We start from the raw sequence: 69411 nt of genomic DNA on the forward strand, positions 1-69411 counted from the left end.
ATCATTTTTATGGGTCAAAGGGGGTCATAGGTTGACCTATGACCCCCTTCAACCCATTAAATGACGACATATGTCCCTAGGGGTCCTAGGACCCCTAAGGACATATTAGAATCTTTCATATGGGTCCAAGGGGGTCATAGGATGACCTATGACCCTATTCGACCCACTACATGATGACATATGTCCCTAGGGGTCCTAAGACCCCTACAGACATATTAGAATCCTTCTAATGGGTCAAAGGGGATCATAGGGTGACCTATGACCCTCTTCGACCCATTACCTGACAACATATGTCCATAGGGATCGTAGGACCCCTAAGGACATATTAGAATGCTTCATATGAGTCAAAAGGGGTCATAGGTTCGACCCATTAAATGATGACATATCTCCCTAGGGGTTCTATGACCCCTAAGGCCATATTAGACTCGTTCTTATCACTCACAAGGGGTCATAGGTTGACCTATGACCCCCTTTGACATATTACATGATGAAAAATGTCCCTAAGGGTCCTAGGACCCTAGAGAACATATTAGATTCATTCATATGGGTCAAAGGGGGTCATAGGTTGACCTATGACCCCCTTCGACCCATTAAATGATGACATATATCACTAGGGATCTAGGACCCATAGAGACATATTAGAATTGTTCTTATAGGCCAAAGGGGGTCATAGGTTGACCTTTGACCACTTTTGACACATTACATGACGACATATGTCCATAGGGGTCGTAGGACCTCTAAGGACATATTAGAATCGTTTATATGGGTCAAAGGGGGTCATATGTTGAACTATGACCCCCTTCAACCCATTACATGACGACATATGTCCCTAGGGGTCTTAGGACCCCTAGGGACATATTAGAATAGTTCATATGGGTCAAAGGGGGTCATAGGTCCTTATATCCATTAAATGATGACATATGTTTGTAGGGGTCCTAAGAACCCTAAGGACATATTAGAATCATTCGTATGGGTCAAAGGGAGTCATAGGTTGACCTATGACCACCTTCAACACATTACATGATGACATATGTCCCTAGGGGTAGAATGCTTCATATAGGTCAAAATGGGTCATAGGTTGACTTATGACCCCCTTTGACCCATTAAATGACAACATATGTCCCTATGGGTCCTAGGACCCCTAAGAACATATTAAAATCGTTCTTATGGGTCAAAGGGGGTCATAGGGTGACCTATGACCCCCTTCGAACCATTACATGACGACATATGTCCTTAGAGGTCTTACGACCCCTACAGACATATTAGAATACTTCATATGGGTAAAAGGTGACCCCTTCGACCCATTAAATGATGACATATGTCCCTAGGGGTCCTAGGGACATATTACAATGATTCTTATGGGTCAAAAGGGGTCATAGGTTGACCTATGACCCCCTTCGACTAGTTACATGGAGATATTAGAATCGTTCTTATGGGTCAAAGGGGGTCATAGGGTGACCTATGAACCCCTTCAACCCATTAAATGACGACATATGTCCCTAAGGGTCCTAGGACCCCTAAGGACATATTAGAATCATTCATATGAGTCAAAGGGGGTCATAGGTTGGCCTATGACCCCCTTTGACCCATTAAATGACGACATATATCCCTAGGGGTGCTAGGACCCCTAGTGACATATTAGAATTGTTTTTATGGATCAAAGGGGGTCACAGGTCAACATATGACCCCCTTTGAACAATTACATGACGACATATGTCCTAGGGGTCCTAGGACCCCTAGGGACATATTAGAATCGTCCTTATGGGTCAAAGGGGGTTTATAGGGTGACCTATGAGCCCCTTTGACCTATTAAATGATGACATGTGTCCCTATGGGTCTTAGGACCCCTAGGGACATATTAGAATCGTTCTTATGGGTAAAAAAGGGTGATAGGTTGACCTATGACCCCCTTCGACCAATTAAATAATGACATATATCCCTAGGGGTCTTAGTACCCCTAGGGACATATTAGAATCATTTATATGAGCCAAAGCGGGTCATAGGTTGACCTATGACCCCCTTCGACACATTATATGACGACATATGTCCCTAGGTGTCCTAGGATTCCTAGGGACATATTAGAATCATTCCTATGGGTCAAAAGCGGTCATAGATTGACCTATAACCCCATTCAACCCATTACATAATAACATATGTCCCTAAGGGTCCTAGGATCCATAGAGACATATTAGAATCATTCATATGCATCAAAGGGGGTCATAGGTTGACCTATGACCCCCTTCGACTCATTACATAACGACTTATGTCCATAGTGGTCCTAGGACCCCTAGGGACATATTAGAATGCTTCATATGGGTCAAAAGGGGTCATAGGTTGACCTATGACCCGCTTCGACCCATTACATGATGACATATGTACCTAAGAGTCCTAGGACCCCTAGGGGCATATTAGAATGCTTCATATGAGTCAAATGGGGTCATATCTTGACATATGACCCCCTTTGACCCATTAAATGACAACATATGTACTTAGGGATCCTAAGACCCCTAGGGACATATTAGAATCATTCTTATGGGTCAAAGGGGGTCATAGAGTGACCTATGACCCCCTTCAAACCATTACATGACGACATATGTCCCTAGGGGTCCTAGGACCCCTACAGACATATTCAAATGCTTCATATGGATCAAAAGGAGTCATAGGTTGATCTATGACCCCCTTAGACCCATTAAATGATGACAGATGTCTAGACCCCTAGGGACATATTAGAATCGTTATTATGGGTCAAAGGGTGTCATAGGTTGACCTATGACCCCCTTCGACCAATTACATGATGACATATGTCTCTAAGGGTCCTAAGACCCCCAGGGAGATATTAGAATCATTCTTATGGGTCATAGGTTGACCTTGACCCCCTTTCGACCCATTAAATGATGACATATATACCTAGGGGTCCTAAGACCCCTAGGGATATATGTCATCATTTAATTGGTCAAAGGGGGTCATACCATGACCTATGACCCCCTTCGACCCATTAAATGGCGACATATATCCCTAGGGGTCCTAGGACCCCTAGGGAGATATTAGAATTGTTCTTATGGGTCAAAGGGGGTCATAGTTTGACCTATGACCCCCTTCGACCCATTAAATAAAAACATATATCCTAGGACCCCTAAGGACATATTAGAATCATTCATATAGGTCAAAGGTGGTCATAGGTTGACCTATGACCCCCTTCGACCCATTACATGATGACATATGTCTCCAAGGGTCCTAGGATCCCCTAGGGACATATTAGAATCATTCATATGGGTCAAAGGAGGTCATAGGTTGACCTATGACCCCAGTAGATCTATTAGATAATGATATATGTCCCTAGGGGTCCTAGGATCCCTAGGCAGATATTAGAATCGTTCATATAGGTCAAAGGGCGTCATAGGTTGACCAATGACCCCCATTGACCCATTAAGTGATGACATATGTCTTTATGGGTCCTAGGACCCCTAGGCACATATTAGAATCATTTTTATGGGTGAAAGGGGATCATAGGTTGACCTATGACCCCGTTCAATCTATTACATAATGACATATGTCCCTAGGGGTCCTAGAATCCCTAAGCACATATTAGAATCATTCATATAGGTCAAAGGGGGTCATAAGTTGACCAATGACCCCCATTGACCCATTAAGTGATGACATATGTCCCTAGGGGTCCTAGGACCCCTAGGGACATATTAGAATCATTCTTATGGGTTAAAGGGGGTCATAGGTGACCCCCTTTAACCCATAAGAATGATTCTAATATGTCCCTAGGGGTCCTAGGACCCCTACGGACGTATTGGAATCATTCTTATGGGTCAAAAGGGGTCATAGGTTGACCTATAATTCCCTTCGACCCATTACATGACGACATATGTCCCTAGGGGTCCTAAAACCCCTAGGGACATATTAGGTTCCTTCTAATGAATCAGAGGGGGTCATCGGGTGACCTATAACCCCCTCTGACCCATAAGAACAATTTTAATATGTCCTTAGGTGTCCTATGACTCCTAGAGACATATGTCATGATGTAATGGGTCGAAGGGGGTCATAGGTTGACCTATGATCCCCTTTGACCCATAACAATGATTCTAATATGTCCCTAGGGGTCCTAGGACCCCTCAAAACATATGTCATTATGTAATGGGTCAAAAAGTGTCATAGGTCACCCTATGACCCCCTTTGACCCATAAGAATGACTCTAATATGTCAATAGGGGTCCTAGGACCCCTAGGGACATATGTCGTCATGTAAAGGGTCAAAAGGGGTCATAAATCAACCTATGACCCCTTTTGACCCATAAGAATGATTATAATATGTCCCTAGGGGTCCTACGACCCTTTTTGACATATGTCATCATGTAATGGGTTGAAGGAGGTCATAGGTCAACCTATGACCCCAATTGACCCATATGAAGCATTCTAATATGTCCCTAGCAACATATGTCATCATGTAATGGGTCAAAGGGGGTCATAGGTCAACCTATAACCCCCTTCGACCCATAAGAATGATTCTAATATGTCTTTGGAGTTTCGAAGACGCGTAAAGACATATGTCATCATGTAATGGGTCGAAACGGGTCATAGGTCAACCTATGACCACTTTTGACCCATGAGAATGATTCTAATATTTCACTACGGATTGTAGGACCCCTAGGGACATATGCCACCATGTAATGCGTCGACCCTTTTTGACCCATAAGATTGATTCTCATATGTTCTTAGGTGTCCTAGGGACATATGTCATCATGTAATGCGTAAAAGGGGGTCATAGGTCAACCTATGACGCCCTTTGACCCATATGAACATTTCTAATATGTCCCTAGGGGTCCTAGGACTCTTAGGGACATATGTTGTAATTTAATGGGTCGAAGGGGATCATAGGCCAACCTATGACCCCCTTCGACCCATATGAACGATTCTAATATGTCCCTAAGAGTCCTAGGGTGCCTAGGGACATATGTCGTCATGTAATATGTCGAAGGGGGTCATAGGTCAACCTATGACCCCCTTTGACTTATAAGAATGATACTCATATGTCCCTACGGGTCCTAGGGACATATGTCGTCATGTAATGGGTCAAAGGGGGTCATAGGTCAACCTATGACCCCCTTTGACCCATATGAACAATTCTAATATGTCCCTAGAGGTCTTAGCATCCTTAGGGACATATGTCATCATTTAATGGGTCGAAGGGCATCATAGGTCAACCTATGACCCCCTTTCACCCATATGAACAATTCTAATATGTCCCTAGGGGTCCTAGGATCCTTAGGGACATATGTTGTCATTTAATGGGTCGAAGGGGGTCATAACTCAACCTATGACCCATTTTGACCCATATGAACAATTTTAATATGTCCCTAGGTGTCCTATGACCCCTAGGGACATATGTCATCATGTAATGGGGCGAAGGGGGTCATAGGTTGACCTATGACCCTATGACCCCCTTTGACCCATATGAAATATTCTAATACGTCCCTAGGGGTCCTAGGACCCCTAGGGACATATGTCAAACATATGTTGTCATTCGATGGGTCCCCTTTGACCCAAATTAACTATTCTAATATGTCCCTAGGGGTCTTAGGGCCCCTAGGGACATATGTCGTCATTTAGAGGGTCAAATGGGGTCATAGGTCAACCTATGACCCCCTTTGACCCATATGAACAATTCTAATATATCCTTAGCCGTCTTAGGACCCTTAGGGACATATGTCGTCATTTAATGGGTCAAAGGGGGTCATAGATCACCCTATGACCCCCTTTCACCCATATGAAAAAATTTAATATGTCCCTAAGGGTCCTAGGACCCCTAGGGACATATGTCGTCATTTAATTGGTCAAAGGGGGTCATAGGTCATCCTATGACCCTCTTTGACCTATATAAACTATTATAATATGTCCCTAGGGGTCTTAGGACCCTTAGGGACATATGTCATCATTTAATGAGTCGTGGGGGGTCATAGGTCACCCTATGACCCCCTTTGACCCATATGAACGATTCTAATACGTCCCTACGGGTCCTAGGACCCCTAGAGACATATGTCATCATTTAATAGGTCAAAGATGGTCATAAGTCAACCTATGACCCCCTTTGACCCATATTAACCATTCTAATATGTCCCTAGGGGTCCTAGGTCCCCTCGGGACATATGTAGTCATTTAATAGGTCAAAAGGGGTCATAGGTCACCCTATGACTCCCTTTGACCCATATTAACCATTCTAATATGTCCTCGGACCCCTAAGGACATATGTTGTCATTTCATGGGTCAAAAGGGGTCATAGGTCATCTTTTGACCCCTTTTGACCCATATGAACCATTGTAATATGTCCCTATGGGTCCTAGGACCCCTACAGACATATGACATCATTTAATGGGTCAAAAGGGGTCATAGTTCACCCTATGACTCCCTTTGACCCATATTAACCATTGCAATATGTCCCTAGAGTTCTTAGGGCCCCTAGGGACATATATCGTCATTTAATGGGTCAAAGGGGGTCATAACTCACCTGATGACCCCCTTTGACCCATATTAACCATTCTAATATGTCCGTAGGGGTCCTAGGACCCCTAGGGACATATGTCGTCATTTAATGGGTCAAAGGGGGTCATAGGTCACCTTATGACCCCCTTTGACCCATATGAACAATTCTAATATGTCCCTAAGGGTCCTACCACCCCTAGGGACATATGTCGTCATTTAATGGGTGGCCTATGACCCCCTTTTACCCATATGAACAATTCTAATATGTCCCTAGGGGTCCTAGGACCCATAGGGACATATGTCATCATTTAATGGGTCAAAGGGGGTCATAGGGTGACTGTGACCCTCTTTGACCCATATTAACCATTCTAATATGTCCCTAGGGGTCCTAGGATCCCTAGGGACATATTTCATCATTTAATGGGTCAAAGGGGGTCATAGGTCACCTTATGACCCCCTTTGACCCATATTAACCATTGTAATACGTCCCTACGGGTTCAAGGACCCCTAAGGACATATGTCATCATTTAATGGGTCAAAGGGGGTCATAGGTAACCATATGACCCCCTTTGACCCTCATGAACAATTCTAATATGTCCTAGGAACATATGTGGTCATGTAATCTTTTGACCCATAAGAACGATTCTATTATGTCTCTAGGGGTCTTAGGACCTGTAGGTACATATGTTATCATTTAATAGGTCAAAGGGGGTCATAGGTCACCCTATCACCCCCTTTGACCCATATTAACCATTCTAATATGTTCCTAGGGGTCCTAGGACCCCTAGAGACATATGTCATCATTTAATGGGTCAAAGGGGGTCATAGGTCACCCTATGACCTCTTTTGACCCATATGAACCATTCTAATATGTCCCTAGGGGTCATAGGACCCCAAGGGAGATATGTCATCATTTAATAGGTCTTTGATCCATTAAATGATGACATATGTTCTTAGGGGTCCTAGGACCCCTAGGGACATATGTCATCATTTAATGGGTCAAAGGGGGTCATAGATCACCCTATGACCCACTTTGACCCATATGAACAATTCTAATATGTCCCTAGGGGTCCTAGGACCCCTAGGGACATATGTCATCATTTAATGGGTCAAAGGGGGTCATAGGTCACCCTATGACCCCCTTTGACTCATATGAACAATTCTAATATGTCCCTAGGGGTCCTAAGACTTCTATGGACATATGTGGTCATGTAATGGGTTGAAGGGTGTCATAGTTCAACCTATGACCTCCTTCGACACATAAGAACGATTCTAATATGTCTCTAGGGGTCCTAGGATCTTTAAGGACATATGTCATCATTTAATGGGTCGAAGGGGGTCATAGGTCAACCTATGAGCCCCTTTGACTCATATATTAATAATATACATATATATTAATAACATACATATTAATATAATAAACTATATATATATATATATATATATTACGTTATTATATATATTGGTAACATACATATTAATATAATAATAAAAATATTACGTTATTATATATATTGGTAACATACATATTAATATAATAATATATAATACATATTATATATATATATATATATTACGTTATTATATTTAGTAAAAATAATAATAATATAAATTATATTTATAGATTATAATAAGAATAACATAATATATTATTATATATTAATAGATTATATCTTATATCTTTACAGTACAATATTATATGTCAATAGTGACATGTTGTGATGGTTAAGTTATTGAGTTGTTATCCTTGCCATCAAGGTTCAAATCTTGCGGGGATGATGTCCCCTGTTTGTGGCCTCACTAGTTCATAGCTCCAGGTCAAAGCATTTACCCCTCTTTAAAAAAAAAAAACATTACGCTATTATATATATATATATATATATATATATATATATATATATATATATATATATATATATATATATAAAACTGAAATAATTTATAAATCATAAGCTATAACTCTTAAACCTGATTTTCCTTCCAAAATGGGTTAGGATTTCAAATTGCCCAGCAAAATTCACCGACCCATATCGGATATCTAATTAGGCTTGGTATTTACCAACCCTTCTCGGTCAACCCAAAAGACGTGTTTGAAGAGGGTTTTAGTAATACTCATACTTCGGGTAGCCGTCTGTCAATGTTATTTTGATCGAAATTGAATGAAATGAAAAAGGTTTTTTATTATCGCTCTCGAGATTCCATCAATATAATTTCTATTAAATTTTGAGTTCGATAAGTATTTATTAGTTAATTATCAATGAAGATTATTGAAAAGTGCTGATTGACATAGTGATTGAAAAATAGCTATAACTTTCAAACGATATAACATTTTTTAAATCTAAAAGTTGCGTCATATTCTATACTTCGCCTAGTATAAGAAAAATAAATTTAAATTAAATTTGGTAAATTTTTCTATTAGTTAAGGTGGTCAGACACGAGACTTTTTTTTTCGAAAAAGTTTTGGTAGAAAATTCATATTTAATTATTTATTTGAAATAAAAACACCAAAAAATTCGCGTCACATCCGAGCATGAGTCTACTTTTCATATCTATAATTATATTAAAAAAATATTATCATTTGATTTTGATTAAGGTGGTCAGACATACACCTACTTTTTATTTTTGCCCTGAAATTTTCATAGTACTGCATTAAAATTCAAATTTTTGACCAATCAATTATTTTTTTCTCTTGATAAGGCCTAGTAGTTTAGAAACTACATTCAATTTCCTACAGATTATTTTCTTACAACTTTTTGATATAAAGTCCATAACCACTTCAAAATTATGTGTCAAGTTGACATAACCTCGATTTGCTGATTTTTCACTGCCATTTAAGGCCATAGTTTGGTACACCATGATCCTGCACATACCCAAATACTCCTTTATAATGTTCATTTCAATTTCAAGTTCATTGAGGAGGATGAACCACAAGGGGAATGGTATGTTACATCCCAATTTTTGACCTAATTTGAAATATAGCCGTTGAGGTTCACATGAAATCAATTGACAGTTAACTTGATTATAATCCTATGAAATGGTAAGATAGTTAGTTGTTATAATTTCAAGTAAGGATAACAAGTTAGTTGATCATTTATCACGAACTCGTGAAATTGAAAAGATGGTTAACCATTATGATTATTTATGATTAAATAATTTATTATGATAATATAATATAATTACGAAGAATTTTCTTACAGAAAACACGTTGAAGGGGTGGAAGCATTGTCAGAAAATAATTAAAAACTAAAACATCACCATTGCTAGACAGATGGGTTGAGAACGTAGTAACTTGAAACAAGGTACATCTATGGGACCCTTATGAGCTATTTAAATAAATAAATTAAGAAACATAAAATAATTGAGTTAAAATATAAAATGTACCCCAAAGGATTTAATATGATATTTCACCATATTATAATAATATATATGTATATACGTACATATAGATATAAAATTGAAATGACACCATTATATTATAATAAGATAATAAAATGATATCACCACATTAATGTATTTACATATACGTATGTAAATATAAATTATAATAATATTCGTATTATAACCTTCCAACTCTTCTTTTTCCATCTTTATTCTTTCCTTATTTTTAATTGATTTAGCACTTGGCGTTTTATTTTGGCAAATAATCTTGTCAGTTTCGGAAGCCAAAAAGTCTTCTTAGACCTTTTAATGTATTGAGCCGAGTAAGAGAAAGGACATAATACTCATTGTCGAATTCTTTATGGAAGGCAAAAATCCTTCTTTGCTTATTACCGCCTCCTCTTAATTGATACCCGTTACTCGTTTCCACATATTTGCAATACTATTGAAGTCGTGTGTAGCAGACAGATTTATGTATTCATACCCGAACTCTTGTATGCTCAAATTTACAATTTTCAGCATTATTAGTTCCTGGAATACTTATGCATTCATGTCAATTCAAATATGACATTAACACTAACCAATCAAATCTAATAATTTAAAAGATTATATGAGATTTCAAATGTTTATATCTTTTTCTAATTTTTTATTATTTTATAAATCACATTTTTCATCCATTCTATTGGTCCATACTATTTTTGGTGGGGAGAAAATTAATTTTCTTCAACAAAAAATACAAATATTTTCTAATAACTTCATCTTGCATTAATGAATGTATTAATTATAACTTTATCTTCTTCGCATTTGTGACAAGTTGATAAGATTTTATGTTTTCAATCATTTTATCTTCCACCTCACACAACATGTCTAATCAATATTAATTATCACAATCTATTAAATATTTTTAATTTCTTATTTTAAATATATTTATTATTAGTTTTACATTGATGTTTAATTTTGACTATTTGATATAACTTGTTCCTAAAACTTCATGTTATGCATAAGTTGAAATTATACTTCTGTATATATAACTAATAAATATGTTTTTTTAATATAATTTCAATATGTTATATCTTTGTATTTGAATTTCTAATTTTTTAAAAACTTTTCTTTTTTAATAAAAGTAGCTAAATTATTACTATTATTTTATTTTTATAAAAATAAATTAAACAATATTATTTTTTAATTATATTTTATAATAGTGTTTGTAATATGTATAATTCATAAGTGTTACAATTTTTAAATTATATTATTTATTATTATTATTATTTTTTATTTAAATAATTTATCATTTAGTTTAAATACATTTAAAATTTAAATATATATTTAAATATTAAATTAATAATTATATTTTATATCAAAAAACATACTAAAGAAATAACCACAAAATAGAAATAATTCAATTCTAAAAGATATATAAATTATTATTAGATTTTTATAAACTATGTATTAAAATTAAATAGTTATATTTTATTTCTTATTTATTACATCATATTTATTCATCAACATCAAATTTATATGTATTATGTCTATTTATTATTTACAAATGTACATATTAAATTATATAGATATTATTTCATAATTAAAAATTACTTAATTTTATGAAAATTTTGAAAATACAAAACATTAAATAGTAAACCTTTTCTAATTGTGTAAAATTAAACAATTAGTTTCACTTATAAAATATTTTTATATTTCAATACATTTCATTTTTTCTTATAGAAATGTGAGTTTTAATATAAAAATTAAATTCTTAGTTTCATTAATTAAAATATAATATATTTTAATTTTTTAATATAACCATGATTCTATTTTGACTATTTGTTTTATTAAGAAAAATAATTATATTTAATTCTCTCTCTCACACACACACACAACTTATGTTGGTATCACTCTATCTTACTATTTTATCTCTCTTCCTCTTCCTCCTCTATATTATCTATCATTTTTTCCTCTACATATATGTTTATGTTGTTATTTTTGTATACTGCTATTTATCTCTATCTTTATCTCTATCCTAGTTTTTGTCCAGTGCTAATGATTAAAAATAGTGTGAGTTCCATTTGATAATCAAGATGAGAATAATACATAGTTGGGGGAGTTATTCCAACTACTTATGGTTGTCTAGTAGCATGCATGATATGCTTAAACATATAATGTGATACTCCAAATGCTTCATCACTTCTTCAAGTTCTATAATTCAAATATTGGTATGGATATCTTTCCTCATTGCACATAATTTAAGTTGTCAATGTAGAAGTTGCAAATTTGGCTAAAGCATATGTATTGATCGTAGTATGATATTAAGCACTTAGTGCCATATTGGGGACTTTGGCCTCTTGTTCTTAAGCTTAAATGCCCAAAGATATAATAATATAGCACAAGAACTTAACAACAAAATATGAGCCATCGTATCAGATCACAAGTGTTTTTCTAAGATGAGAATTTAAGAACAAAATATGAGCAATCCTATCAGATCACAAGTGTGTTTCTAGGAAAAAATTAATGCATTCATAATGTTAATTTAGATTATCACTCATCTACACCTCTACAACCATTATGTGTTAGGCATGAACTATGACACATTACATCTCTTGTTTCTATCATCTTCATCATTCCTAATTCCATAATATTTTGTGACATTCCCCCTGTAATATCTCTCGAAAAGTTCTGTTTGAGCAACCATTTGATATACCTGTCGTACCAATATTCTGGTTGTGAATAAAGATCAAATGCACTAAGGTGACATCTTTAGGCAACTGGAGGGAAACTGATTCAAATCAACTTATAAGTCTTAGACAACTCTGCACTTCATTAGGTCATGTAATGCCATATTTATATCATTTTATAATAGCCAAATAGATTCACAAGATTCTTTCTTTTCCAGATTTATCTCAGAGCAGAAATATGAGTTTGTTACATACTTCTTGTTCCTTGCTATTGGTCCTCTTCTTTTAGCCTTCAAAATAATGTAGATATAACCCTTATGAAGGTGTTTTTCCAAGTACCATAAAAATTAAAATGAAGTATAATCCAATGATATTTTCCATATTGTCTCAAGAACATTATCTTTGGGTCACAGTTGTGATAAGCATACTAATCAACGAATCTACGCATAAAGTAGTTGCAACAAGTTTCAACATTTATCATGATGATATCTAGTTTGATATCTTGTTTGAATTTATAAATTGAACTTCTTTAATTCAGCCCTATGCATGGCAAGTGAAAGCCAAGAAAAACATAGTATGGATCCATAATCATTATGCCAAAGGATATTAGAATTAAACAATCAAATTCTAGAATCTTTAAAGAACATATTCATGTAATCATAGATTGTGAAATGCTTGAGGTATGTAATCTTCCTACATAATTGACAGAGTTGTTTGCTCTGGGATTTCAAACACCTGAGACTCACCCGACTGTAAAGCCACGGAAAAGGGTGGAGAGGTGAGAAAGGAATCTGCAATAACAAGAAAATAGAATCAGATATGGCTTACAATGTTTATCATTTTAATATGAATTATTTAATAGTTTATGCATGATTCTATTTAATGTAATCTCCTGTTGTCAAGTCAAGGGGTATGGTTAGATACCAGATTGCTCATCTGATGACAGGGTGGTCCCTATCTATTATGGGTAGGGAGGGCCTTTCTCGTTAGAGATTGTGTGGAGAATAAGTTATGATCCGAGGTTGGGTGGTTAAGCCCCTGACAATGTTTCACCTCTCCCCAAGTTGTCGGATGTACAATAGACAAAGATAAACCATACATTCAATTATTTGTCGGAAACAAGTATTATCACTTTTATGATGTATATGCAAAGAGGTAAGAATAATTGAGTTATTTCATCGTTACATATATTTTTACACCTAGATGCAAGAGATAGATTTATGGATTGTTTTTCATTTATATGAATATCGAATATGAGCATATTTTCTAATTTTGAGTTATTGCCACAGTTAAGTAATCAGAAGGAGATGAATGATACCATGGTATCTAAAGCCCTAATTGATTCAGTGGTAACTAGAAACCTAAATGATATAATGGTATGAGAAGCCCTAATTGAATCAGTGGTATATGAAGCCCTAAGTGATACAATAGTATCAAAAGCCCTAAATAATCCAATGGTAATCGATGCCCTAATTGATATAGTGGTTTGTGATGCCCTAATTTTATATAGTGATTTTTAATAGTAGTTGTTATATGATTTTGTTATAGTGGTATTTGTGGACTAACCTAAGTGATTGCATAAGCCTTCTTACAATGATTTCTTGATTCAAATTCCTTGGCATGTGGATTTAAATTTCTATAGTAAATTCCTCAATGGTGTTTAAAGTTCTTAGTTAAGAAAATTTTGTTTCACTGATTTTAACCGTCAATCTCTCTCATATGAAAAAAACTAATTTAATTGACTTCCTATGAAAATGAAGTAATAGATGTATTTCTTTGAGTATGTTAATTGTTAATTAAGACTCAAGAAAATTGGATGTGACATAAACAGAGTTTCCCACAATATTGTTCGCCATTGTCAGCACATTGTATTAGACTTGATGCATGCCATGAACCTAATGGAACATGTGACTTATGATAACATTGAAAGGATTGAATACACCATGCATGCAGCAGATGTGATGTGCAACGTGGCAGACACATTCTATAAGAAGTTGTGTGAAATTAATATGCATTGTTCTACGGTGTGGATGTGTCAAACATATGGAGAGCAAGATTTAGTCACTATGCGAATAGAGTTTAGGCAACCATGAATGGCTAGTATACTAAACCACACTACGAACCCCTCGCAATAATTGATGCATGTACATAATTGTACACAGCTATATGCATAATTATAAATATGTAATCAAAATAATCTACATATGTACATAAAACAATTTGCATATGTATAGAAACAAGCACATTTGTAAATGCCTTCATTCTTAGCGAAATTTAGGAGCAATATTCTACATATATAGTATGTGAAATTGTACATATGTACCAAGCACATGTGGAATAATCTCTTAATAGATATAATGTCTTTTGTGTGTGGAAAATTTATTTACATTTGTTCACTAAATATTTGGTTAATACATTTGTTGTGCAAACTTTCAATTGCTTTTGTGAGTATGCATAGTTGTAACATACGTAGGCATCAACTTTACTTTTCTAACTTTACTTAGTGTCTATCACCTAAGTAACACATCCTTCTTAAAGCTTAGATCCACATGACAATTAACACCATCGCATATGTAAAATAGCATATCTGCTGAATTTGAATGGTCAATGGACTGGCAACAAAACACACTTGATGGCATCTTAGAAGGGTTAGATTATTTTCTATTATAAATATTTATATATCCCTCTGTGTGTGTGTGTGTGTGTGTGTGTGTGTGTGTGTGTGTGTGTGTGAAAACACATAAAATGAGATTGAAACTTATAGAGATCTTTTGTATACTAGGATGTAGCGGTCATATGAGTAAAATGGTGCAGGAATGGTGTTGCCCTATACATATAGTGGAAAAAGTATTCGCTAACACCTTTTAATTAAATATAACAAAATTTCCTCTGTAATCTCAGTTCATAATGCAAGCTGTAATCTCCGTATTAATGGAGTTTATGGCTAACCCTAATAATTATACACTAAAAGATTCCAGTACTTTCATTATAAATATAGTAGGAGGGTAGAACAGGAATAAAGGCTTATGAAACATAGTGTGACTCATGAGTTGAAAATTTGATGTTTCAAACAAGCATGTTTTAGCATATTAATGTATCTAGTTTAATAATAACAATTGGTAATGGTAACAAACTACCTGATAGATCATAATGTTTGACAAAACGACATAATAAAGCTATCCACACATTATTTATAATGATATATTCAAATAAGGCTAGCACCCATCAAGGAGTTAATATGGATAATGTAATCTTAGATAATGGCCTTGATAAGCCATCTCCAGTACGTCACCATGTTTCCATAATAGACACCATGAGATAGTAGTCACATTAATATATGAATCATATGTATCAAGATATAGGACATATGTCACAATTGGAGAAGACTTAATATGATATGTATATAATATGCATATTTCATATATCAATGTGATTCATCTGATTTATTAGACCATGATACTTGGAGATTTGACTCATAAATATTGATAGGTCACTTAGAGGTGACGATTTATGCAACCTATGTAATGACCCCAATTCCTCTATTTAGAAAATAGGGACATTATTTAAAAAAAAACCTTAATGCTATTGATTATCTTTCAATTTTTCCATATATTTTCTTATCATATTTTATGATGTCCTTCCTTTTTAAATTTGTTCTCCATTATATACCCATTCTATTTTAATCTCCAAAAGACATGACCAATCGGAAGCAATTATTAATATTACTTTAATAATTGTTCAATTATAATTATATTTATAATTTAGATTATATTTATAATTTTTAATATTTATAATCATATTTTACCTTTGATTAATTATGTTTGATTAACATTATCTTATATCACCCTTTTAATAATATTATATTTTATTATAATCATCTTTATTATGATATTCCTTCTTGATATTATCATAATATATTTAATAATATTATTATAATACTATGATAATATTATAATATTTTTTTTTTTTGATCGATAATAAGATATTTAATAAATCATAGGAAATTACATAGTTTCATACATTAACCTTTCAAGGTTTACCATTTTCACAATGAGTCTAAACCTTCCTCCCCTACTATCACAAAAGAAAAAACTACACTATAGTCATCTACTTTCATTACAAACTTTTTCATTCAAACATAATATTTGCCTATTCTAGACTTTACTCTTAAAGATAAATCTGCTACAGGGAGCCACCTTGTATCCTGCAAAACCCGACCGTTCCAAAATTGATCCTTCACTCGGTTCGGCCTTCCGTTGTCGCACAACTTGCCACTGGTAACTCCTTCATTCGCTTCCAGCCACTTTCGTTTCCTTGCCTCCAGCTAGGGCCAAACTGAGATTCTAACCCTTTCAACTGCTATCATTCAGAGGCGACACAAAAAGGATATGGCCTCTGTCACCAAAAAAAAAACGTCTCCAAAAAGACACCTCCAAGTTTTACCTCCGCACTTTGCTGGCTCTCCTATCCGACCGCCGCTTCCTTGGCACTGTCACATTGAAGGGCTCGTTTCGGTTCTGCGCCTTGCCCTCCATTATTGCATTTTTTAGGGCATTCCATGTTGTGCGGCGCTCATTCACATAAGCCTCTTTCTCCTTAAATCCCCGCGGCCAGTTCACAAAAGGCACGATCCCTTTCTCCCTGCCTTCCTCCTCCTCTGCATAACCCTCCAAGAAATTGAAAGCCCAGCCCGGATGTGCCCACTCCAACCAGTCTTCCATGTTTGGGATTAACTCTTCCTCAAACAATTCCTTCATAACCCATTCCACTACCCTTTCATGTTCTCCAACTTCCAAGCCCCAGGCCATTATCATCGCAGCTATATCCACTTGCACTTTCCAACGGTGCTCCGAATCCTGAAAAAGGGGTCCCAATGTGTCTTGCAACGCCTCCACCACCGCCGACGATGCGCACTTCACCATCTTCTTCAGCCTGTGGTCTGCAACTCTCCCGTATAATGCCTTCTGCTGTCGCACCGTCTTGAATGTGAAGGTTGGCCCCATCTCTGCAATTCCTCTTACCTTCTTCAATTGCTATCTCCCTTCAAATTTTCTTCTGAGAAATGACCTTTGCCGTGCCTTTTTTAAAGACATTTCAAATCTTTTGAATCATTATTATTTCCTGCGAGCCTTTCGCTTAAAAGATTTTGCACGCTTCGCAGGATTTATCGGACGACTGAGACTTCTATTACTTAATTTTCTGACAATTCGCTATTATTACATTCGATTTAGGATGTTAAAAAGTGTGCCTTTTGAGTTAACTTTTTCAATCCTTAATTTTCCCTCATTCATTGATAGAGCCCATTTTGAAAGCATGTCGGCCTCTTGATTGCCTTTTCTTTTTATGTGTGTTATTTTGAAATCTTCAAAGTTATTCAATTCCTGCTCTATAATATTGATAATTGGTTGTAGATGCCATGCCGTTGCGTTCAATTTAGATATTGCCTGCACTGTGATCAAAGAATCACCTTCCAGATGTAATTTTTTAATTCCTTCCTTTCTAGCTATTTGAACTGCAAATAATGCTGCTTGGCATTCTGCTATGTTATTCATTCCATTTGGGAGTTTTTTCGCTCCTGCTAATAATAGGTGCCCTCTGTCATCTTTAAAAACAACCCCAATTCCTGAATCCCCTGGATTGCCTTTTGCTGCTCCATCAAAATTCACTTTGATCCATCCTTCCTGTGGTGTAACCCATTCTACTGGCTTCTTCTTTGTTTTGCTTCTGCTTGTTACCAAAGCTCCTGAGGGTGATTTAAATCTTATCCTCGGCCATGTATTCTGTATTTGTCTATCCTCTCGGGTGAATGGAATTTTCATAGCTTGTTTCCTTGTGGCTGACACACTGACTGTTTCTTCTATTGCATTAATGATTCCGCTTATGCACCTCCTCAGACTTTCTTTTTCTCCTCTAAAGATTCTCCTATTTCTCTCCTTCCACAATTCCCAGATTATCAGAGATGGTGCTACTATCCAAATACTTGATAGGGTTGATTTCTCAACTATCCTTGGCCATCCATCCAAAGCTTCCTTTAGCGTTTGTGCTCTTGGCCCTTGCCATCTTAGTTTGAATTGAACTGTGTCCCAGCATTTATTAGCATATTGGCATTGAATTAAAAGATGGTCAATGGTTTCCTCTTGTTTCTCACATAGAGGACATCTGGATGGACCATTTATCCCTATCTTTCTTAGTCTTTCAGCTGTTAGAATTCTTCCTTTGTATGCTAACCAGGTAAAGGCCCCAACTTTAGGCATTGTGTCCTTATTCCAACATAAGTCTCTTGAGAGGAAACTTTCCCTTCCTGTCTCGGCTAATAGATTGTAGCCTATTTTAACTGAGTATTTACCTGATACTGAGCCACACCAAATTACTTTGTCCTTCTTCTTTGTTAGCATCACATTCCTGTTCTTAAAGATTTGTTTCATTTGCTCTTTCTGTTCCTTTGTCAGTTCCTCCCTCGATACATCCTTCCAACACCACTCCCTTCCTACAGGACCCACCTTCTCAGTCATGTAATCTTTTACTGTATTACCCCATCTTTCTTTAAAAAAGGACTTCAGTTCATTGTCCCTTATATTATCCCCTAGCACTTCCAAACCATTCCACGAATCTTCCCAAAATTTTGCTGACTCCCCATCCCCTATCTGCCACGTTATGTGCTTAATTATCACCTCTCTACAAGACACCATAAAGTTCCATATGGCTGATCCTTTTGGAGGATTTCGGACTGTTAAAATTCTGTTGTTATCCATATTGTCTAAATATTTCCCTTTTAAAATTCTTACCCAGTAGAGGTGTGGATTTTCATAGACTGCCCAGACCAGTTTAGCTCCTAGTGCTTTATTCATACAACTCCAATCCCTCAGACCAGCTCCTCCTTCCGCTTTGGGTCTACATATTTTTTCCCAAGCCAACAATGGGATCTTATTCTCTTCATTGGCACCATTCCAAAAAAACTTCCTCATTTTGCTTTCCAAAGTTCTAATAACCTTCTTTGGAATTTCTAGACACATCATTGCAAAAACCGGCATTGCTGTTATCACTACTTGAAGCATAAGTATTCTGCCTGCCAAAGTCAGCCATTTGCCCCTCCATCCTTCCATTTTCTTTTGGCAGTTTTCTATAAGCTTGTCCCATAAGTCTGCCTTATTTCTTCCTGCAAAAAAAGGAATGCCTAGATATTTGTTTGGCATTAACCCCAATTTGATGTCCAATATGCGACTGATCCTAAATCTCACATTATAGGGAGTATTGAAATTTTTTTTTTTTGACTTTTTCCAATTAATAAATTGCCCCGAGACTTTCCCATAGAGCTCTAAAGTATGCTTCATCCCTCTGGCTTCTTCTACACTAGCTTCTCCCCCTAAAAAAGTGTCATCTACAAATTGCATATGTGTGAGGGATTCAACTATTTCTGTGATTTGAATGCCTTTCCATGCCCCTTGCTCCCTTTGCTTGTGGATCAGCCTTCCTAGCACCTCTGCCATTATTATGAAAAGGAAAGGCGACAGAGGATCTCCTTGCCTTATTCCTTTTTCCTGTTCAAAAAAACCTTGAGGGCTTCCGTTTACCAATACAGAAAACCTGGGTGTTTGAATACAACTTTTCACCCATTGTATCCATTCCTTACTAAACCCAAATCGGCCTAGCACTTCCAGCATAAAGCTTCTATCAACCGCATCATATGCTTTCCTTATGTCTAGTTTTACCATCATGTTTTGAGATTTTGAAGCTCGGATGGTGTGCACAGCTTCATGTGCCACAACTACCCCTTCAAAAATCGAACGCCCTGGGAGAAACCCACTCTGCTCTTTTGAGATAATAGAGTTCAAAACTAGTTTGAGCCGATTTGCCATCACCTTTAATATGAGCTTATATACTGTATTACATAGTGAAATGGGTCTAAAATCTTCAAAGGTTTGTTGTGTTTCCCTTTTTGGCACCAGTGCTATAAAGGTGTTATTAAAATCTTTAAGAATGAAACCTCCTTTTCTCGACTCCTCCACTACTTCCCACAAGTCTTTCAAGAATATGCAGCTTAATTTCTGAAAAAACAAAGCTGGAAAACCATCCGGTCCTGGGGCTTTGTCCCCTCCTAAACCCTTTAAAGCTTGAGAGACTTCAAATTCTGAAATTGGATCCATTAGAGCCCTGTTTTGTTCCCCAGTTATTACTGTCGGAATAACACTCAGCACCGCTCCCACCTCAGCATTGTCCCTTACTGGCACCTGACCCTTGTTTGAGAAGAAATTTATAGCCTCCTGATTTATTTCTTCACTTTCCGTCTTTAAAATTCCATTCATATCTTTTATTTCAAAGATTTTATTTGTTGCCCGCCTTACTTTTACCGAGTTATGGAAAAAGTTAGTGTTCCTGTCCCCATCTTGTAGCCATGTTTCTCTAGATTTCTGACGCCAAAAAATTTCCTCTTTGTTTAAGCATTCCTCCAACTCCTTTTTGAGCCCTTTTTCCAATTTGAAATCCTCCTCAAACATTCCACTTTCTATGACTTTGAGACTTAAAGACTTTAACTTCTCTTCTATATCCTTTTTCTTATCAAAGATATTACCAAAGTGTTCCCTATTCCAGATTTTTAATTGCTCTTTTAGAAATTGCAACTTTTTAAAGAAAATGAAAGCTTTGTTACCTTTCCTTGTCGGAGCCTTTTTCCACCACTCCGCAATCTGGTCTGAGAAACCCTCTGCCTTCAGCCACATTGCTTCAAATTTAAAGGGACATCTGTCTGGAGTTTTTTCATCCTGAAATCACAGAAAAATGGGAAAGTGATCTGAACCCTGGTAAGGTAGAATTTCCGCATCACATGACCAATTGGCTTCAGCCCAATTCCCTGCCACTAGAAACCTATCCAACTTTTCTGCTATATGCACAAAACCTTCCCTACGGTTTGTCCATGTGAAGTCACCTTTTTTGAAATTAATATTAACTAATCCATTGTCGTTTACAAAATTGCTGAAATCTTTTTGACTCTCAGAAAGCCATCCTTTGCCTCCCTTTTTGTCTTCCGGATTTAGAATAGCATTAAAATCCCCCCCCAAAATTGTTACCTCATTTGGAAACTCTTGCACTTTTTCAGCTATTTTTCCCCATAACTCTTTCTTCTCAACATTTTTATTTGGTCCATACACATTTATCACCATAAATGACCAATGTAGATTTATAACATAGACTTTAGCCCATTGCCAATTTGCGTTTAACTTAGACTCCGAAACTGTGATTGTTTCAGGCTTCCAAAGTATCGCCATACCACCTGAAGCTCCCTGAGCCCCCGACAACAAACATTCCCATCTTCTAAATTTATTTTTAAAACTAGAGAAATCTTCTTCTTTTATCTTTGTTTCTTGGAGAAAAACTAAATTTGGCTTCGCTTGATCAAGACACCTTTTGATCAAATGAATTTTGTCAGGGGCATTGCAGCCCCTGACATTCCATGATAAGGTTTTCATGGCTCCCGGGAAAAGGCCAAGCCTTTTCCCGATCTCAAGATTTTTGTTTGGCTTGCATCTTTGCCCGCCATTGCTAGCTTAACTTTCACAGGTTTTGGTCCTCGTTTTTTTTGACTCCCAACATTCGGTTTCTGCTTTTTGGAGCTTGTTAGCTCTAAAGATCTAACTTCCTGTATTCCTGGCCTATCTGATAACCCTAGGTCATTTAATAGGTCCTCTTCTAAGGTTAAACCCATTTCCTCCATTCCACTACTACTGTCCAAGGCTTCCTCAGAGGAATCACTTAGATTTCTTTCCGGGGAGACTTCATTGTCTTTAAAAATTGTTTCCCCATTACCTTCTAGATCCTTACTTCTCGGAGTTTCACATTCTCCATTCTCTCCTCCTTCTTGGGATTCCATTTCTTGTTTACTTGATTCTCCTATTCTTGCACTACACCTTCTAAGGTTTATTGGATTGTCATTCATCCCTTGCTGGTCACCATCCGTACCCTGAGAGTTTCTCTGCACCTCCATTTCCCTTTGATCACATTCTGCTTCCCATGGAGTTTCCAATACTCTTTGGGTGGAGTTCTCTGTGGTCCTTTTAAACCCTTCCCCCTCCTCACTTTTCTGCACCTCTCTTCCCTCTGACGGCACTAGATGATCCTGAATTTCTTCCTCAATGTTTGTGGGTGTTAGGTCCTTTGGGTTTTGTGTCTGAGGCTTCTGTCCCTCGCCCATCTCTAAGAAATCTAGGATTTCGTCATCCTCCAAACCTTTCCTTCTCCTGCTACTGATATCCCAAGATTCCTCTTCTGGGTTTTTTTTTTTATATCCTCTCCTTCCCATATCTCTATCTGTTGTTTCCAAACCTCGTATTCCGTGCTTAGGTTTACATAGTCCGGGCATGGATTCCCTTCCTTTAACATGATCAGTAGCCTTGGATGAGAGGATGAGTCCACTTTATTTAGGACCACTTCTGACCTGACAAGTTCTCCTATTGTGTTCCCAATTTCTTCCAGCACCTTTTCTCCCCAGTATTCTACTGGTAAGTTGTGAAGATTGATCCAGGTGGGGAAAGACTTCACCTTCTCTTTGTTTGGATCAAAGTTTGGTGCCCATTCCTTTAAAATAATACCCTTACCTTCGAGAAGATAGGGACCCTTTTTCAGAATGTCATCTTTATCTGCTCTACTTGGTGCTATTCCCAGATAGAAACCATTCGCTAGGGTTTTGAATCTACATACTACCCCCCATAGAGATCGGCTCCCCCGCCTTATAATAGAAACTGACGGCCATGGCCCTAACCACTTAAAGAAAAATGCTTTCTCTTTCATTTCATTAATCGATTCTAACCAGTTTTCATTACTAATACGGATTATGGACATTACCTCATAGGTAGCATTGTCCTCTTTACTTTGAGAGCCCTCCTTCGTTGCTTCTTTCTCCCCCATGGCCATTTCCTCCTGTTGCTTCGGCCTGTAGAACTTATGGGCAATTCTGGAATAGTCAAACTTATCGAAATTTCTGTACCCCCAAGCATTTCTGTTCCCTTTATTGCTCCTGTCCCAGTTCTTTGCTTCCGCCTGTCTCCTCTGTGGTGGAAAAAACTAACACTCATTTTGGTAGTAGGGTTTTTTATTATGCCCCCCATTCCACCTATACCGGTTCATTGGCCATCGTCTATTGATCTTCTCATCATATGCCCTTCCTTCATGGCGTTTGAACCTAGGGTTCCATTCTGTGAAATGCTGGTGTACTCGCCTGTTTGTTGCAGGTGACCGTTGCCCCCAGCATTCAAAACGCGGTCGCCCCTACACTCGCTCCCCCATCCTTTTTTGTGAAGACAAGTTGTTATAATATTATAATATTATTATTATGTTTTCTTGTTAATTATTTCCTTCTTGGCTACTATCATATTATATTATTATTATCAACATAATTATTATAATATTATGTTCTCTTTTAAAATTTATTATTATTTTGACTCATTATAGTAGTGAATTTTATTAGAAAAATAGGGGACATGATAGTCCACCCTTCCCAAAATTGCTTGTCCTCAAGCAATTCAATATTCTTTACTTGTGTTTTGATCGATGCATCTCACTATGGTCCTACAAAAATAATTTCAACTTTGTGATTAAATCATTATAAATATATACATTTAAAGATTGCAAGATTCAATTTAAATTATTAGGATCAATTTAAAGAGAGAACTTATCTTGATGTACTAGAGCTCCATGATGATTCCTGACATATGTACCCCAAGAGAGACTTTGTCTTGCCTCAAGCCTCTAATTAATCCTTAGGAGAGACTTTATCTCTTCCTAGAGCCTTTTTTTTTTTTTTTTTTTTTCAATATCCCTTTAGGATAATCCCTTAGGAGAGACTTTATCCCATCCTAAGCCCCTATAGATATCCCTTTAGGAGTATCTATTTCCATTTAATCCTTAGGAGAGACTTTATCTCGTCCTAGGCCCTTGCGGATATTCCTTTAGAATTATCCCTCTTTATGATCCTTAGGGGAGACTTTATCTCGTCCTAAGCCCTTATGGATATCCCTTTAGGAGTATCTCATCCTAGGCCTTTATGAGTATCCCTTTAGGATGTACCCACCTCTATGGACAATGGGGAGACTTTATCTCATCCCGAGTCACTAAGGATATCCCTTTAGGAGTATCCCTCTCTATTTAATCCATAAGAGAGACTTTATCTCATCCTAAAGCCTTTCAAGGTATCCCCTTAAAGGTTACCCATTTCTATAAGTCTTGGGAGAGACTTTATCCCTTCCCAAGTCTTTAGAAGTGTAAGATGTAAACTATTTGAAATTACATAACATTATATGATATAATGTAATATTTCTATAAATCTTGGGAGAGACTTTATCCCTTCTCTATGTCGATTAAGTTCGAATATTGTAACCTTTAATTCTTTGATCTGGTATTGTTCCTCAATAATATTACTCTATTTATTGCCTCCACTAGTTAAGAGTTTTTTTTTTTTTTTTTGTTAGTCTGCACTATATCTTTGTGACAAATTTCATTGATTTAATACTTGCTGTTGTATTTACTATTGTCTTAATACTTGATGGCTGGGATCACATTTCTTTATCTGCATGTATTCCACATTTAATACCTTTGTTGATCTTATTATAATTCTTCTGTATATGTATTATTTGTTGCATATGTTGTACAAGACATATTTATTTCTTACAACCACTAATGTTATGAACTCAGGCCTCTTATACTGCCACATAACTTGTTATTGCCTCTATTCCAATCATCTGTTGTCTTACTATTTCTTATTACTTTCTTATCATTGTTACTCCCTTCTATTCATCACAATCACTAATCTCAACACCGAATTTTGGATGTCTCGCCAATGTCGTTTTCTATAATTATGCTCTACTTACTTTAATCTCTCTCAATATATAATACTTTGCTTAATATATAATTATGTATTAAAAAAATTCTGAATAGCTCCTCCTAAATTATGTTTTTCCTATTCTAGAATGTTCTATCAATAATGCTAGTTTTTGATTCCAATATTTATCTCTGAAGTCTCTCAATATAAATTATGGGACGACTCTAATTCTCTCCACTAACTCTTATTATGTTACAGTCCCATTGTATTTTCTTTTGAGTATATGTGTTGATAATAACTAAACTGAACCGTTCATATGTGAGCAGTCTAAATGTCTAGGGTGTAGTCATTTATAATAAATTCTTTCTGCCAGATACTTCATGTGCACAACTCTGCACTGTACCAAATATGTTTTCTATTACCTCCATTGTTGTACGATGTTCCTTATTACTGAACACTCTTTGGCATCTTTGTTCAAACTAGGTGCATGTGTATGAGTTTGATCATATGTTCATTGATCCTTTCCCAAGATAATATCTTGCGTCTTATATGTATTCTGCCGTAATGCTTCTTTGATTGATTCTACTCCAATTGGCTTAGCCCGATAAATTGGATTGGCTTCAAACGGTAATTGGTTGTTTGTCCTTGTACAAGTCACTAGGTTTGTGATAGTGCTTCCTTCACTATTATCTCTGCCCTTTCAATGGATGGGATTAACCTCTTGATTTAACTCACTATTTTCTATTCTTTCATACAGTAGGTGCTTGTAACCTCTAGGAATTCATTGGCTTATTTTTAGGATCGTATTGACTGTTCCGGTTATGATTGGTAGATTTCACCCCTCTACTCGACATCAGATTTGTCATTTTTAGTGAAGGGTGATCGCATGTGCTCACTGTGCGATCCTTCTCTCCTCTTTTTAATGCTTTGAATGTCAAATAACGCCCATCTTCGAATTGGCTTGCGCTTTGTCTTATCTATTACCCACAGTGGTGGTGATTGGAATGCTGCTTTGTCTCTCTACGTAGTAATGCTTCTTTTAATATTGTTGATGTCCATTTGTTCACTATCTGCTGATACCTTTGTCTTGCTCGATGGTTATTCCTCCCGTATTGGCTCATGCACTTGGTGTGATCTCCTTTTGCGTTCACTATTTTTCCACATGATGGCAAGATCATGCTCTGATACCACTATACCACTATAATGACCCTAGTGCTATAAATAGAGACATTATTTAAAAAAAATCTTAATGTTATTGATTATCTTTCAGTTTTTCCATATATTTTTTATCATATTTTCTGATGCCCTTCCTTTTTAAATTTGTTCTCCATTATATACCCAGTCTATTTTAATCTCCAAAAGACATGAGAAGCAATTATTAATATTAGTTTAATAATTGTTCAACTATAATTATATTTATAATTTAGATTATATTTATAATTATTAATATTTATAATCATATTTTACTTTTGATTAATTATGTTTGATTAACATTATCTTATATTACCTTTTTAATAATATTATATTTTATTATAATCATCTTTATTATGATATTCCTTTTTGATATTATTATAATACTATGATAATATTATAATATTATTATTATATTTTCTTGTTAATTATTTCTTTTTTGACTACTATCATATTATATTATTATTATCAAGATAATTATTATAATATTATGTTCTCTATTAAAATAATTTTATTAGAAAAATAGGGGACATGACAACCTAATTTGGTGGTAGTTAAATATTGAAATTCGAAGATATAAAAATGGTTTAGTATCTTAGATTCACTTGACTCGGTATAATATTAATAAAGGGTGTGACCTCAAATGTCAACTTGAAATCTCGAAAGAAATATAAGGTGTAAAGGCTGTTAGGATAATGAGATTAGGGATAAGCGATAGTGAGCATTCCTTCTGAGCATATTTGATTTTCACTAACATCTATAAAGAAGATTATAGGATCTATCTTAGCATTGTGCAGATTATTGGGCATGACAGGAGCCCAGATGGTATTACATCAATGTTGTGTGACAAAAGTGAAGAAATCAATTCAAGCAGCACAAGACTGCCCCAGGATTTGCAATATTTAACCAAGACTGCGACAGACCTCTTTTGGATGGTATCTCATACTCAACCCAAAAGAAAATCTTGTTGCTAGTTGTTAAGTCGATATTTATTGAATACATTTGAGCAAGCCCGGAGATTTCTGCTCCTGGTTCTTTCCTACCAGCGCTCTTTGAATTGGGATTGTAAAAGAAAATTATATTAATGATGAATAACCCACCTTCGTCCTTTTATCAATAAAAAAAAATGCAGTCTTCCAAAAACCTAAAGCAGGAAGACGTTTAAGGGAATTTCCAAGTTGGTTTTTTAACTCTTTCATCATTGCATCAAAAGGGAGGGAAGTAGATAGAATAGCATCCCTTTTTAATATTTTGTGGGCTCAAGAATTGAATTAAGATTTGCATAGCTCACTCTAGGACACATATTGGTGGTTTGTGGAACTTAAGTACCAGCTTAAGATCTAGGGTTCAAAAAATGTCCAATTTAAGCTTTCTTTCACTCATAAAGAAAAGCAGAAAAGCTGCTCAAAAGGTAGCTGAACAAGCAAGATGAGAATCAAGTCAACCAACAATCTGGGAAATTGACATCTTTCTACTGTGAACTTTGATATCAAGATACCCCATATTCTGAACTGGCGTATGGATCTTAATAGTAGGAATATGTAGCTTGCCCTTGCCAGGGATAGTTTACATTTGATCAGTCACTGATAACTGAGGGGTAAATTCATCTTATTAGGGAAATCCTTCTGACTGTTGGACACCACACCAACCTAACTATGACAAGTAAGACCCTGTTCTGTGATATTCCATGAGAATAATTCTAGGAGGTAGGTGCCCAGTGTTCACCCCAATCTTTCCAATGGTTCAGTTCTCAGTCCTATCAATTACCTATGGCCAGTGAGCATTCTCTTCCTCTTATCTTTAAATCACCAGTATCATGATTATTCAAAAAACATCCCTTCGCTATCTAGGGCTATATTCTTTGTTGACAGTTCTGAATTTCCTCTTTCATTCTTGGAAATGAATAAATCTATATTTCAAGACACAGAACACTTGATTTATTGCAACATCTTGAAGACGAATAGTCCTAAAAGCCATAAAAGAAGAGAGAGATAGATATAAATATTATGTATATTGTACTACAATTTTCTTGAGATGCCAGTTTGGTAATCAACCATATCAATCTTAGTTGAAATAGTCTTAACAAGGTTGGGGATATAAATAAATTGCAAAAGATATCTAGAGGGTTTAAAGGTTGGGCTCTTTGCAATTAAAGTTTCAAAATAATATACGGCTTCTCTTAACAGGAATGGATTATTGAAGTAGATTCAGTTATGTAATGTCTCTTGTTTCTTTATTTTGCACAAATGCATGTGTACGAAAAAACCCCGACTTGTTTCTTCAAATTAATGTTATTTCCTATTTATCACATTTGATCAAACATTTAGCGTACTTTTGGGAGTGTGAGAGTTTTTGTTGCAGAGATCAACGTTTCATACTTGTAGGTTTTATGTGAAAGAATATGTTTCTGTTGATTGCATTCGGATTTACAATGCATCTATATAAGAGTCCACTAAAATCATATAATTACTGACCACACAATCACTGCAAGGTTAGGAATAGATATTCCAGATTTGCAAGCACATATCGATAAGAGGAATGTGAGAATTCTGACCTCAAATGCAAAGTATTAGCCTCTTCCCTTGTAAAAGAACTTACAAACACACAGAGACTCAGAAAGGAAATACCAGCTCCTGTCAATGGTATAGCTTCCATGCACTTCCAAATATAAACAGTACCAAATAATGTAAATTCTGATTTTTAGTCCCTTTGCAGTAGATTTTCCACGCACCAGCTAAAGAGTTCATTCAGCATTTGCCTGAAACAATAACGGGAATGACACTATGATATGGAGGCGACTTCACAAAATAATCTCACACCTGTCATATTATGTTGAGTCAATCTCCTAATCGAAGGCGTCCAGAAATAAAAAGCTGCTATAGAACTAGCACTTGTACCTGCAGGTCCAAGATTATGCTGATTGTTATGTTGAAGATTGTGTTTAGAAATGGATAGTTTCAGTGATCAATGATAACATAATTAAGAGGCATCAATAATAATAAACAATAACCGTAACTGAATTGCACAGGGAAGAAAGGCTTGAAAGTATGCAAATGACATGGTCCTGTTGAGTACATAAATGGTGTGCCATGCTACATTTGATCAGAACAAACACGTTATCTCATAAAGAGCAATGTCGTTGATTTGTCATCCGGTTGTCTTGACTACTGCTGGTATTGTAACAGCTGGGTCTATTTGTATTACAGTTGGGTGAGGAACAGAGAAGGGATTTCGGAGTAAATGCTCGGCAGATGGGAGACATGTTCATGTCAAAAATAGTGGGTTGCAAGGAGGGGATTTCCAAACAGAAGTTGTATATAGAACTGGTTGCGCTCTGTGGACTCCTAATGTCATTGTGTCACTACTGTGATAGGGATGTGTATATAGAACGTAATGAAGTCTCTGTGCACAATCGACAATATATCGAGAATGCAATGATGGTTTTCTGCCTGAGATGTGCTCTTCATATTGCCTCACCACCGATGATGCAAGCATTGCATTGAAGGATTGCAACCTCTCAATGATTGCTGCATCCTCTCGATGATATTACGAGTATTGAGCTCAGATAGGAAATGGTGTGTTTGATCTGCAATGCGAATCGAGAGAGACAGTAACCGGCATAAAATTCAGACGAAAGTTGAGTAAACGTGTTAATTATGTTGCTACAACTATTGCCTTCTTCATAAGACCAACGGCAGCTACTCCACCACTAATTTGGCTTGCATTTCCTGCAGCAAATTGATAGTTTTAAAAGATAGATTTATACTAAAGTACCAAAAGAAGCCATCCTACTAAAGTTTAGTATATGTAAAACAGTGCCAACACGCTGAAAGGCATATATTGAAGACCAGACATTAACTTTTTTTGCGGCTGTAATCAAGTTTGCAGAGACGTCATTGTAGGCCAATCTATCTGGACAAACTGACCATCCTCCTGTAACAAGTCTGCTGACAGGTGGGTCAGCCATTATTCGGAGAAATCAATTAATTCAGATTTATTTCTATACTTGGATTTCCTCATTTGAACAAGCTGCTGCTCAAAATCAGTTGACTGCAGAAATATAATTGCAGATCATAGAATTAGAAGAATGTTAAATATTTAGATGGATAACAAGAAAAACAACTCCATTCAATTTGATATAGTCATCTGCATCTGATACAAGGACAACTATGATTATGAAGCAATTCATTTGAATAGGAAATTTAGAAGGATAACGAGAAAAACTACTCCATTCAATTTGATATAATCATATGCATGTGATACAAAGACAGATATGATTTTGAAGCATTTCATTTGAATAGGAAATCACTATTTGACCCCTCGGAGAATGCAACAAAATACAAAAACAGCAGGATTGAATCAAATTTGGTTTAATGTGTACAGCAAAATCCCTCAAGTCATGAAGTGACAGAACTGCCTGCCTTAACTTACCTTATTTCAAATTGCAAATGATAAAATTCACATGAGATTCACCGCTTAAGATATGACTCAAAAACATTAGGGTGCAATCATTTCTACCGGCTGTTGGACAGCTCACACCAGCAGGATCTGAAGAGGAGGTTGTGACATTCTGTTGAGTGGCATATAGTTGCATCTAGTATGTCGAATCCATGAAGTTAGAGCCCATAAGTATAAGATGAGACCACAAATTAAAAAATACTACTGAATAATATTACAGATGCAAGGTAATACTGTAAGAGACATTTCAACCTGGGCATGATTTGTACCTTTCTTTGATTAGAGAGACATGGTTTGTAGTCAAGCTTCCTCATTTTTGCACAGGATCGTGTATGGGTGGTTTTGCATTTTTCTAAGTTGCTCAAAGGTGAATGCTGGCTGGAGACGAAGGCCATCTAAGCTTTTGACTGTAGATAGAGCTGTGAAGGTTAATCCCTGTCTCTCTGTTTTTCCAATGTCGATCGTAGCTCTTTGTAGAGTTAGGCCGTGAGATTTGTGTATTGTCATTCCTCATGCCATTTTGATTGGTACTTGTCTCCTACTATCTAGAGACACCGGGGTTATTGGCACCATTTTGGGGTCTACCTCATTCCACAGTGTGCCCATGTAGTAGTCTATTTGGACTACTATATACAACGGTAGATCAGGTGGCTTTGAGCCAGGATTGTAAACAATCTCTACTACGTCACCTAGTGCTCTGTTTACAAGTCTCATTTGTGTCCATATGTCGTTTGTTAGCATGATCTGTTGGCCTTGGCAAAGTAACACATGCTTCTAGTTGTTCATCCTCTGTGGTACTATTAGGTGCAAACCTTGTTCTCGTAGCTATACTTAATGCTATTGGGCAATTTTGTTACTTCAGCATCTTTTTGTTATGTTGTTTGACTAAGTCATTAGTGGAAAACAAGTGGGTTGCACTATCAAATTCCTCCCTTCCAGGGGATGTTATTCTTATGTGGGCACGTGTCATCAGGAGCTCTCAGTCATGTTGTGTCAGTTCTGCATTCTGTATGTTTTGTAGTGCCTAGTAGAATTGTATTTGTTGGCTCGATTCTCCTTGTTGATGGTACAGTGTTTGTAGGCTAACAATTGTTGTGAACTTTTCCCAAAGTAATCGTGCTTCTGCATGGGCTGTGTAGATGGCCTTGTCCATTACAGGTGGTAACTGTGCAAGGTCTCCGACTAATATCATGGAGAGGCCATCGAAGCAAAGGTGACTGCTATGAGGAAATGCTTGGTGCAGTCTACTATCTATCTTCAGTAGTAGTCTTGGGCCTATAAAGCTCATTTCATCAATCAAGATGTATCTTGTGTTCTCCAAGTCTTCCTGAAATATAGTTAGTGCCTGCCCTTGTAGTGGTTACATTTCTTTGATAGGAATACGTAGTGCAGAATGTATTGTTGTGGCATGTATGTTAAATGCAGCAACACCTGTTGGAGCAAGAGTGAGTAATCAGCTAGACTCTTATTGTGTAATCACATTTAGTGCAAATCATATACAACCAATCAGGTACGATTTTCCTATTCCCACAGTTCCTCGAATGATCATGTACAATGGTATGGTACAGGTGTCTTTGTCATGGTTGATAATTATATTTAGTGCTAACTGTTGCTGGCTAGACAATGCATGTACATGGCCTACGTTTAAGAATGGTGTCTTTATGCGTGGCGAGATTTTTTTGCTATGTTCTATAAACTTTGTTGTTGTTTGGTGAAGGATGGGATCAATCATGTCATGGTCATAGTTGTTGTTATCGAATTCACGTCTCCCAAGCATTTCAAGATCATTCACATTGTTGTTGGAAGATTGGGCCTATCTGTGATAGCATCTGTCATTCACTAATTTCCAGATTAGTAATGCTGTTATCATTGTTGTCTTCCTCAGCTTCTACATCTTCACTTGTTGGCGCATTTGTTGTAAGACGGTCGATGTGCTAGACTGTGTAGCTTATTGCATCCATTTGTTTCCAATTCCTTTCAATTGCAATCCTTTGTAAAGCCCACGTCATGTTCAATGTGGCAGAAATGTTTGTATAGAAGCAACTCCATCTAGAAGAATATTTCAAATTGTTCAGAGTTCTGCTCTGGAATACTATAAAATCGAGGATATATGCAAACAATGGCCTGCACTGCTCTTCTTTTCCACTGGTTTTCTTTGTGTTTTGCAGAGTAAGTAAATGACCTTGCAAATTCAAGTAATGTTAATGCCTCTAGCTCAGGTGGTCATTTCATGTAGTTCTAAATGTAGCTGCTCTATATAGTCATGGTCCACGTTATTCGATGAAGTACTGTTCTGCCTACATTTAGGGAGGTGAAGGGGCAACTGCATTCTAAGAGAGGTAGTTTCCGTAGCATATGACACGTTTCTTGTGCTCCTATGTCATGTTCAATAATTATTTCTGTCATGAATTTCCTGTATGTTGTTAGAGATGGATTGTTCGTTTCTTGAGTTGCACATATCCTTGTTAACATATTTGTGCATGTTTCTGATGTTCTCTCTGCTTTTGCGACAAACTCGGCTATGTACTTCAGCAGTAATTCTCTTGAAATGACAGGTTGGCAGTCTATGTTGGCTCTCTAGATGTGAAGCATTTGTTGGGTGTGGATGTTTAGTCTATCATCATTCCATGCTGGTTCGTATTTCTTGTTTCCATCACTATCAGATATTAGTGTAGATGTGCATTGTTCATTCCAGGGGGCCTAGTAACAGCACTACATTGCTGTACCCTTTTTACGAAGGCATGTTCCTTCACTGCATTTTGTGTGCCTTTGGACACGATTAACAAGTTCCTCGTGGTCTTCAGAAGGATCTATTGAAAATATATTTGTTGTGTCTAGTAAGCATAGATTATCAAGCATGGATCGTCACTTGGAGATCGGTATACTGTATTATTTCTTTTAGCTGCCTCACGCGGATTCCATGTTGTTACATATGAATCGAAGAATGCTCTTGCTTTTTCAACTTCTATGTTGTGATTCCAGTTTAGGTTATCAACTCAGTGCATTAGGGAGCCAAATAAACCCATGTATGTGTCTGGTACCTCTATTGTGTCATTCATTTCTATACCAGTAATCCTTTGCACCTAGTAGCTTTTGGATGACTTCTTCTTGAAAGATCTGCAACCATTTTTGTAAGTAGAGTGATGTGGTGTGTGGGTTGTTCACAACAATCTTTAAGCGTTGCTTATTTGATAATGTTCTTGGAGAGGTATCACCAGTGAAGAGTTGTTGAAGGTCTGGCCATTTTGTATCTGCTGCACTTAGCGTAAAGAATAGTGAAGACAGACCTAATTAGTGGATCATGGTCTTTAGCTCTAAGCATTGCTTGTTCCATTATGGTCTGGTTCCTCGCATTGTAAACCCAAAGTGCATAAGCTCATTCGCAAGTGGTGTATTGGGTACACTTTGCAGGTGTTCTCACAAGGTTTCTATACTTGTCGGTCTATTTTCCTCTACATCCTTCTTTATGAACACTGATGCAATGCCTTGCGTGAAGTATCTGACACGTGGATGCCTTCTGAACCGTTGATCATGGAAGTGTAGCAAGTGTAACACGTACTCGTGGAATTCTACCTGCTTTAGTCATGGCTGCTAGGAAATGCCATATCAAGTAACCCCTCAATGTTGTACTCATTTATTGGGGAGGAATCTATTTCAGGCCAGCTAACAGTAGAATCCATGAGGTCGTCAAGTTCCAATGAGTATCGTATTATTTCCAGCTCAGAATGTGCATTTGGCATTTTAGTAATGAACGATGATGTTTGGGGCTTACTATCCATATTTTGGTCTACATCTCTATTTATCTCGTCTACATCCATCTTGCTTTCAGGTAGTTCGATGTCATGTATAGATTTGATGGTGGTTAACATGGCTGAGACATTTGTACTCCATTCTGGTAGGGCAAGTAAGCATCCTACATCTATATTGGCATCGTATGGGTCATATTTGATTTTGTAGAGGAATGCATCCCTAACATGGCTCCTACTCATGTAGCAGTCATAACAGCGAGTTTGATTGTATAGTTTTCGTACGAGTATGTCTAATTCTTGGAATTCGGAGAGGAAGCACTGTCATAATACTTTTAATATCTTGCCTGAAGCTGAAAGTATGTCCATGGTATTTATATTGCCCGCCAAACACCTGCATTACTTGTATGATTGGGTTGACTCTGGCAATGAGCATTTCTTCTATTTGTGTTAATCTCAGTAGAACATCTAGTTGCTCACCTGGGTCCATGTTGTTCAATGTAGAGAATCATGGTACGTTGCTTTCTCTGGAACACCTTTTGCATGTAGGTCATAGCATAGATGTTTGAAAAGTCAGGCCTGGGTAGTTTTCATTGCAAAGCATGCATCTTCTGACAATCGACAATTCATCTATGCATTGCCTAAATCTCCATGTTGCACTTGTGTTGTCTGTATAGTTATTATGTGTTCCTTGGCAATCTATTGATATCTTTGAAGTATTATATGTCTGACCGGGGGATGATGGCAGAGTTGTGTGATTAGTTGTTCTTTCAGCAGCTTCTTGTGCATTTGCTTGTTTCCCCATAGCATGTATGATATCGCCTTTTCTTTGCACTTTCTTTACATCGTTGCGTTTGGGTGGCCTGGGAATGGTATTGAATCTGATCTCTTTTATTTGTACATCTACGAGCCAATATATTGTCTTTGTGGACAGCATAATAGTCCTAGTATGTCTATTGTGGTTCCTCTATTGCAGGCTCGGTAGGCTCAATTTGTTGTGTCTAGGTTCCCTTGTATCTTACTGGTAGTGCCACTGTAGTATGTGATTCAACGGTGGATGATGGCAGAAGCATCTGGTTCTCAGTAGTTTGTTGTACCATTGCACGTTCCTTACAATGTACACGTCTACGCACTAGTATCTTGTCTTTATGAAGAGCATAGTATTCCCGATCTCTCCTTTGTCATTCATTTATTGCAATTCGACCTATTGATTATAAAGTGGTTCATTGTTGGATATATCCATTTGTTGTTTGCTGCAACAATTAGAGAATCAAAGTTTTTAGACAGCATATGTAACACCTAAGTCATCGAGATGATTAGAATGACATTAACTCTTTGCTATGAAAATCACATGAAGATGAATTAATGTAATGTAGACTCAAGGTTTTTCTATTATATGACATGTGTAAACCTATAGGAAGCCATATTGTTTGTTATCAAAATCACATGGAATTGTAATAAGTTATAACATATTGACATTTGTGGAGGAACATAGATTCAAATATTATTAGACATTTGTTCAATGAAGTGAAGCACTTTTTAGCAGGTTTATTGCCTGACTTAGAATTCATGGTTCCAAATGCAAAGAATTTCAAATGTTTTTGTTATAAGAGACATATAAAGCTATATGAATCTTTTTGCAAATTTTGAAAAGTTGGTTCGCGAGACGAAGAACTATAGTATTACACATCATGATAGGTTTATGATGGTATTTACATAGAAGATCTAATTGATAATTGCAATCATCACTCATAGGTCATTACAATAGAGTAGTGATATAGTTTCATAAACAACTTATAGTAAGGTGGTGCAATAATTGCATGAACGCTACTTTACAAAAAAAAATAAAGTAGTGCAATAATTACATAAACAGTGTCTTCTAACGAAGTAGTGCAATAATTACATGAACCAAAGCTCTATATTATAGAGCCATTTAATGTGTAGGCTGAACTTAACTTATGCTAAGAATGTACTTAATTAGGGTAATTTTCTTCAAGGTCTATTAAGTTGCTTTGTCTAGAAGACAGTGTTGTGATGGCTTGCGTGGTGCTCAACTTGGGGAGGTACAAATTCTTCCACCATTGGATATAACTCATCAAACCAATGTAGATGCTCAAATCTACGACGTTGTAACCCCTAATTGCCTATGATAGGATATAGTATTGGAGAAAACATACAATCCATTTGTGTCCATGTTGGTATTTGCTCCGTGGCAATTGTTCTAATCCTCTTAGCCACAAAATCTACGAGTTCAATCTACTCAACAGTAGCTTTAAGTCAGTCTGTGTTGTTGTATGTCTCTTTCTTGCAAATTAGGCTAAACAACTAATCTTTGTTCAAAGCATCTCTTATAACTTATAGGGCATAATTGTCATCTTCTCCTAAAGAATCAATGGAGCATAGCTCTTCTACAGAAACATTAAGTAGCTGGGTCGCGACTTCATTGAATGCAATGGCCCACATTGAATCTGTATGGTCTTCGATCTTCATTTGTAGTAGATACCTACAATCGTACTCAGAATGACTCACATTACGCTTTGTACACAGCCACTTCCCATCTATTTCCGTAGTGAGTCTTTTGTTATACTGACGTTCTCCAATTTTGGAAAGGCAGGCCAAATAGTAAAGATCATCTTCCTTGATACTCATTATAGTAGCTTTCACTATACAGTGAAGGGGTTTAAACATGCTCTCTATTTTTTCTCGTATATCCAGGATTGTTATCCTTGCTATGGACATCCTCGGAGTGGTAGTTCCAATTGCAATGGTTTGTAACCTCTCTTTGACTTCATTGTACCAATTTCGGATGTCTTGTGCCTCATCAATATCTGGGCCTACGACCAAAGTACTAGCAGTTGACGTTGTGATTACCTTTCCATTGTAGTGACTAATCTGGCCATTCTTTACCACAACCACAGCCTCTTGATGTTGTTCATATTGCTCATATATTTGTTTACCCTCTTTGCCTGCTAGTAGACCCCAAATAGTGAGATCTATGGTGGAGCTAGACTTATCTAATAGTCGTACACTAAGTCACAAGGTTTGAGTTCGACAACTATGAAGTTCGAAAAAAGTTCGGCAAGGCAAAAAAATTGGAAAAAAATCGACAATAAATTCGCCTTATATAATTTTTTTAAAAATATAATAAATAAATAAATAAATAAATAAATATATATATGACCCTGATGCCTAGCTATGGGAAGGTTTGTAACTTTGCAGAGACAATTAAAGAGTATAATATTGTTTTCTACTTTTCTTTGCTAATAAAGGGATATAAAATAAAAGAATAACAATCTTTCTATTTAATCTTTTCTAATAAAATAAAACTTTAAAATTACACAATTAAAAATAAAATAAAAAACAAGTACAAACTATCATTATTTTACTGATAATAAATAAATAAATATACATAAATAAAATATACACACATTATTAATGTTTTTCTAAAATAAATACATACAGATATTGATAAAGAAACAATAAACATAAAATTATATCATAAGCTTACAAAACATTGAAACATAATAATAAAAATAACATTTAATAATATTATCTAATTAAACTTTAAAACCTCAACAAATAAATAAAAATGTTATCAAATTGTCTATCAACAAATAAGTAATAAAAATGTCAAACCGTCAATTGGAAATAGAGAAGCGAATGGAGCGGACGAACAAATAAAGCAAACACAGAGGAACAAAGCTAAGCAAACGAAAATGGAGACAAACAGCAGGAGGTTGGAGCCAATGGGAGTCTGCAGCTTCACACATGACCCTCCAACGGCGGCGTGATATTTAGACTCAATTTTGCTGCAAGGATTTTTTTTGCCCTAACCGAGCTTCAAATGCACAGAAATATTTTTGCAATTTTTTGCCCTAATCAACCTTTAGAGGCGTAGACGAAGGGCATTGTTTTAGAAAAAAAATTTGCCCAAAAATCCTAAAACGACTTTTTACGAATTTTATGACGAACTTGGCGAATGTTTTACATTTTTTAGAAGTTCGCCAAATTTCGAATCTGAAGCCGAAAATTCGGCGAACCCTGTGACTAAGGTCGTACAGTACGTCGTGGTACTTCTGTGCTATCTCTTCTTCACAGCATCGATGATGGCCCTACAAAAGTGGCAACTCCAATGATTTCGACTGTTGTAGTATCACTCAATGTTTGCAATATCAGCAATAGATGTAAAATGGAACCGGTGTCTTGGAATAGTATGGTCATCTTGCAAGGGAGTGATCCTAGAGTTTGTTGATAATATGATTTCCAATCCATTATTCAGCTTGTTATACATTTTATTGGCTACCTTTACATCTCCACCTGAAAGTGCGTATGCTGTACCTTTCTCTATATTTGGGAAGTGCAAATCAGAAGCTTTATTGAAATTGGTTACATGTGCTTCAGATCCCTCGATATCTACAATATCAAAGTTGAACACCCATCCAAGGCCCCTTTGATTTGTATATTGCCTCTTGTCTCCTTTATTTGTAACATGACATGTTACAAGCCATGTTGTCTGGTCTGGATTTAAGTCTTTGATAGTGGTAGGCATATTTGGCCTTTGGGTTGTTACTGGTGGACTTTGTATACCAAAGTGTACTCCGGAATGCTTTGTCGAGGTTACATGTGAGGCATTATCATTACCCATTGTGGCTTCTACCCGGCTTTGTAGCTCTTTTGTTATGGGTTCAGGATGGCCAATAAGTTCATGGTTTGTTTGAACAATTTGCATGTCCCCTATCATCACCCACTTGTACATTGTACACATCTTAGGTTATATACCTTTCAAATTTACACTTAACAATAGGGAGAGCATAATGTAATGTCCCCATTTTTTTAGCATCTCAGTGGAGTTCTTAGCCTTGACATTCTTCGAAGGCTAAGTGGAGAAATAAGGAGAAACTGATTAAATTAATTTCCTATAAAGCCATTAAATAAATTAAAATAAAAAGGTGACTTTATATTTAATTAATTGAGAGTGCATTAATTATTAGAAGGGGGAAACTTTTAGTAATTGCAATTATTAAATATTTTATTAATTATTGTATTGCAAGAGAGAAGCTTCTAGCGAGTGCATTAATTATTGGAAGGGAGAAACTTCTAGTAATTTAATTTCCTAAAAGCACATTAATTATTGGAAAGGGAGAAACTTCTAGAGAATGCAGTTATTAAATATTTTATTTCCTTCTAGAAGGGTAAAATAAAAGTATAAATAGAGGTGAGAGCTTCATTGTTTATCATCCGATTGTTATGAATTGCATTTGATATTAAGTTGGGAGAAGAAACTAAGTTTTCTGATTTCAGTCAGCCATTGGAGAACGTCAACTCTTCAGTGTTACAACCATTTGAGGTGGTGAAATATCACTTGAATTTGGTATTCAGGAGAGCTTCAATTTAGGAGTTCTATTTGTGCTTAAATTGGAGAATAGATTTTGGTTGCTACAGTATGCATGCATGATCTCGTGCTGCAGTATCTATGTTTGATTCATTTCCATTCTTGGGCCATCACTATTATCAGGTTCCTCTTGTAACTATTAGTAGTTATCATTGTACTTCATAAGCATATGTTTTTGCTGTGATAATTTAGAATCAAATGTTGGCATTACTGTAGTCATTATTGTATGTCAATTGTTTGTCAAAATGTTGGTTGGCTATAGGTATGCATTTCATATCTAATTTCCATATATTTGCATTGAAAATACCAAAAGAATTGTACTTGCATATTAGTTCCTTGTAAAAGGATATTACATTGGTATTAGAGCTTGCTTGAAAAGTGTTTGACAAAATGTCGAACAACTGAACTAGAGAAGATTTTGGCATTTGAAGAAGTTAGAACCAATTGGGGTTATTACATTGGTATTAGAGCTAAATCTTGCCATCTTGAGGGTTTAGCAATCACATGTAGCCACTTGGAGTTGGCTCTCACAAATGTTTCTACTCGCAAGCAAGCTTTATTTGACAGGGAACGAGATTTTTATAGACAGCCAAACACCATGGGTGACAGGCAAAAGCGTAGCCCACCAAGAGACAATAGGAATGAGGTTCAGGAAACAAGAGAATTTTTTGGAGCAATGGTTATAGGACAAGAGCGAATGACACAAGCTTTGCAGGCACTCACCACCATGGTTGAGGGCATGAACCCACAAAATAGATGGAATCAGGAACAATGGGATAACAGGAGTGCAGTAGGATCACCTAGAGCTCATAGAACTCTTTCTAGAACAGCAAACAGGCCCATGTGTCCTACCTTTGTTAGAGAGGAACCAGTACAGGAAGCTATGAAAAAGGCAAGAAGTATGGAACATGCAGTCCCAACAAACAAATTTTAGTCCAAAGGAGCATCTTCTAGTAACGATAACAAACCATTTTATAAAAAACCAAAGAGGACTGATTTCAAAAATGATTCTAAAGACAAAACTCCAGCACCTTTTGACAGGGAAACATTAAATGATTTGAGAAAGAAAAAATCATGTTTCTACTGTAAGGAGGGACCCTATGATGCAAACCATGACTGTCCTCTTAGACCAAAGGGCAAAGCTAACATAGTTATGTGGGCATACTATGAGGAATCAGAATCAGATAATTTAGACCAGCAATCTGATATAGAGGAAATAGATGGTGAAAAAAAAAAAGACAAGGCTGAAAACTTGTCTAAAATGGAGTTTAAGGATGGGGAAGGAGATGGGCAACTTAAGGAAGCTTGTCTCACTAGTATTAAGCAAGAAGGATCATTTTGAATGAGAGGAGTACTTGTTGGACAGCGAGTTATAACTTTGGTTGATATTGGTGCTACTCATAATTTCATTGATGCTAGGTTGGTGGAAAGGCGTGGCATACAAACAGAGGAGTTTGGGGGAATTAGAGTGAGGGTAGTTGATGGCTATGTCCTCAATTGTGATCGTAAGATCACTGGGCTCCCATTGGAAATTAATAATCATGCCTTTAAGGCAAATTTCTATGTTGTGCCTATGGGAGATACAGATATAGTCCTTGGGATGAGTTGGTTGCACGGTATTGGTGAGTTCACTCTTAATCTCAAGGAGATGGAGATGAGGTTCAAAGTAAATGGGAAGACACAGATTCTTAAGGCAACCAGGAACAGTGATTTCAAAATGGTCTCTTTCTAGAGGATGACTAGATTGATTCAACATGATCAGGTAGAGTGGACAGCAGAGTTCATGTTAATGTCATCACAGGAGGGGCAGCAAAAGATTGAATATCCTCTTATTATTTAAAAGCTTAGAGTTAAACACTCTAAGGTATTCAGTGACATTCCACCAGGTAGACCACCAGATAAGGGTATTAAGCACATCATTGAGTTAGAGGAGGGGGCTAAGTCCATCACGATTACACCTTATAGGCATCCGAAGAGGTTGAAGGATGAAATTGAAAAAACCATGGAGTTACTTGCTATGGTCCACATTAGACCAAGTAAGTCTCCTTTCGCTTCTTTAGTGGTGTTGGTGAAGAAGGAGGATGGGACATTAAGGATGTGCATTGATTACATGGTGCTTAATAGGAAGACAATTAAAAACAGGTACCCCATTCCCAGGATCATGAGTTGATAGATGAGCTTCATGGAGTTAGCTTCTTCTCAAAAATAGATTTGAAATCAGGTTATCACCGGATCAGAGTTAGAGAGCAGGACATCGAGAAGACAGCCTTTAGATGTCATTGTGGCCATTTTGAGTTTGGAGTTATGCCATTTGGGCTAACTAACGTACCTGCTACTTTTCAAGCAACAATGAATAGGGTTTTCCATCCTCAATTGAGGAAATTTGTACTTGTCTTCTTCGATGATATCTTGGTGTACAGTAGATCTTAGGAGGAGCACTTGGTTCACCTTGACACAATATTGGATATATTGGGCAGAGAATCCTTGTATGGAAAGGAGTCGAAATGTGATTTGGGTATGACAGAGTTGTTGTATTTGGGTCACATCATTAGTGTAGAAGGCGTATGCATGGATCTTGAAAAGATTTGTGCCATTGTGGAGTGGCCTTCATTAGTGAACCTTACATAGTTGAGGGGCTTTCTTGGATTATGTGGTTTCTACAGGAGGTTTGTGGATGGATATTCCAGGCATGCAGCACCCTTGATAGATTTGATGAGAAAGGGAGCTTTCTTGTGGACTCCTGAGCCACAGGAGTGTTTTGAGAAATTTAAGGAGTTGATGACTTACTATCCAGTGTTAGTGTTACCAAATTTCAGCAAACCTTTTGAGCTACACTTTGATGCTTCCGAAGAGGGCATTGGAGCGGTGCTTATGTAGGACAAGCAACCTATTGCTTATGAAAGCAGGAAATTAAGAGGGCCAGAGCGGAGCTTCAACATATATGATAAGGAGATGTTAGCCATTATGCATGCTTTGGCTAAATTCAGGCAATATTTGGTAGCTAGCAAATTTTGTATCAAAACCGACCATAATAGCCTAAAACACTTTTTGGGGCAGTGAAATCTCAATGATAGGCAGCAGAAGTAGGTGAGCAAGTTACAATCCTATGACTTTGATATTACATATTTTAAGGGGACACAGAATGTAGTTGATGCTTTATCACGTAGGCCCCATTTGAGCTTATTGATAGATATATCAAAGGATTGGAGACACTTGATCCTTGCAGAATATGCAAAAGATGCATGGACCGCCGGATTCATAGATGGAACTATTCAAGACAGCAGACACACCCTTGTGAATGAGCTCATCATTTACAAAGGGCAAATATTTTTGGTTCCAGGCTCAACAATGAGGAGGATGGTTTTGAAATCTTTTCATGATTCACTTATGGCAGGACATCCTTGTGTCTACAAGACATACCGGCAGATTAGAGAGCGCTTCACATGGAAAGGGCTCAAAATAGAAGTACTTCAGTAAATTAGGGAGTGTCCCACCTGCCAGTAGAATAAGCAGGAACACTCCCATCTAGGCGGTTTACTTCAGCCACTTCCGATTCTTGATAGGAAGTGGGAGTGTTTATCTATGGACTTCATCAGAAGACTGCCTAGAGCCCAAGGCAGGGACTGCATATATGTGGTTGTGGATCGCCTTATGAAGTTTGCACACTTCTTTTCGATCACTGCTACATAGGTGGTGGAGTTGTTCTTCAAGGAGATATTCAGACTACATGGCTTACCTCAGAGCATTGTGAGTGACAGAGACAGAAGGTTTATGAGTCATTTTTGGCAGGAGCTATTTAGGTTGTGTGTGACAAAGCTCACTCCGAGTACTAGCTACCACCCTCAGACAGATGGTCAGATAGAGATAGTGAATAAATGGGTGGAGGGATATCTCAGAAATTATATAGCAGGGCAACAGAAGGCATGGGTAAAGTGGATTTATCTCTATGAGTATTGCTACAAAACCACTTATCACATGTCTATTCAGATGTCACCCTTTATGGCCCTGTATGGGTATGAGGCACCCAATTTTATGGATCTGCTTTTGAGTGATAGTAGAGTGCCCAGTGCAGGTGATTTGTTACAGGAGAGTCAAGACATTGTTAAGACTTTCAAGGATAATATAACCAAGGCACATAATCAACAAAAGTAGTATGCAGACCATAAGAGGACAGAGCGGACTTTTAAGGTTGGAGATATGGTGTATCTTATGTTGCAGCCTTACCATCAATCCACTCTCAAGAAGAGCGGTGCCAAGAAACTTAAGACACGATATTATGGTCCATCCAAGATTATTAGGAAAGTGGAAGAGGTGGCTTATGAGTTAGATTTGCTAGCAGAGAGCAAGGTGCACAACGTTTTTCATGTGTCACGCCTCAAGAAGGTGCTAGGACATCATTTTGTTTCTTCTACAGTGCTCCCACCCTTGGATGATGAGGGAAAATTGATATTGGTGCCAGAGGCTATCATTGATTTCAGGGAAAGGAACTTGAGGCGGTGCACTATAAGGGAGTATTTGGTGAAATAGAGGGACTTGCTAGTAGAGGATGCAACATGGGAGAATGAGGAGATTTTGCAGCATCCGGACTTGAAGTTGGTTGAGGACAAGCAATTTCAGGGAGGGCGGACTGTAATGTCCCCATCTTTTTAGCATCTCAGTGGAGTTCTTAGCCTTGACATTCTTCGAAGGCAAAGTGGAGAAATAAGGGGAAATTGATTAAATTAATTTCTTATAAAGTCATTAAATAAATTAAAATAAAAAGGTGACTTTATATTTAATTAATTGAGAGTGCATTAATTATTAGAAGGGGGAAACTTTTAGTAATTGCAATTATTAAATATTTTATTAATTATTGTATTGCAAGAGAGAAGCTTCTAGCGAGTGCATTAATTATTGGAAGGGAGAAACTTCTAGTAATATAATTTCCTAAAAGTACATTAATTATTGGAAAGGGAGAAACTTATAGAGAATGCAATTATTAAATATTTTATTTCCTTCTAGAAGGGTGAAGGAAAAGTATAAATAGAGGTGAGAACTTCATTGTTTATCATCCAATTATTGTGAATTGCATTTGATATTAAGTTGGGAGAAGAAACTAAGGTTTCTGATTTTAGTCAGCCATTGGAGAATGTCAACTCTTCACTGTTGCAACCATTTGAGGTGGTGAAATATCCATTGAATTTGGTATTCAGGAGAGCTTCAATTCAAGAGTTCTATTTGTGCTTAAATTGGAGAATAGATTTGGCTGCTACAGTACGCATGCACGATGTCGTGCTATAGTATCTATGTTTGATTTATTTCCATTCTTGGGCATCACTATTATCAAGTTCCTCTTGTAACTATTAGTAGTTATCATTGTACTTCATAAGCATATTTTTTGCTGTGATAATTCAGAATCAAATTTTGACATTACTATAGCCATTATTGTATGTCAATTGTTTGTCAAAATGTTAGTTGGCTGTAGGTATGCATTTCATATCTAATTTCCATGTATTTGCATTGAAAATACCAAAAGAATTGCACTTGCATATTAGTTCCTTGTAAGAGGATATTACATTGGTATCAAAGCTTGCTTGAAAAGTGTTTGACAAAATGTCAAACAATTAAACTAGAGAAGATTTTGGTGTTTGAAGAATTTAGAACTTTTTGGGGTTATTACACATAATAATATTATACGACAAGGTTCACTCACACTTACCTTGATTTAGTTATTGTACTTGTCCAGTTGGAGTATCGTTCCAATAGATAGTTCATGCTCTACCACATAGTGGTTGTACTTCGTGGGCAATGAAGCGTTGATCCTATACTCTCCATCTGATATGTCTATCCTGTATTGCTTTGTTTCTCCCTGCCCTAGTTTGAGATCAGAGAGTGCAACTACTTGAACATTTGGGTTCGTAGGAGGTTCTCCACTATTAATAGATTTGATTGCTCCCTTTGTTAGAAATGAATACATGTGTTGTAAAATGGTCACAATTCCTGCAAAATCATTTGATTCTTGTTTAGTGTCGAGATATAGGGTATACTTATAGCTTTAACATTCTTAGAAGAATACAATGAGGTCACGTGTTATAAAATCATCTGATTCTTGATGGGATGTTTAGTATTAATGCATCTAAGGCTGAAGCTATTCACTACCTAGTTGTTCAAGCTATTCACTACCTAGTGACAAATGTTGACTTGATTCAGGTCATACGATTTTTGAGAGACGAATAACCATGCTAAATTATAGGCAACTTGTGGATACAAAGATGTATAAACTATAGATAAAAAACACAAACATAATTTCATATTGCAATTTCTCACATATGGTATCTCCATCTAAAGTAAAAAACATAACTGAGGTTTCCAAAGTATGTGTTTTTAAATAGAGAAAGTTTTCAAATTAGTTGAGATATAAAAAGTGTTAAATTCAAATCAGATAATTGAAAAGTTACCTATCCTCCTACCAAAATTCCAAATACATATCCCTTGTGTTTGCATAGTCATACTCAGAACTAAACGATCATATCATTTTGATTGGTAACGGAGATAGAGGGGAGAGAGAGGCACCGGGATGTGGGGCCCTCTATTCTATTGTTGAGTAGCCCCAAAGCAAGCATACAAAATAAGTGAGGACTAGAAGTTAGATGTGGTCTACATTGATATTTATAATAGTCAGACTGAGGCATAATAAATGTTTCTAGATTTAACTCAATGGTTGTTAGTCTGATTTTTCACATTTTTCATTAATGCATTTCAACTAGTAGTAAGAAGATTTCATCTTATAGCCTTTAAAATCTATAGTTAAAAGGCAGTTTTTTTTTAAAGAAGTTTGTTGTATTTGGAACCTTCTTCATTGAAAATAATTTTGATATATAAATTCGTCAAAGATTTACGTCATGAGCTTGATGCTGGACACTTTTTATTTATGAATGTTATAAAACAATTTCTGTAGGGGTTGTTTCTCCGTTTAGCACTATGTTTGTTTCAGATACTAATCAAGAACAGTCTCAGGACAAATTGCTTGAAATATAGTAATACTGAACTTGATTTACCTAGTTTGTAATTTATAAAGTGTTATGGGACTCATTTGTTTAGCTAGCTAAATATAAAATAAGTGATTTATATCATGCAAGCTTGTATTAAAAAGTTGGGTACAGTCAATAAAAATTCTGGGTAAAGAAATATTGCCTAAGGTTAAAATATTGGAGAACAAACGAGAAATTCAAGCGTGAAATGAGTGGGCAATTTGCATGTCTCTAAAAATATTTGGCAATAAGTTATTGCAGTTCAGGGTGAGTTTTAATCCGATTACCTATAAAAGAAATCAATGTTTTCGCTTAAGACCCTACTTCCTCAGTAAGAGATTCAAATTTATGTCCAAATGAATCACATGCCTTGTATATGCTTCTACAGTTTGCAATATTATCGAAGACAGGTAGCAACTACAGCATCACAATATTCATATGTCGTATGTACTTTGATGGATGTTTACCACCTGTTCCATAGCTCCCACTTCAGCACATACAGGCAATATGCTGGTAAAGGATATGTACTGTGGATGGTGAATATCAATTGTCTCATTGTGGGTAGAGACTGTCTCTAGCATCCACAATTCCATTTATGCAGGTGGCAGTATGCACCATGGAACAATGACATAAAAATATAATAGAAAATAATCTAACCCTTCTAAGATGCCATTAGGTTTGTTTTGTTGCCTGTCCATTGACCATTCAAATTCAGCAGATATACTATTTTACATGCAATGGTGTTAATTGTCATGTGGATCTAAGCTTTAAGAAGGATGTGTTATGTAGGTGATAGACACTAAGTAAAGTGAGAAAAGTAAAGTTGATGCCTACATATGTTACAACTATGCATACTCACAAAAGCAATTGAAGCCTTACACAACAAATGTATTAACCAAATATTTAGCGAGCAAACGTAAATAAAATTTCCACACACAAAAGACATTATATCTATTAAGTGATTATTCCATATGTGCTTGGTACATATGTACTATTCCGTATACAAAATATGTAGAATATTGCTCCAATTTTCGCTAAGAATGAAGGCCTTTACAAATGTGCTTGTTTCTGTACATATGCAGATTGTTTTATGTACATATACAGATTGTTTTGATTACATATTTACAATTATGCATACAGCTATGTACAATTATGTACATGCACCAATTATTACGAGGGGTCCGTAGTGTGGTTCAGTATACTAGCCATTCATGGTTGCCCAAACTCTGTTTGCATAGTGATTAAATCTTGCACTCCATATGTCCGACACATCCACTCTGTAGAACTGTGCATATCTAATTTCACATGAGTTCTTATAAAATGCGTCCGCCACGTTGCATATCACATCCGCTGCATGCATGTTGCGTTCAATCCTTTCAATGTTATCATCAGTCACATGTTCCATTGGGTTCATGGTGTGCATCAAGTCCAATACAATGTGCTGACAATGGCGAACTATTGTGGGAAACTGTGTTTATTACCCGGCTATTTCGCAGACCTTCATGGACAGATATAGTAACTGCCTTAGGTTCTCCAGCATTATCTTCTTCATGCTCCGTCCCAATGTTATGTGGTGTGTTCCTCGCAGCATTGGTGACATTGGATTGTTCTTGTCGGGTTGTCATTGCACAGATCTAAAACATGGCATGCACAAAAGAATTGACACCATTCCCTAAAAAATGTGTTTTTAATGTACAAATTGTACAGCAGAATACAGTATCATTTAATACACATATTAACTAGTTATGTTCATATTAAATGCTTGGCATAATGCATTTTCAATGTTCAAAATGTACAGCAGAATATAGTATCATTTAATACACATATTAACTAGTTATGTTCATATCAAATGCTTGGCATATATTGCTCTGATTGAGGCCTTTGGACAATTTGAACTTTTGCAAGTTGTGATTTTGAATCTTCAGCACTTATTTTTGGAAATAGTGCTGGCTTGAGTGCAGTTGGCTGATTGCTGGTGGCCACACCTGTGTTCTACTGGTGTGACATATAGGATCTTTTCTTTTTGTTCTGTTTTGGGTTGATAGCAAGATTTCAGCTTGTCGCAATGGTGCTTTTTAAGAATAAGTTGCATATCCTTTATATATGGAGTATGTAAAATTATGCTATAAGTGTTTTTTTTCTTTTTAAAACATTTCTAATGAATAAATTTGAAACTGAATCATCTAACGAAATTTAGTCTGCCTTTCTAATGCTTCTTTTTCTATCCATCTGGTCAAGTACACAGAGTGGCATTGGAATTATTGAATGGACTTGGGAATACACATTGGACCGCAGTAGCACTTTTAGCAATAGCTAAAGTGTTAGAAAGATTAGACAAGATGTCTACAAATAAGAGGGATTGCTTAGACCTTCTCAAAAGTCTGCCTGACCTTACCAAGTTTATCAAAATGGTAAAAGATAACAAAACTGGTTTTAATACTGAAATTTCAGTAAAAATGAAAGACGCTGTGCACTTTGATATTGACTGGTGCAATTTAGTGTCACTCTTTTATCACAACCAGCAAATGGTTCAAGTATGTAATTTGCTATATATTTCAATTTGCTTCGAGTGTGAATATCGGGAAATAAAAATTGTCTATAGATATTTTTTCGCTAAAAGCATTCATTGTAGTCATGATATTTGTTTGATAAATTGGTACAACTGTTTATGAACAAAAAGGTTTGTGTTGACTAATACTATTGGAGAAGAAATTGTCTATTTACGGAGTAGAGTTGAGAGTACAAAAATGGATATTCCTCTTCTCATGAATTTCATATTGGCGAGATCTCTTATCTCACCATCATCAAATCAACATAATCTTACTGTGCAGCCCCAAGACCGTAATGATTCCAGTGACTCAGATCACTTCTGTAACAAACAACAATTAAAATCATTGCCATCTGAGGCAGAGACAAGTATCCAAGATACTAATGCGGTGGGAGATGATCGAGATGTAAAAGTTGCAACTCAGCAAACACTTCCAGTGATTTGGAGCACCTCATCTGCACTCTCTGGATCTCCATGTCAAATCAGTTCTTCTATCAATGAGTTTCCAAATAATGGGTCATGTCTCAATCACCAAGAACTATTTGGTAGTTACAACATACCCAGTGACCAGAATTTGGATCAGCCTTTGCAAGGCTCTCAGACAAGCTCAAAAATTTCTCATCTTGGCCAGCTTGTGATGCCCCAATGAAGCCCACCATGCTTCTCTTTAGCCTGCTCATTCAAAATGTGCCTCTTCACTGTTATCACATTTTTAATATTTTCCAAAACTCAAATTATCGATAGTTATTATGATATACTTGGGTTTGGCACAGAGAGAGGGCGGTGGGCATTCCTGCAATTTCTGTCCGAAACTCCTCCGCGAAATACATATTTTTCTGCCCCATCCATTGAATTCTCTGCCTCCAATTTTGGTGCAGACAGGATGTTTTTTGGCTCGAATAAAACCAAAACATTTCAAGACTTGTGTTCCTTTGTTAGTGAAATCTTTTGGTTTGAAAATTGGTGTGGGTGGGCCAATTTACAGAAAACCCACTTGATTTTGAGCAACTTTGAGGTTCTGAGGAAATATTTGGAAATGAAAATTTGGTTGATTTAAAAATGAAAAAAAGGGCTCTGCAAGTTGATGCGCTTGACACCCTGGTGCTGCCCTCAGGCCATCCTTCACACGCTTCCTCGCAGGGGTTGCATTTATGGTCTCTACTTCCCTGGGAGACATTAATGCCTTTGCCTCGAGGGGTCTCCCGAAAGGTGCTGTGGCCGAAAAAACCTTACCGAATGGAGGAGAAGAAGGGCGTAGCGGAGCCAAGCCGTTGTCCTTCAAGCAAGCGGTGCAAAACGAAAGAATCATTCCTCAAGGGGCAGCCTTTGTCTCAAGCGTTGCACAAGAGGTTTCAGCCGCTGAAGGAGATGGAGGTAAGGTTTTTGTTCCGTCTACGCTTGTCATTAAGCCGAATTCGCAGATGAATGAAGTTATTGAATCAGAAAAAGCTAAGCTTCAGGATTGTGCAATTTTCTTTGCTGTTGTTGATAGTTCTAGGGTTCCATCGAGGAATATTTTAAATGATTGGTTTCACAAAGTTTGGGGGCAAAAGCTAGGGTTTCATTTTACCTATTGCCGTATGCTGCAAAAAGGTCTATTTATCCTCTTTTTTTGTGATAATAAAGCCCATAAGGTGATTGTAGATAAACAATTTTGGAGGGTTGGTGCTTGTGAATTTAGGGCAATACCCTGGACCCTCGAAGCCATGCAAGATGAAGTTTTGGCTTTGTCTAGCCCTGGGTGGATTATCCTAGGTAATCTCCCGCCCTTTCTGTTGACGCTCATTCCACAAGCGCTAGAGCCCTTAGGCAAAGTGCTTCGGATTGATTAGTCGAACATCCTCATTCCTGACACTGATGTTCGAATTCTTATTTCACTCAACCCTGGTGTCGACCTCCCAGAGTTGTTGCAATTTGACATTGATCCTACTCCAGTGTGTTGCCCGATTACCTTTCTGGGCAGTTTGGGTGGATGTTTTGTGTGCAGAAAAGGACACAGGAAATGAGAATGCCCTATTATTCTTAAAATAAATGCTATTAAGAAAAAAGTAATTCCTAAAAATGGCTCTGTTAACACCTCTGGCTCTGTTGAACCACCTCTTTCTGGCAACAAGACCTCTGTTCCTTCAATTAACATTTCTCCTCCGGAGAATTGGAACCAGAACCTTCAAATACTTTGCTACTCTTGATAAACTTAAAGGGAAAGTTGAATCCCCCCTTGAGAAACCTAATACTGTCCCTACGTTTGAGAAACCCCAAGAGATTTCTTCTGTTGAGAATAATATTGATTTTTGTCTAAATCCGGATAAACCCAAACCAGCTCACAGAACTAAAAATGCTTAGCAATTAGTAGTGGAGAGGATTAGAGAAAGAGCTAGGAATAACAAAATTTCCTCTCAGCCCAAGTGGAGAACTTATTATATCCCAAAATCTTGCAACCCCTCTCCCTCACCTGCTCCTTCTTTTGTTAGGGATATTTGCTCAGAACCTAACTCTAAGCCTATTCTCTCTATTGATGAGTGTAACAACTCTCTTCCGTGTGGTGGTTTGGGAGGGGACATGTCTTCTTCTGAGATGTAGGATAAGTTGAATGATTACTCTGTGGTAGTAATTCCAGCCCCCCCTCCTCTTCCACCACCTCCGGATATTTGGAAATATGAGAAGAAAAGTGTTGTTGTTTCATCCCTAAATGAAGGGGAGACAGAAGTGGGAGAAGTGTTGAGAGATAGTATTAGTGCAGTGGAAGAGGGTGAAATCATTGCATGTGTTGATGCTAGCAAAGATGAGGAGTCGGAGGAGATATTTGTATTTAATGCTGATCTGTCTAATGGTGAAGATCCTAAGGGGCTAGGTCCCAAATTTGGTGCTTCCCCCTTGATTAAGAAAAAGAAGAGAGGTAGACCCCCATTAATCTATGGGAATCCTTAACTTTTTAAGAAACCTAAAGAAGGTATACCTGAATGCTTTAAAGGATTTAGGGAACCCATGGAGACAGACTAATCTTTTTTTATGGCCCTTAACTGCATTTCCTGGAATATTAGAGGATTAGAGGCCTCTGACAGGAAATATGTGGTGAAAAGGTTACTTAACTCTCATAGAGAGTTAGACTTTCTGTTACTTCAAGAAGTCAAAGCTGTTGGTTTTGACCTAGATATTGCCTTGAAATGCATATGGAGGGATGCTATTGCAATTTCTACTAAACACCCAAGAGGTAAAGGAGGATCCTCTATTCTAATCAGTCCAAATTGGAAGGATAAAATGAGAGGATGGGGGACATCTTCATGTAATAGGGCAGTCTGGGTTAAACTGAAGTATAATGATTTACAATTTGGTATTTGCTCAATTTATGCCCCTAATGAGCATAATGGTAGAATTGAATTATGGAAGTGGCTAGCTGATCTAGACTCAATTCCATGGATTGTAGCAAGAGATTTTAATATGATTGAGAGAGCCCAAGACAAATTTGGGGGCCTTAAATTTGAATGGAAAGGGAATGAGCCATTATTCTTGTGTAGAATGATGAATAAGTTGAACCTTTTTGACCCTCTTGCAGGAATGAGGCATGAATCCAAAGGAATTTGGTTCACATGGTCTAATTTTCAAAAAGGTGATAGAAGGATTTATTCGAGACTTGACAGATTTTATTTAAATAAGATGTGGTTTAGCTGTAAACCTCAGTCTAACCACAATTGTGTGAAAGTCATACCATACACACTATCAGATCATCATCCAATTATGGCTTCCATCCAACTGATTGGAGAGCTATGCATTGAATCCCCTCCTAAACAAAGTTTTGCTCTGAATACTTCCTTGCTGAAAGATGATGTTGTCATGGTGGCTATCAAAGTTATTGTTTGGTATAATGAGAAGGTTGTTAGACATGAATCTGCCATTGAAAGATGGGAGCAAACCTCCAAGTCTTGGAAGGGAATGCTTAAGGCAGTAGGGAGGAAAAAGGCAAAGGATGCCAGGAAAAGGGAAGTTGAATTGGTTGAGTCTTTGCACGAAGCAGAAGGAGAGATTCAATCCAACCCCCATTCAGAAGCCCTTCTAGATAAAGTCATTCTGTGCAGGAACTCACTCAAAAAACTTCAATTGTTTAAGACTAGAGGGGCCAAAGTTAGAGCCAGGATTAATTGGATTAACCTTGGAGACAAAGGATCTAAATTCTTCTTCCAAACCCTGAAGAAGAAAGAGGCAAGAGATAAGATTTGCAGTATTAGAACTCAGGATTCGGTAGTTTCATCTCAGCAAGAGGTCCTAGAGGCCTTCTCTTCCTTCTATAAGGAATTGTTTACTTCTTTAGAACCTAACCCCTGCATGGAGGTTGCCAGGGCTAAGATTAGATCCATCATCCCTAAGAAAATTAAGGATGAAGAGGCTAAGATTCTAGATGGAGGTTTATCAGAAGAGGAGATCAGAGTAGCTATTAGCAGAATGGCTAATGATAAGGCTCAAGGACCTAATGGGCTCCCAATTGAATTTTATAAAAAGAATGTAGATTGGATAGTTCCCTATTTGTTCAGTGTTTATGAAGAAGCCTTTGACAGAGGGTCTCTTGGCTTTGAACTGAATGCTGGTGTTATTAAACTCATTCCAAAGGAGGGTGATAGGTTGCTCATAAAGAACTGGAGGCCTATTACATTGCTGAATGTGGTTCATAAGATTCTTGCCAAAATTCTAGTTATCAAAATTGAAAAGACTCTTCCTAATGTCATCAACAATACTCAGACTGATTTTGTCAAAGGTAGGTATATTTTGGAGAATCTTATTACATGCTGGGAGGCCATGAATTGGGCTAAGTATTCAGGTCAAGATTATGCCATGCTCCTTATAGATTATGAGAAAGCATATGACAAGATTGAGAGGGGTTTCGTCATGATGATGTTGGAGGCCCTTGGATTCTCGACACATTATTGCAGAATGGTCTCTATTTTTCTGTTTGGGGCCAAGGCTGCAGTGGAGATTAATGGGGTTAGATCTGAATTCTTCAGCCTTACAAGATCTACCAGGCAAGGATGTCCATTAGCTCCATCCTTGTTTGTGATAGCTAGTGATTCTCTTCATTATCTTCTCAGAGATAGCTCTCTCTCTCCATGTCTCAGGGGAATTCTTCTCCCTAACAATCAAGCAGTTGCCAATGTGCAGTTTGCAGATGATACATCAATACTCTTGCATTTAGAAGAAACTAATATGACCTACCTTATGGAGAAACTTGATACATTTTGTCTTGCCTCTGGTAGTAAAATATCCATCTCAAAATCTATCATGCTGGGATGGACTAAAGAACCACCTGTTTGGTGGAGTAAATTTGATCTGGCTTGGGGGGGGGGGGGGGGGGTCAGATCATCTGGTAAGATACTTGGGCATCCCTTTCTCTGTAGAGCCTAATCTCAATTTGATGTGGGATTGGGCATTTGAAAGAATAAGTAGGAAATTAGCAAAATGGAATAGTAATCTGCTATCTTCTCCTGGTAGATTTCAAGTTTGCCAGAAGATTCTATCTTCTTATCCTATTTATTTTTCCTCCATGTGGCTATTCAATCAAGTGCAGATTAACTCTGTTCAGAAAATTATCAGGAATTTTTTGTGGTTTGATGGAAGTGGAGTGAAGAAAATACACGTTGTCTCTTGGGACTGGTGTACTAAGAGCAGGGCATGGGGAGGTTTGGGTCTCAAGGACCTTAAGTTTCAAGGTGTAGCTTTGGTTGTCAAATGGATTGTCAAAGCAGGAGATGGAGAGGAGACCTGGAAAGTATTGATTAGAAACAATCTGAGGAGGTCCCACTGCAGCAGACCTAGAGGATGGAAGAATTTTTGCTTTACAGACTCTCTCTTAGTTGATGTTCCCCTAGTAGTTCAAGGATCCAATCTTTTTAAAAGTATTTGGAAGGCCTGGAAATTTGTCAAGTGTTTCTTAAGCAATAAAGATCCGGTTGAGAAATCTGGTCTCCTATGTGGAAAGAAATCTATTTGGTGGAATTTGAGCCATGGGGATAAAAAGCTTGCTCTCCTCCAAGGGTACTCAGAAAAAAAGTGGTTTGAACTTAGTATTTCTATTTTTGGAGATATCATCCTGGAAGATGGCTTTGTGGAATGGGAATGGCTAGAAAAGAAGTATCACTTACCCAAATCCTAGTGGAGAACATACTCTGTGCTAAGAGGAGCCTTATTTAACATTGGACCTATCAAAGGATGCTGTAATGTCTCATGCTGTGATTTTCAATTGCTTTGGCCGGATCATACCCCCCTTCATCTTGTAAAATCTAGATACCTCTACCAGCTGTTAACAAATAACAATGATATCTTTGTTCATGTGAATTCTAAATGGGGTGTTGAGATTGATAATCTGGAATGGATGAAATATTTCACCATGTTGTGGACAAGACCTGTAGAACCCAAAATATCTTGTTTTCTGTGGAAGCTTTTTCTGCACAAACTCCCATTCAAAAGACCAGGGGGGGAGCCTAACATCTGCACTGTGTGTAAATAGCCAGAATCTGTCATGCATGTATTTTTTGAATGCCTATTTGCTGCCGAAATCTAGAATATGTTTGGCCTATCTTTCAAAACTCATTTCGATGTTATAAATATAATCTTTGGAACTATCAACAGCAGCAAGTTTTGTAACTCTTTGTGGTCTTTGCTTTCTTTTGTTGTTTTATGGTTCATCTGGAAATATCGGAATAATGATGTGCTCTCAAGGAAGGACAGAAATCTTACTGAGTCTTGTAAGAGGCTCATATATTTTGACATTTCTATGCAGATCACAGTGATCCTGAAGGTGAAGGAAAGTAAATTTTTGTAGGTACTAAGAGAAGGAAAAGCTACCATGGAAAAAGCAGAGATTGCTTATGGTTACACATCAACAAAAGAAAAAGATGAATTTGAGTACACTCAGAGAATTCATCCAGCAGATCAAAATGAACAACATGCAGAAGGAACTAAAAAAGAAGGCTGAATATGACTACAGGGTGTTGCGATATAACTCTGTTTCCCCTGATACCAATGATGAAGAAGAAGACGATGGGGAGGATCCTCCTTGAATCAGAAAATAGTTTGATATTATTTTTGAACAAGCCAGAATAATGGCTAGTCATATATGTCTTGAGACTCTTATTATGTACTTCTGTATGTTGTGGTTTTCTATGAAGACCTATGCTCCATGGGGACGCGTCCCCTGCCTCTGTACCCTAGTACCCGTACCGGGTACGAAACGGGGACGCGGGTACAGATTTTGGCCGTACCCTGCAACGTCCCTTTTTGAGGGAAAAGGGGATGGTCCCCGAAATGCTAAAACAAGTTTCATAGGAAACTTGGGTACGAATTTTCGTATCAAGGACGACTTTCCCATCCCTCGCCCGTACCCTTTTGCCCACACCGTCCCCTATTTTCCAGCCGGTTGCGGGTGAGTTAAAAAGTTAAAAAAAAAAAGTTTAATTTTTTTTTTTTGAGTCTTTTCTATTCCGCCCAGGGCCCACATGGATGTTAACCCTAATGTGTCTTCTTAAATAGTTAAAGTTGGAGTTCATTGCTCATTTGGAGTTGTTTGCAAGTTGGGAAGAGGAAGAGGAAAATATTCAACAACAACAAAAGAGGAGTGTGTTTTGGAGGTGGAAGAGGAGGTTTTGCCTTCATTTCTACTTCATTCTAGGTATGTTTTTTATTTTCTTTTTGTTTGATTCAAACTTCATTGTTGTTTGTTGTCATTTTTCATTTTTTTCAATGACATAGAGAGGGCATGTTAATGGAACATTGAAATATTTTTTTTTTCTATAACTTGCAGCAGTATACTATAAATCATTGTAAAATCCAAAGGCAAAAACATGAGCAGCAGTGAGAGTGAGGGAAGTAGTGATAGCATGGAAGTTGCTATGCAAGAAACTCAAGTGTCACAATTACAAAGACCAAGAAAAAGACCTAGGGCAGCCATTGATGAGCCTAATGTAGATGTCCCTATGGAAGATGCGATGCCTAATCCATTTGAGTGCCCTTTCAAAGCCCTAAAACAATATGCCAAAGGCCCATTCAATCCTAAGAAACTTCTCCTACAATTTGCCACAAAAGTAGACAAGAATAAGAAGAAAAATTCGGAGGGTAGTAGGGAATGGGAGTGTCATATATGTAAGAAGCATTATTTTGGGAGCTACACAAGAGTGTATTGCCATCTTTTATGGATAGGTGGGCAAAGGGTGAAAGGTTGCAAAAAAATTACGGAGGAAGAAAAACTTGAGGCCAATAGGTTGTATGTGGAAGGGGAGTTATTGAAATCCGGGGGTCCTAAGAGTAGCACACCCACACCCTCACTGACTCCCACTAGCACTGTTAGTAAAGGGAAGGGAAAGGCCAAGACTAAGAGAGATGCCAATGTAGCTGATTTATTTAACATACAAGCAAAAGAGAGAGCTGAAGAGTCCATTGGCAGATTTCTTGTTGCTCATGGCATACCATACTATGTTTCTCGTTCCTCATTCTATAAACAAATGTGCAAAGATATTTATGTTGCTGGTCTCTCATTTGTACCACCAGGAGAGACTAAATTACGCACCACTATCCTTGACAAAGAGTACTCAAAAGTAAACATTTTGATGGAGGATATGAGGCAAACATGGATGAGTGATGGATGTTCTATTATCATGGATGGTTGGACTGATATCAAACATCGGCCACTCATCAATCTTATTGTCACTAGTACAGCAGGGGCCTATTTTCTTAGAGTCATTGATTGTTCGGGAAAAAAGAAGGATGCATCCTTCCAATTTCAGATTTTGAAGGATGCTATAGAAGAGGTAGGGGCTTCAAATGTTGTGCAAGTAGTCACTGATTCAGCCCGGGTGTGTAAATCAGCTGGATTGATAGTAGAGAGCACCTACATACACATTTTTGGGACCCCATGTTGTGTACATGCATTGAATAACACCTTGAAGGACTTTGGGAAAATTGATTGGATAAAGACTATGGTGTTTGAGGCTAGAGACGTGCAAATGTTTATTTGCAATCATCACACATCTCTTGCATTATTTAGGACATTTTCCAAAAAAGAATTCCTCAAGCCTGTGGAGACTCGATATGCTAGCTACTTCATTTTGTTGGAGAGGATGCTTGAGGTCCAAGAGGCCTTACAATCCATGGTGGTCAATGCAGAGTGGAATTGATGGCATGAATCAAGCACCCTAGATGGAAGACTTGTCAAACGAAGAATCTTGGATGAAAATTGGTGGACCACAATGAGTTAAGAAACTTAAGAATTGGTGGACATCATAATTGTTATTATTGCTGATTTAATAAAAAAAAAATTCTGATTTAAGCACTTGTTGATTTTTTTAACATATTATGTTTCTCACTTGCAATTTTCTTTCATTTGCAGATACATTTGCTCCTTCATTGACCCTATTGTGCAGGTCATTAGATATGCTGATACTGACTCTCCTAGCCTTGGAGAGATTTATGAGATCTTTGATAGCATGCTTAGGCAGATCAAGCAAGCTGTTAAAGATAAGGAACCTACTTTGGAGTTCTATGAGGAGCATCTTAAGCCCATTGTAATGAAAAGGTGGAACACTATGAACACCCCACTTCATATGGCAGCCTATGCAGTCAATCCAAAATGGTATGCACCAAGGCTTGGGAGAGTGCCTCCATCTAATGATGAGGAGGTGAGTTTAATTTATTAAAGAATTCTGATTTTATAATACATTTTAAAAAAATTTATTTTATTTGTGAAGTTTATAAACTCTAAGTTCTCACTTCTTAATTTTTGTTTGTTCAATATAGGTGAAGGAGGGCTTCTTCAAGGCCCTTTGAAAAATGTATAGTGCAGAGGATGCTGCAAAAATTCGAGGGCAATGGCTTGACTTTGCCAATCTTCGTGGTCCAACATTTGGTAGACCAGAGGCAAGGACTGATAGAGCTACATTAGCTCAAAAGGACCCGATTGGATGGTGGACATGGCATGGTAGAGATGCACCTGAGCTGAAAGCCCTTGCCACCCGTCTTCTCTCACAGGTTGCGAGTTCCTCTGCTGCAGAGAGGAATTGGTCTACATATAGTTTCATTCAATCGGTCAAGAGGAACAACCTTACCTCTAGATGATCGAAGAAGCTTGTGGCTGTTCATAGCGTATTTCGACTATAGGAGCGACAGAGTCTTGAGTATCGACAGACTCCAACACTACGTTGGGATGTTAATCCTAAGGATGCATTGCAGATTGATGAGGATAACACACCCCCAGGGCTGCTTGGTGTTCCATTGGATGAGGACCCTCTACCTACCCCTGCCAGTGATTCAGAGGATGAGATTGATGATGATCTTGATTTAGATAGAGATTTAGATTCCTAGAGGACAGCCATATATTTGGCTTTCTGCTTTTCAGATACTCAGATACATTATTGCTTTTGATTATTATGGAGTTGGACATCTCATTTACACTTCTAGTATTTACTTTCATTATGTCATTTTGATTTTCATTTCATGCATGATGATGATAGATTGATACTTGGAGCCTTTGGGCATTTTTGCTAATTGTATGTGATATTCGGATATATCATCATATCATATTCTCATTTTGATTCTAATCTTAACAGTTTTCAATTTCCATGTATTCTAAGGTGAATGGTTTATCAATGTTATGATTTATCATTGTTATGGTATGCATATCAGAAATATATCTCTAAAGAAGTCTAATTCTCCATATAAAAAAAATTTAAAATCCCCTATATTTTATAGCCGTCCCCTGAGGTCCCATCCCCTAAATTTTGGCTTCGACCCGTACTCGTACCGGAAACACGTTCCTGTCCCCTAAAATGTCCCCGTCCCGAAAACTCTGTGGAGCATAGACGAAGACTGATCTGATACTGTGATGTACCCTTTTTGATTACTTGATATTCAATAGAAAAAAAAACTCAAATTATCAATCTCTTTGCATATTTTCATTTGTGTGTTGTTTTTCATAACCAATTTGTTTCTTTCCTCTTCTTAGTAATGTATTTTGCCTTTATAATAACAAAATAACAGATTTTTCTTTAAGCCCAAGCATCTAAATCATTTCATTTTGTTCTGTTAAAATGAGGCATTAAAACTACCCAAGACATGCCAATATGCTGGAATAGGAAAGTAAATGTTAGCAATCATTTCTTCTTCAGCAACCCCTTCACTTTGACTGCCAATTTACGAAGCAAAGTTGAGAATATGAAAATGTATATTCTTCTTTGCATGAATTTCATATTGATAAAATCTCTTATCTCACCATCATCAAATCAACATAATCTTATTGCACGGCCCCAAGACCGTAATGATTCATGTAATAATTTGTATCTTATTTCACTCTGTGTACTAATAGTAAGAACAATTAAGAGTGACAAATGTATTAATCAGGAGAAAAAAATTAGAAGGCAAAGAGACGTGAGTGGAGGAAGCTGAATTGAAGAAGGAACTTTCAATACAAAAGCAAGCGAAAATCATGGACTGTTTTCTGCTGAGTGAAAAGGAAAACACCAAACCTCATAATGTTGTAGAAACTGCTAAACTGAAACATACAATCTTTTAAGGTATCTTCGCTAAGTAGGATTTTTTGTTTTTGTTTGTAAGGGTCTTGAGAAGAATCTCTTATTGAGTCTATATGGAATGTGATCAAATCACGTTAGATTGTTTGGCATGATGCCAAGAATAAAAAAAGTCACAAGAAATCTACATTGGGGCAAGCGTCACAAACCCAAAGTTACATTGTTTAATGAACTCCGGCTGTAGCGAGCATCTACAAAAGCTGTTACCACAGAAAAGTCCAACCCTTTACAAACAAAAAGGGGACTGCTAACAATATCGAAGATTAATGCAATCAGATTTCCACAATCCATAATAGTCATGATAGTTATTTTCTGGATTAGATAGTGTAATGATTTTTGTGTAAAAATCGTTACACAATCTAATCCAGAAAATAACTATCATAGATATCGAAGATCATGAATTTTAGACAAAAAAATGCTGCAAATGACTGGGCAGAGCAGGATTTATGCGATAATTCGACTAACACCAATGGGGTTGCTGATGTGAATAGAGAAGGTATAAATCCTGTTACTGTTACACATTCCTTCTCTATTCTTTGTAAAATCTATATAAACTTAATATTACAATTATTTTTCGTACTACTACGATACAAATATAAATGGTGGTTGATGAATAATGAATAACAATCCAATAAAATACATTTGACAAGAGCAAGTAAAACCATTTTAGTTAACATATTGAAAGTTGAGACTATTGGTGCAAGTAAAACCATTTTAGTTGACATATTGAAAGTTGCAAGATTGAAAGTGCAGTGACTGAACAGGTTTAATGGATTTTTACAATATAAATAAATAAATGAAGAAGATTGATGCAGTTTTCCTGAAGCATATGATAAGCTCACTCCTCCCATGCTATTCCCCACAAACACTATCCTACCTCCCACTTCAATAGCCTACAAATTTTGGAAAATCTCAATTAGAGATCTGTAAGAAAATCAACTTTGTCATTGTGCAAAACCTCTGCAGAGCCAATTGAGCTTTTGCAAAACTGGTAAAGATCGCAATTTGCTACTTCAAATAGTCTCTATTCCCAATTTAACTATTTCAAAAATTGCCAAAAATTCCATTAACACTATTATTCTACAAGATCTGCAGTCACAAATAGAGGAAAAACCTAGCAAAAATTACTTAAAATCAATCAATTATTGATATGGCGAACAACTGTTGAACACAATTTACAAAATTAATAAGGAGTAAAAACTTATGGTGTAATTTATATTCTTTTTCATGCATTACTTTGTTAAAATTAGGGTTTATTTTTATAATGAAGATACAGTTTACAAAATAATACAGATTAGATTGTAATGATATTAATATTCTAACAAAAGTTATTTGTCATTTTCATATAAAAATATTTTCAGTTAATATTTGTCAAATAAAAATATTTATTATCTTGATCTAAATAGATTAATTTCAAACTAAAATAATATAATTTTAAATAAAATAGTTTTAATTAAACTTATATTTAATATATTATATTAAATTTATTTAAATTATAATCTTCTTAACATGAATTCTCATTTAATTGTTTATTGAGAAATCAAGAAAAAAATATTATATGGTTTTAATTAAACTTATCTTTAATTTTTAAATAATTATATTTAATATATTATATTCAATTTATTTAAAGTATAATAATTATATTTAAGATATTATGTTAAATTTATTTAAATTATAATCTTCTTTACACAAATTCCAAATTTTCATTTAACTATTCATTCAGAACTCTTAATTTTTTATAGCCTAGCCTAATCATATATTTAGCTACTTCAAAATAGCATTGAAACCTTCAATTTTAATAGTTTCAATTATGGCACATCTAAAAACTCGAGTTGCCTTCAATAACAGATGCCTCTCTTTTGCTCTCTTTTGTTCTGAAGATACTTATAAGCTCCTTGATTCTCAAGGGTGCTACAATTATATTTATTTTTATCAATCACTACAGTGAAAAAGAAGCTCAAAATTGGTGTGCTTCAAATCTTAATTGGTCTAAAATCCTTTAGCCCTTGCAATAGTCTTTGGAGGACTTTGGATGATTAGTTTTACTATTCCAAAGTTCAATGGGTTTGAAGAGAACCCTTTCACTCCACTCACTACAATGCCTGCTATGTTCTTCACAGTCAAAACTTCATGCATGTAAAACACAAGTTTCTTTATGTGAAGGAATGATATCATGGCAGTTTTTGAAACCATTGTAAACCAGAGAGGAGATTGAGATATTATAGTGAATGATCTGAGAGGTTAGTGAAATATCAATGACAGGAAGTTGGGGAACCATAAAGCTGAAATGATTTGCACTGTCATCCATTTTTTGAGGAGAAGAAAGCAAAGGGAGACCCAATCCGGAGCAATGTAGCTGATAAAGTTTTCTCTTACCACATGTCAGGATCAACCTATCCTGAATAACAAATTTATCAAAAGAAGATCAGAAGACACACGCATATATATATATATATATATATATATATATATATATATATATATTTGTTTTCTTTGATTCAATTATTGATTGCTCGGGAGACAAGTCCATGCGGGACATAGTTTTATTTAGCCATCTGGGCTCTTCTATCTAGGGCAACAAAATTGGTCAACCAGACCACTTTTCAGATTTTATGGAATGGAAATAGCTAAGTGTTTAAATGGTCTTCTTCCATTCATCTGGGATGTTTCTTGCATGGATAGGTATATCAATGTACTCCAATCAATTTTTTTTTTAATTTCACCCTTTGAGACCTTTCGAGTTCAAGGTCGCTTGCTAAAATTTCACAGCTAGCCCACGGGTGTGCCAAGGTTCTTAGCAAGGTTAAAACAAATCTACACCCTTCCTTGGATTTCGGGCATACAGCGAGGTGCTAGACTACCGAGAGACTTTCATGTCCTATACCCCCTCCCGGTTTTCGGGCATTTAGCCAAGTATAGGTACCATCCTAAGAATCTTTAGTTTTGTTGAGTTAACATATAATGTGTTAAAATAGTTAAGTACTACCTAACTATGTCCAAGGCGTCTACACACTGGAGGCATCACTCTGCCTACCAAGCTGCCTACATACCCGTATCCACGGGATCAAGACCCTTGAACTACTCACCTCCAATATGTAGTTTTGGTTTCTAGTTGTTTAGATGTAACTGGTGTGGGATGGAACCTTTTTGAGGTTTGCTTTTGTCCCTGTCAGTTCTTCACCATCATACACCCACTCGGGCAATTCAGGCAACATCCCTAAACATCCACTATAACCTTAAGATACTACGTTTAAGGTTGTAGTTTGGCATGTGTATTATTTACCTATACGTATGTTTCATAAGCTCACTCAGAGTTCAACATTTGACAAATGACATCTCAACATGGCTGAAGATTTTCCTACTGGAATGTTAATTTATTTACATCAGCATTAAAAAAACATAGATAAATATGTTATCCTTGCCTGAGATAAACCAAAGACCTGACCCTAAGTAAAAACAATTTCCCAATGGCAAGTTAATGGCAGACTGGGCTCTTGACAGAGAGATTATGCAGAACAAGATGAGATACTAAGGCTTAAACTATGTTAATTCAAAGTGGAATATATATATCTCCAACCTAGACTTGTCTTTCTCTACCTGGTACGTGTCTTCTGTGATGATAACACTTATTCTTTTCAGTGTATACCGAGTTATGTAGTGAGGATAGTACTCACAGATATGGTAAAATGCATCATTTCCAGGTTTTGATAAATAATATATATCAAAAATCTAAAATTCATTCCTTAATCATGTGAGCTACTTCGCTAGACCATGTATTTTTTATGGATAAGGAAATTATACTCAGAGATTTTGCTGTTGCAAGTTGAAAGGTTCTGTCACAGAGGTAGTCCCAACATCAAATGCATAAAAATAAATAGTGCAAAGTTGCAAACTGTATAATTTTTTTTTAAACAACTCCTCACAAATCAAATTTATAATAGCAGATATAAATTAATATGACAGAGAGGCAGTAGAAACTAGGGTTCTGAGACTATGGTGGAAGACACCATTTGTAGTAGGGCAGAGGTCAGTGTAATGGGTTCAGGTTTCCATGGAAACCACCTAGGTTTCAGACTAAAAAATGAGATGGGCGCAGGAAGATTCAGAGAGATGATCAGTGGAATAGAAATGAGGGTTCCATCCATCAAAGGGAGTTTTCCTTCCCCCCAAGGCCAGGTTGGCAGGAGATACAGGGAAATGGATTAGAAGGGAGGTTGATAGGTAGTCGAAAGTAGATTATTTAACAAAGGACACTCCAAAGACAGTAAACAATAAGGCGATCAATATCCGTATCGACTTTAAGGAATGAAAAACTATAGTTTGTCTGTTGAGAGAAAGGGCTTTCTTTATGAAATGGGGGGGAGGATGGCCACCCTTGGTTAAGATGAAACAATGGATCATAGACACCTGGGGACCGCAGACGACAATCTAGACTATGACTAATGGATTCTTCCTAATCATTATGGAGTCAAAGGAGAAAACTAGGGTTATGTTTAACAGGACTTTTCTAATGGAAGAAGTGGGCTTCTTCATTAAAGTTTGGGTTCCTAACTTCAACCCTAAACAAGCAAAGGTGGAGGAAGTATCGATTTGGATCAGGTTGTACAATCTCCCTCATGAATATTGGAATAAGGATATTTTCAAATTGATAGGGGATAGGTTGGGATCTTTCATTAAAGCGGATGAAGCCATTGAGCAGAAAGACTTTAGCCAATACACAAGGATTTGTATTATGTGGAAACCTTACCCTTTGCTCCCTCATGCTATTGAGATCAAAACGACCAAGGGCTATTGGTCGCAGGAGATTGAGATCGAGGAAGCCATCAGTAAATGCAAAAGGCACAAAATTTGGGGCCACTTGGAGGAAGAATGTAAGGCCAAAAAGAAAGGTAAGGAATGAGAGGAGAGAGGGACTGTGGAGATAGACATGGGCCCTGGCCCTTCTGGAACAACAGGAGAGGGACCTATTCAGGATGTAGTGACAATAAAGACCTACTTGGACCCTGGCATAGATCTTGTAACAATTTGTTCGCAAGAAGAGGAAGTTTTTGCTAACATGGATATTTTGGAACCTAATTGTCTAGGGGCAAATATAACACCATTTTGGACTGGTAGGGTGTCAATAGGGAGACTGTTATGAAGGTTTCTCAAGAGGATTTATCTAAGATATTAGAGAGTAGGATGGAAGAATTGGTGGATCTCAAAGTGAGTGAACAGGAAGAGGGGGAGGGGCTTGTCCTCGCTAGTTTGCATAAACCAACAGAGCATTCGAGGGATAAAGAAGTTGGTGGTGGGGATGAAGCTCTCTCCTCACCCACTAAAATGGCAGTCTCCTATCTTGGGGGAATCCCTGAGATTGAGGAATGGTTGGGGGATGGTGATTTGGCAGAAGAGGATGGCTTGGGGAATATAGATCTACGCACCATTTTGTAGACTAAATCAATCAAGGACAAAAAGAAGCAAGGAGGTTCTCAGAAGAAAAAAGACAGGAAAAACAAATTGGACTTATTAGCAGATGTAGGAAATATGCGCGGACAAACCTGCTTGTGATCCGGGAGGGACATTGTCTCTCCTAAGGAACCATGAAATTCCTAACATGGAATATCAGGGGTTGCAATGCTCCTAAAAAAGGGTGCTTGATCAAGTGATCCCTTGATCAAGCAAAAGAAAACATTGTATGCCTACAAGAAACAAAGGTGGAAGTAGAGGAGGCTGCGAAGGTTTTTGGGGTTAGACAAAAATGGTCAGGTTTCTTTGTAGAGGTTATCGGTGCTTCTGGAGGGCTGGGGATCCTATAGAATCCAAGACTCCTTAAGGGAGAACCTATGGTGAAGAAAAGATTTTGGCAAGCTTTTCGGTTCTCTTCATTAACAATTAACTTCTTAGGGGTATTAATCAATGTGTATGGGCCCACCAAATCTAAGGAGAAAAAGGTTGTTTGGGGGGAGATTTCTGCCTTCTGTGCCACTCTGGGCAATGAGCTTAGGGTGGTCGCAAGTGATTTCAGTGCCACTTTGAATTTGACAAATAGAAGGGGGGAGTTCACTCTTTGGGTTCCGTACAGGAAGACTTTCATCTTTTTGTACATAACAATATGCTCTGGGAAGTACCTACAAAAGGCAGTCATTTTACATGGACAAACAGAAGGAAAGGATTCTGTCATAGTGCAAAAAGATTAGACAAGATCTTATTGTCAAGAGAATGGCAGCCTTTACCTGTTGTTTTTGAGGAAAGAATCTTGGAATTGTCAGGCTTTGACCATTACCTAGTCTCAATGGTGGTATATAATGAAGGCATACCAATTAGGTGTCCTTTTAAATTCCAATTGATGTGGTTTAGAGAGGAGGGTTTCTTTGATAAAGTGCATAATTGGTAGGCCAAAGTGCCACCTATAGAATGCAATGCGGCCTTTCGGTTCTTCTCTAAGCTTAGACACCTCAAGGCCATGCTTAAGGATTGGAACAAGACTCATTTCGAAAACATCTTTCAGGTGAGGGTAGGTATTGAGGCCGACCTTGCGGCTTTAAATAGAAAATTTTTGATTGCAAGGATGGATGATGTTGATTTCAAAATAGAGCAAGATTTATTGGGTAATTTCAGGAAGTGTTAAAAAGGGAGGAAATTTTCTTCAAACAAAAGTCTAGGGAGAATTGGCTAAAATCTAGGGATAGAAATACTAAGTATTTTCATAGTTCGATGAAAACTAGACATTGTGTTAACCGTATCCTATGCATAGAAAATCAACAAGGAGTACTTATGGAGGATATGGACAACATCAACAAGGAGGTTGTTGTCTTCTTTGAGGAACTTTGGAACGAGGATCGGGCGAATAAGAGCAAGGCTCAAGAGAGGATTTAGGGTGTAATCCCACGTCCCAAGCACTATTTCAGTAGAAGATAATAAGATGCTTTTGGAACCAATCAAGATGAACGAATTAAAAGCTACTGTGTTTGGACTTGGTGGAGATAAGGCTCCTAGACCTAATGGATTCTAGGCCTTCTGCTACCAAAAAATATGGGAACTCCTGAAGGAAGAATTTTTGGAAGTGGTGGAAGAGTCAAGGAGGGAAGGTTTCATTTTGAAATATTTTAACAATACGTTGATTGCCCTCATCCCAAAGAAAGCTCACCTGACCAAGTATGAGGAATTTTGTCCCATTTCACTCTGTAACATAGCTTATAAAATTATTACAAAAATTGTTGCAAATACGTTGAAGTTGTTAGACTCTACCATTTCCTTGGAGAAAAGTGGCTTCACACCGAATAGAAGCATTGTGGACGACATCATTGTAGCCCACGAGGCAATTCATACTACAAGGAAAAGAAAGGAGAGGAAAATGATGCTCAAACTAGACATCCAAAAAAGCTTATGACAGAGTTGATAGGGGCTTTCTTATTGAAATCCTAAGGAGGTTCGGTTTTGACAAAGGATAGTTGAAATGGATCAAGAGCATTATCTCATATTTCAGAGCTTCAATATTAGTGAATAGTAGTCCCTAGGGGTTCTTTTGTACCAGCAGAGGAATTTGTCAAGGAGATCTACTGTTGCCATTCTTGTTTATTATCTTGGTAGAAGTCCTAAGCAGAGCTATATCAAGGAAGAGGACCCAAGGATCGTGGAAAGGTATTCTGATTACATTGGGAATTGAGGCCTCTACCCACTCTCAGTTTGTGGATGACACTTGTTTCTTCGGGGAAGCCTCGATGGTGAAGGCAAAAAGTATGGAACAGGTTCTGACCAAGTACAATATGGCTTCAAGACAATCCATCAACTAGGAGAAGTCAGAAATTAATTTTTTCAATATAGAAGTGGGGTCCTAGAGGGCAATAGTAGAGTTTTTTGGACTAAGAATTGGCACGCTTCTAGGGAGATTTTTAGGCACGCCTCTCTTTGGCAGGGCAAGTTGATTGAAGATTGTAGGAATAGAATGGAGAGCTGGAAAGGACAATGGCTCACTTTGGTAGGAAGGATAACCATGCTAAGGGCAGTCATTTTGGTATTGTCGGTTTACTCTATGGCTTGCTTCAAAATCCCAAAGAAAATCATTCATACCATTGCGCAAAGTATGAGAAAATTCTTGTGGAACGGGTCAAAGGAAGGTGAGAAGGTTTCACTCATGGTGTGGTCAAAAGTATGTAGACCAAGAGGAGGGGGGGAGCAGGGAT

At 37.0% G+C, this 69411-nt stretch overlaps 3 protein-coding genes and 1 long non-coding RNA gene across 4 annotated transcripts; 1 reads left to right on the forward strand and 3 right to left on the reverse strand.

Annotated features, from left to right (window-relative positions):
* Nucleotides 1-17748: 17748 nt before the first annotated feature.
* On the reverse strand, nucleotides 17749-21249 carry LOC149543596 (uncharacterized). The gene has a single exon (XM_089795816.1). It carries the CDS (start codon nucleotides 21247-21249, stop codon nucleotides 17749-17751), a length of 3501 nt encoding a protein of 1166 aa, XP_089651942.1.
* A 1480-nt stretch (nucleotides 21250-22729) lies between these two features.
* LOC149543597 (uncharacterized) lies at nucleotides 22730-23437 on the reverse strand. Its single transcript, XM_089795817.1, has one exon. The coding sequence runs from the start codon at nucleotides 23435-23437 to the stop codon at nucleotides 22730-22732; it is 708 nt and encodes a 235-aa protein (XP_089651943.1).
* A 3774-nt stretch (nucleotides 23438-27211) lies between these two features.
* On the forward strand, nucleotides 27212-60139 carry LOC149543598 (uncharacterized). Its single transcript, XR_016355664.1, has 3 exons — nucleotides 27212-27466; nucleotides 59053-59341; nucleotides 59460-60139. It is a non-coding gene; the product is annotated as an uncharacterized LOC149543598 (long non-coding RNA).
* Nucleotides 37091-39491, reverse strand: LOC149543599 (replication protein A 70 kDa DNA-binding subunit A-like). Its single transcript, XM_089795818.1, has 3 exons — nucleotides 39039-39491; nucleotides 38724-38847; nucleotides 37091-37701 (listed from the first exon to the last, which is right to left on the reverse strand). Exons 1-3 carry the CDS (start codon nucleotides 39489-39491, stop codon nucleotides 37091-37093), a joined length of 1188 nt encoding a protein of 395 aa, XP_089651944.1.
* Nucleotides 60140-69411: the final 9272 nt, after the last annotated feature.

The sequence above is a fragment of the Cupressus sempervirens genome, chromosome 8 (assembly GCF_028749045.1).
Source record: "Cupressus sempervirens isolate cs-2001-9-10 chromosome 8, ASM2874904v1, whole genome shotgun sequence".
NCBI lineage: Eukaryota > Viridiplantae > Streptophyta > Pinopsida > Cupressales > Cupressaceae > Cupressus > Cupressus sempervirens.

Excerpts from the sequence above, each read along its gene's own strand:
- LOC149543599 (XM_089795818.1), bottom strand. The coding sequence starts at position 39,491 with ATGTACAAGTGGGTGATGATAGGGGACATGCAAATTGTTCAAACAAAC. Across the intron at positions 38,848-39,038 it reads TTTCAGGTGGAGATGTAAAG|GGCCATCATCGATGCTGTGA; the intron begins GTAGCCAATAAA and ends CCACTTTTGTAG. Across the intron at positions 37,702-38,723 it reads TTGGCGAACTTCTAAAAAAT|GCAAAGAGGGTAAACAAATA; the intron begins GTAAAACATTCG and ends GTCTACTAGCAG.
- LOC149543597 (XM_089795817.1), bottom strand. The coding sequence starts at position 23,437 with ATGGCCATGGGGGAGAAAGAAGCAACGAAGGAGGGCTCTCAAAGTAAA.
- LOC149543596 (XM_089795816.1), bottom strand. The coding sequence starts at position 21,249 with ATGTGGCTGAAGGCAGAGGGTTTCTCAGACCAGATTGCGGAGTGGTGG.